The sequence below is a fragment of the Ranitomeya imitator genome, chromosome 4, assembly GCF_032444005.1.
Source record: "Ranitomeya imitator isolate aRanImi1 chromosome 4, aRanImi1.pri, whole genome shotgun sequence".
In the NCBI taxonomy this organism is placed as follows: Eukaryota; Metazoa; Chordata; class Amphibia; order Anura; family Dendrobatidae; genus Ranitomeya; species Ranitomeya imitator.
In genome coordinates this window covers 24,184,257-24,256,345 of record NC_091285.1, presented here as the reverse complement: position 1 = coordinate 24,256,345, position 72,089 = coordinate 24,184,257, and the positions used below count along the sequence as shown (strand labels likewise).

The window sequence follows — 72,089 nt, the reverse complement described above, 5'->3', positions numbered from 1 at the left end:
TCCACGTAAAAAAAATGCATAAAAAATACAGGTGACCTGCCAGTGACCTCAGGTGCAGATTTTACCTACGTCAAATCCTGATGCAATCCTGACCGTGGAAACATACCCCAAGTCTGCTGAAACAGAACACGACCAGCTCTACCCTCTCCTAGTGTATTCTCACCCATCCCCTGTGGATTGTGAGCCCTCGCGGCAGGGCTGGCGTCAGCACCCGGGCAAGCGCCGGGGCCCTGGTGAGACAGGGGGGCCCACTCACGCTGTCATAGATACAGTACCACTCCTCCTGTCCTGTATATATACACTGCACAGTACCACTCCTCCTGTCCTGTATATATACACTGCACAGTACCACTCCTCCTGTCCTGTATATACATAGCACCGTACCGCTCCTCCTGTCCTGTATATATACACTGCACAGTACCACTCCTCCTGTCCTGTATATACATAGCACCGTACCGCTCCTCCTGTCCTGTATATATACACTGCACAGTACCACTCCTCCTGTCCTGTATATACATAGCACCGTACCGCTCCTCCTGTCCTGTATATATACACTGCACAGTACCACTCCTCCTGTCCTGTATATACACTGCACAGTACCACTCCTCCTGTCCTGTATATACACTGCACAGTACCACTCCTCCTGTCCTGTATATACACTGCACAGTACCACTCCTCCTGTCCTGTATATACACTGCACAGTACCGCTCCTCCTGTCCTGTATATATACACTGCACAGTACCGCTCCTCCTGTCCTGTATATATACACTGCACACCACCTCTCCTGTATATATACATTGCACAATACTGCTCCTCCATTCCTGTATATATACACTGCACAGTACTCCTCCTGTATATATACACTGCACAGTACCACTCCTCCTGCCCTGTATATACACTGCACAGTACCACTCCTCCTGTCCTGTATATACACTGCACAGTACCACTCCTCCTGTCCTGTATATACACTGCACAGTACCACTCTTCCTGTCCTGTATATACACTGCACAGTACCACTCCTCCTGTATATATACACTGCACAGTACCACTCCTCCTGTCCTGTATATATACAGTGCACAGTACCGCTCCTCCTGTCCTGTATATACACTGCACAGTACCACTCCTCCTGTCCTGTATATATACACTGCACAGTACCGCTCCTCCTGTCCTATATATACACTGCACAGTACCGCTCCTCCTGTCCTGTATATATACATTGCACAGTACCACTCCTCCTGTCCTGTATATATACACTGCACAGTACCACTCTTCCTGTCCTGTATATATACAGTGCACAGTACCGCTCCTCCTGTCCTGTATATACACTGCACAGTACCGCTCCTCCTGTCCTGTATATATACATTGCACAGTACCACTCCTCCTGTCCTGTATATATACACTGCACAGTACCACTCTTCCTGTCCTGTATATATACATTGCACAGTACCACTCCTCCTGTCCTGTATATATACACTGCACAGTACCACTCTTCCTGTCCTGTATATATACAGTGCACAGTACCGCTCCTCCTGTCCTGTATATACACTGCACAGTACCGCTCCTCCTGTCCTGTATATACACTGCACAGTACCACCCTTCCTGTCCTGTATATATACACTGCACAGTACCACCCCTCCTGTCCTGTATATATACATTGCACAGTACCACTCCTCCTGTCCTCTATATACACTGCACAGTACCACCCTTCCTGTCCTGTATATATACACTGCACAGTACCACTCCTCCTGTCCTGTATATATACACTGCACAGTACCACTCCTCCTGTCCTGTATATATACAGTGCACAGTACCACTCCTCCTGTCCTGTATATACACTGCACAGTACCACTCCTCCTGTCCTGTATATATACAGTGCACAGTACCACTCCTCCTGTCCTGTATATATACAGTGCACAGTACCACTCCTCCTGTCCTGTATATACACTGCACAGTACCACTTCTCCTGTCCTGTATATAAACACTGCACAGTACCACTCCTCCTGTCCTGTATATGTACACTGCACAGTACCACCCTTCCTGTCCTGTATATATACACTGCACAGTACCACTCTTCCTGTCCTGTATATATACACTGCACAGTACCACTCCTCCTGTATATATACACTGCACAGTACCACTCACCTCCTGTCCTGTATATACACTGCACAGTACCACTCCTCCAGTCCTGTATATACACTGCACAGTACCACTCCTCCTGTATATATACACTGCACAGTACCACTCCTCCTGTATATATACACTGCACAGTACCACTCCTCCTGTCCTGTATATACACTGCACAGTACCACTCCTCCTGTCCTGTATATATACACTGCACAGTACCACTCCTCCTGTCCTGTATATATACACTGCACAGTACCACTCCTCCTGTCCTGTATATATACACTGCACAGTACCACTCCTCCTGTCCTGTATATATACACTGCACAGCACCACTCCTCCTGTCCTGTATATATACACTGCACAGTACCACTCCTCCAGTCCTGTATATACACTGCACAGTACCACTCCCCTCCTGTCCTGTATATACACTGCACAGTACCACTCCTCCAGTCCTGTATATACACTGCACAATACCGCTCCTCCTGTCCTGTATATATACACTGCACAGTACCACTCCTCCTGTCCTGTATATACATAGCACCGTACCACTCCTCCTGTCCTGTATATACACTGCACAGTACCACTCCTCCTGTATATATACACTGCATAGTACCGCTCCTCCTGTCCTGTATATATACACTGCACAGTACCACTCCTCCTGTATATATATACTGCACAGTACCGCTCCTCCTGTCCTGTATATACACTGCACAGTACCACTCCTCCTGTCCTGTATATACACTGCACAGTACCACTCCTCCTGTCCTGTATATATACACTGCACAGTACCACTCCTCCTGTATATATACACTGCACAGTACCACTCCTCCTGTATATATACACTGCACAGTACCACTCCTCCTGTCCTGTATATGTACACTGCACAGTACCACTCCTCCTGTCCTGTATATACATAGCACCGTACCACTCCTCCTGTCCTGTATATACACTGCACGGTACCACTCCTCCTGTCCTGTATATATACACTGCACAGTACCACTCCTCCTGTATATATACACTGCACAGTACCGCTCCTCCTGTCCTGTATATACACTGCACAGTACCACTCCTCCTGTCCTGTATATACACTGCACAGAACCACTCCTCCTGTCCTGTATATATACACTGCACAGTACCACTCCTCCTGTATATATACACTGCACAGTACCACTACTCCTGTCCTGTATATACTGCACAGTGCCACTCCTCCTGTCCTGTATATACTGCACAGTGCCACTCCTCCTGTCCTGTATATACTGCACAGTACCACTCCTCCTGTCCTGTATATACTGCACAGTACCACACCTCCTGTCCTGTATATACACTGCACAGTACCACTCCTCCTGTCCTGTATATATACACTGCACAGTACCACTCCTCCTGTCCTGTATATACACTGCACAGTACCACTCTTCCTGTCCTGTATATACACTGCACAGAACCACTCCTCCTGTCCTGTATATACACTGCACAGTACCACTCCTCCTGTCCTGTATATACACTGCACAGTACCACTCCTCCTGTCCTGTATATACACTGCACAGAACCACTCCTCCTGTCCTGTATATACACTGCACAGTACCGCTCCTCCTGTCCTGTATATACACTGCACAGTACCACTCCTCCTGTCCTGTATATATACACTGCACAGAACCACTCCTCCTGTCCTGTATATACACTGCACAGTACCACTCCTCCTGTCCTGTATATACACTGCACAGTACCACTCCTCCTGTCCTGTATATATACACTGCACAGTACCACTCCTCCTGTCCTGTATATACTGCACAGTACCACTTCTCCTGTCCTGTATATACTGCACAGTACCACTTCTCCTGTCCTGTATATACTGCACAGTACCACTCCTCCTGTCCTGTATATACTGCACAGTACCACTCCTCCTGTCCTGTATATATACACTGCACAGTACCACTCCTCCTGTCCTGTATATATACACTGCACAGTACCACTCCTCCTGTCCTGTATATACTGCACAGTACCACTCCTCCTGTATATATACAGTGCACAGTACCACTCCTCCTGTCCTGTATATACACTGCACAGTACCACTCCTCCTGCCCTGTATATACACTGCACAGTACCACTCCTCCTGTCCTGTATATACACTGCACAGTACCACTCCTCCTGTCCTGTATATACACTGCACAGTACCACTCTTCCTGTCCTGTATATACACTGCACAGAACCACTCCTCCTGTCCTGTATATACACTGCACAGTACCACTCCTCCTGTCCTGTATATACTGCACAGTACCACTCCTCCTGTCCTGTATATACACTGCACAGTACCTCTCCTCCTGTCCTGTATATACTGCACAGTACCACTTCTCCTGTCCTGTATATACTGCACAGTACCACTCCTCCTGTCCTGTATATACTGCACAGTACCACTCCTCCTGTCCTGTATATACTGCACAGTACCACTCCTCCTGTCCTGTATATACACTGCACAGTACCACTCCTCCTGTCCTGTATATACTGCACAGTACCACTCCTCCAATCCTGTATATATACACTGCAGAATTTACAGTAGCTGTCAGTCATGTAAGAAGTGAAATCTGGCATTGTACTATACATTTCTCTGCCGTATGCGTGCATCATAAATCGGGGTATGTGTTAAAGGGGGGGGGGCCACTGAGACTCTTTCGCCCGGGGCCCTCAAAAACCTGGAACCAGGGGCCTCCTTCTGTACTTGTGTGTGCCTTGTTTTGCGCATGCTTATCTATATCTGACCCTTTCAGATGTAAAGCACCATGGAATAGCACTATAAAAATGTATTATAATAAATAATTAGTAAATCAGCTACAATGGAGTTGCTAAAATGAGGACCTCAAAAAATCCACTCCAATCCTATGCTGTAAGGTATGAGGACTGCGCTCTGTTATGTTTTTCCTCGTGAGGCTACACCTACTCTTTGAAAAACTATTCGACACCTCAGCACCAAACTGTACAGATTGGAGGCTACAGGAAGATACTCAAAAATCCACTCTGATCTAGACGGCTCAATGGTGAATCAGCTAGAATGGAGTTGCTAAAATTAGATCCTCAAAAAATCCTCTCCGATCCAATGTTGCAAATTATGAGGACTCTGTTGCGGCGCTATGTTATGTTTCACCCTGCGAAGCTCCGCTCACTCTTTGAAAAACTCGATTCCAGTCACCTCAGCACCAAACTGTGCAGATTGGAGGCTACAGGGAGATCCACAAATAATCCACTCCGATCCAATGTTGTAAATTAGAGGACTCTGTTGATGCGCTTTGTTACAATTTTTCCCCGTGAGGCTTCGCCTACTTTTCCAATGTCAGTGCTGCGGCCAGGACTGGTGGAAATACAGTAAAAGTAAAATTCAGGCAAAACTGAACAATCAACGCTATGTGTAATTATTTATATTACAAGTTTGATTAATCATGAAAAAAAAATGCCCTTTGGAAATACATAATAAATATAAGTTTGAGCAACTATCTAAAAAATAAAAACATTAAATTATTACAATTATAAGGCTGATATATATATAGTGTGTGTATACATTCCAATTCCACTACATTGCAGTCTATGAGGATCCTGGCATCAGCTCCATTCTGAACATTGGAGTTGATGTTTTGAGGAACATCACTGTAGAAACTGAACTGTCTAGAATGGAGAAGCTGCACAGAGATCATCAAAAAATCCACTCCGATCTAGTCACCTCACCAGTGAACCGTCTAGAGTGGAGTGGCTAAAATGAGGTCATCAAAAACATGTGACTACAGTGAGGCCTCAAAAATTCAACTCCAATCTAGTCACCTCACCAGTGAACCGTCTAGAGTGGAGTTGCTGGAATGAGGATCACAAAATATCCACTCCAATCTAGTCACTTCAGTAGTGAGCCGTCTAGAGTGGAGTTGATAAAATGAGGCCCCAAAAAATCAACTCCGATCTAGATGGCTCACTAGTGAATCAGCTAGAATGGAGTTGATTTTTTGAGGACCACAAAAAAAAAATCGACTCCGAACTAGATGCAACCGTAACAGGTCACTTAGGAATCCAGGCAGTCCAGAGACAAGCGGAATCCCCTTGGCAGGTCAGGTAGAAGCCTTCTACCCTGCGATTGCTGTTACTGAGGTTCCTGCTGCCACTAAGTGTCTCAACAAAGTCCTAATTCTTTCTCCTGTCCTGGGACAGGTTCCTGTATGGTAGGCAACTTGAGCCGTACTTGCTGGGTCTTTACACTGTGACTCCAGGGTCCAAGGTGCTGTTGTACCACAGGTGAATATGGGCAAAGTCCATCTAATTCTATGCCCTCCGGATTCTGTGCATGGACTCCTTGGGGGCTTTCTCGTAGCCTCCTGGAGTCCTATATCTCCACTGTGCTCCGTTCCGGTCTGTTCTCACTCACTGTCCCTACAGACTAATCTAGCTCCTCCAAACCGGGATCTTTATACAGGGAAGCTGCCCTAAAACAGGGTTTTGAGCATCACCTCCTGGCCTGGATTTGGAAGGTGTTGAGTGATAACCTACCAAAAGGGAATCTCGCTTGTCTCCAGACATAGCACTACCTTCCCCGAGAGGAAGGCAGGACTACTGTGGTACCCGAACTCCTGGGGTGCCACATGATCACTTCAGCCTGACGGAGACAACGCCATAATGTGTAAGATGAGAATACCTCTATAATGGCCACTGAGCAGTTTTCTGATAAATAATCCGTTGCGGTTCTGTACATGTTATTTTCCATTGAAGTCAGTGGGAGACAAACGCCATGAAGAGAGCATGTGGGGATTTATAGAAAGAAACGTTGGGTATAAAGAGTTGTCCACTACTTTTATAATGATCACACATCCTTAGGATAGGTCGTCATTATAATATCGGAGGAGGGTGGAGCACCTGCCATAATATCATTACAATATCATTGTACTATGGCCTCCATAGTGGGCAATGGCCAATAAGAGATGATCCGAACAGAGAGAACTGTAAAGTCAGGAGACGCGACCTGCTCCCGGCCTCCTGAATAAAGAAAACCTTTAGGAATCACCAGTTTCCGGGAAGTTTCAGACAAGATCGGGGGCGGTTGGGATTTGCTGACTCTTCCATGAGTCCGGATCGTCTCTTCTTATTCTTCTGGCCCTGGTGCGATGGCTGCCCGTGAGCCCCCTACAGCTGCGCCTCCAGCCCCCACTATATCACAAGGAGACACGTGACAGAGTAGTAATATTACAGGAGAGGACAGTTTATTATACCGAGTGGTTACATTAGATATAATACAGTGCGAGGATTACAAGAAAAGGAAAAACACAATCTCCAAAATGCTAGAAAACCAGAAATATCACAGAAGTGACCAACACGGGACATAACGACAACCCTTGTCCTGCGAGATAGAAAGGTGGAATAAGGTTGTCACACAGATTATTGTATGAGGAGCAGTTATACATTCTCCTGTTACACTTTATGTGTAATATGTATAGGCCGCGTCTCTGCCCCCTCCGTCCTATTGTAAGGCCCAGATTGTGACTGAGCTTCATAGGAAACTGCCAGTGACTGTATACAGCGATCCTGAGATTATACAGTATATAGTACAAGCGAGCAAACGACTGCAACACTGAAAAAGAAGCATAAACTAAACAAAAGTTTTAGAAAATATGAACAAAAAAAAAAACAATTAAAATATTGTACTTTCCCAGTTACCAACAATGACAATTTAAAACATAAAATATTTCGCATTCCCGCGTCCAGAAAAGTCCAACCTGTTGAAAATGTTAAATAATTTCACCCGTACGGTGAATATCATGAAGCAAAAAAGGAAACAAATCAAAACTCCAGAATTTCTGTTTTTTTCCGTCACCACAATTCCCTGAAAAAAATCAATCAGAAGACCCGAAAATGGCAGCTATAAAACTACAGCTCATAATGTAGAAAACAAGCCCTGAAAAGTAAAGCAGATCTCTAAAAAAGGAGACACAAACCAATTTGTTTTCAGGCCACGTTCACACGTTGAGTTTGTTTTACCTCAATATTTGTTACCAAAACCAGGAGAGGAACAATCAGAGGAAAAGTTTAATAGAAACCCGTCACCACTTCTGTATTATCCTGGTTTTAGCTTACAAATACTGAGGTAAAATACTGACCAATTACTGATCGTGTGAACGTGGCCTAAGGGGAGGTTCACACGAGAGTATGAAAAATCGTCAGTTTCATGCAGAAAAGTAGAACGATTATTTTCTCACTCATCATTTGTGTACAATTCGTTTTTTACAGCAGCAGCTACTAACCATTTAGTTTCCTGTTCATGGGCATACCCAGGATCAAAACTAGGGGAGCAAGCCATGGTCGTTCAGGTTGTAAAATTTTAGATCGCACGTACAACAGCGGGCGGCGCTTTGGGTGGAGAGGGGTTTCCACTGCGTCCAAAGCGCGGCAAGTACGCAGCGTGGAAATATACCCTAACACACTACAGCGGCACTCAGGTATTTCATTACACTCCATGCAGACATCACATATTGGATGTTTCTTTGCATGAGAGAATAGATGAATTCATTATCACATGATTACTGCACTGCTGCAGACTAAGATGGCCACTAACAGCACTCTGCAGCAGTATGTGTGTGTATAAAACCCCCCAAAATGGAGCTCTATACAATTAGGTAAAAAAAAATACTTTATTAATAATTACAAATACAATTAATATAGACAAAAAAGTTCAATTGACTCTGGTAAAAAAAAGCATGGGCCTCCAGGCATAAATGTCATTACAATTAAGTCAGAACATCACTATGGTAACAGTGCATTATATTCCTATTTTGATAAAGCTAAAGGCGAAACGCGCGTCGGGGTTGGGCCTGGTCTGTGGCATAGCAATACATCATGGGTGAGCACTGAGCATATTTGACAGATTCACTATTTTCTGCTTGTAATATACATACTGATGTTTTGGGAACTTCCTTAGTTTGATGGTAGATGTTTGATCCCTGATGCTGTGGGCACTTTGGCAATTGGCAGCTTGGCTAGATTAGACTTGCACTTACTTTAAACTTTGCATTTTGCTGCCATAATGCACATATAATGGATTGTTACCACAGTGATGTAACATCACTGATGTTCTGACTTAATTGTAATGACATTTATGCCTGGAGGCCCATGCTTTTTTTACCAGGGTCAATTGTCCTTTTTTGTCTATATTAATTGTATTTGTAATTATTCATTAATAAAGTATTGTTTGTTTACCTAATTGCATAGAACTCCATTTTTTTTGTTTATGGACATGGACACCACTTATCGCAGGGTGCGCAGGCACTGGAGAGTGGGAGTCTCAGTCTGGTACTCAGTCTGGCCTGTGGGCTGCTGTGGGCCTGTGGCACACTGTAATGGCGGCCTCTGCCTGTCTTCTCAGAATCTGCCTCAGATCCGGAGGGTTCAGAGGTGTACTTACTTACACTCTGTACATGACAAACCTCTGAACCCTGTGTGGATCCAATCCCAGCACCCCGCCGGGTGCCATAGCAACGCCACGCGGTCTCAGCCTTCTCTGCAGTAAGTCCCACCCGCCCCGCTGTCAGCTGTGTGTGGCCGGCCGCTCTCCACTACCATGGCCAGGAAGTGTTCTTTCATTGTGCGCCCCTGCTTCTATGGTTGGTACGCCCATATTCCCGTTACAGAATTGTAATGTATCCGTAAAGATCGGACGCTATACGGTGACATTTGAGTTTCTTGTGTAAATCGGATGAGTCTATGGGTTGGTAAGAAAATAATAAAAATAAAATATAATGCCATACAGCGCCACGGTATAGGATCTGATTATTACGGATACATCGTTATTCTGTAACACAGGTTACTGTAAATGGTTAATAGCTGCTGTAAAAAACGAATGGTACACGGAGAACAAGTGAGAATACGGTCGTCCCACTTTTCTGGATGAAACTCTGAATGATTTTTATACGGTTTTGTGAACCTCCCCTAAAACTAATAACAGTAATGATCCTGGGGGGTCGTCCATAATGGGGTCCACAGATCACATGACCTGTTATATTAACTGTTCAGCCAATCAGATTCCCCTCCCTGTGATGTCACCGGTCTCAGGACAAATTTCTTACAACAATTATTATTGTTCAGCTGCAGATTCTAATCCAGCCATCACCATAAAATAATGGGCGACCTAAATATAATATGGCATGAAGGGGCTCGGAGAAGGCGACAGTGAAGGTGTGTAAGTGTCTGATGGGGTTACACAGCTCATAAAAGGACAACTGCCCGGCCTCATAATCCAGACATATCCTGACTCTATCACTGCAGATCTTGTCAGGTAACTGGATCACTTCACTGTCATGTATCACTGAATACTCAATATTATCATATCTCTCCAGACCCCAGGACTTGTTATTATCTCCAATCAGTGACTGCTGCCCCCTCCTGTCTATACTGGGATAACACATCCCCATCCTCCACCTCCCTGATCTACTGCCGTCCACATCCCAGTAATGTCGTCCTGAGGTAAATCCTCTCCTGCTCATCACCTGATTATAATACTGGAATCTCTCTGCTGTTTCTGGACGTTTCTGCTTCTCTTGTGTCTCGGTTGCAGTTTTCAGGTCGTCTGATATAAGGAGATAATTACCAGCTGTGGTTACATCCAGTAATATGTCTGCAGGACCCTCCACATAGATCCCGCTCCTTATACCTGATATTACCTCACATAATGTGTGTGAGATCTCAGCCACTTCCAGGCCTTCTCCACCATGGAGCTGTTTATCATGTCCTCCTGTGTCCTCATCATCTCCCTTCTCCTCAGGATCACACAAGTCACCGGTGTCTGGTTCCTGTAAGACAGTCAGTGGATCCGTCATGTTACACAGCTCCTCAATGTGTCTCATCTTCCTGGACAGCTCGTCCTTCTTTATTTCCAGCTGATGGATCCGAGCAGACAGTGACTCTTCCTTCTCCTGCCTGGAGATCTCACTCAGGACCTTCTTCTCCAGGTCGTCCACCCGTCTCCTGATGTCTGTACACAGGGCAGTGACTCTCTCGGCTTCTCCAGCTGCTTTTTCTTGAGCTTTTCTCCTGTGCTCCTCCAGACTCCGGACTCTTTCCTCAGTCTTCTCTCCCTTTGTGATCAGTTTTTGGAGAACATTTCGTAGTTTCTTCTTCTTCTTCTTTGAGGCCTCATCCAGCATCTCCACCCGATGTCCCCGATGTTCTCCGGCCAAACTGCAGGACACACAGATACAAGCAGCGTCCTCGGTGCAGTAATATTCCAGGATCTTCTTATGGACAGAACATTTCCTTTTCTCCAGAGAAGTGCTGGGATCAGATAAGACGTGTTCTGGTGATTTGCTGTGAGATCTCAGGTGTTTATCACACAGAGAAGCCTCACAGTGTAGACAGGATCTAACAGCAGGTACCGGAGAGTCCACACAGTAAGTGCAGCAGATCCAGGTGATCTCCTCTTGTTCTTGCTGAGTAATCAGGAAACGTTCTGCGACATTATGGAGATTTATGTTCCTCATCAGTGTCGGCCGCTCCTGAAACTCTTCTCTGCATTCAGGACAGGAATAAACTCCAGACTCGTCCTGTGTATCCAGCACACGACCAATACAGACCCGGCAGAAGTTGTGTCCACATCTCAGCGTTACAGGGTCCTTAAATGTAGATAAACAGATGGAGCAGAGCAGCTCATCTCTCAGAATAACAGACGCCATGGCTGACGGAAGAAATGAAACTGAAAGTGTCTAATGCTGAACAAAGGGCAGAGTTGTAGTTACACCCAGTCACTTAACCCTTCATTTCTTCTTTCCTAAAGCGATTACTTTTTAATTCTCCAATCAGTATAGCATACCTCCCAACCGTCCCCGATCCAGCGGGACTGTCCTGATTTTGACAGTCAGCCCCACGATCCTGGGCGGGACATTACTGTCCCGCACTGGTTGGGAGGTGTATAATATCACCCGGTCAGCTCCCTGAGTCCCTGCACCCGCAGAGCAGCACACTACATATTGGCTGCTCTGTGTGCATAGGACCTGTGATGAGGTCACAGGATGGGAGGAGTCAGGGAGTCACATGATCGGGAGGACCTCCCTGTACAGGACTCTGCTGGTTGTCATGGTGCCGGACAAGGGTAAGGGTATGTGTGAGGTCAGGAGGTGTTTATAGTGTGGATGTAGCAGAGCAGTGTGTGTACGAGGTGTATGGAGCGGAGTTGTGTGTGTAAGACGTGTATGGAGCCGTGTGTACGAAGTGTACAGAGCACAGTCGCGTGTGTACGAGGTGTACGGAACGGAGCATCGTGTGAAAGGTGTATGGAGCAGAGTCTCGTGTACGAGGTGTACGGAGCGGAGCCGCATGTGCAAGGTGTATGGAGCGGAGTCGCATGTGTACGAGGTGTACGGAGCGGACGCTGGCTGTGTCGGATCGGAGCAGATATTGCTCCTCGCTCTGAGGTTGGGGTCACACTAGCGAGTTTTACGGACGTATGAGAGGTGCAGAAAATACGGATTGCACACGGTACAATGATTCTCTACGGCCCAGCTCCTATCAGCTGTATTTTACTGATCCGTATCATACGGTCTTCTACGGCCGTAGAAAATCGCAGCATGCTGCGTTTGTCACCGTATTGCGCAAAAAAAAAAAAAAAAAATTGCCAATGAAAGTCTATGGGGGCAAGAAAAATACGGATTACACATGGACCAGCAGTGTGACTTGCGAAAAATACGCAGCGGTGTTCTATAGAAAAGCCGGTAATTCAATTGCCGGCTCTTCCTATCTCCTTCACAAACCCGACATGATATGAGACATGGTTTACACATGAAAACCATCTCATATCCCTTTTTTTTTGCATATTCCACACTACTAATGTTAGTAGTGTGTATGTGCAAAATTTGGTGGCTCTAGCTATTAAAAGGGTTAAATCGCGGAAAAAATTGGCGTGGGCTCCCACGCAGTTTTCTCAGCCAGAGTGGTAAAGCCAGTGACTGAGGGCAGATATTAATAGCCTGGAGAGGGTCCACGGTTATTAACTGACTAGAATGGAGTTGCTGGAGCGATGTCCTCATAGGATCAAATCCAATCTAGACAGCTCATGACAAACTTCCAGACTGGAATTAATTCCAGGAGATCCTCCTAGATTCCAATCTAGTGGCATAAGAATTATAAATATATGCATGTATGTATGGCCACTTTTTGTAACATAATTACACACAGCACTGATTGTTCATTTTTGCCCGATTTGGACTTTTACTGTATTTCCACCAGTCCCAGCTCCGACATTTCTGAAGAGTGGAAGGAGCTAGACCGGATGATAACCTCTGAAGGAGCATGCGACTTTTGCCATTTGTTGTGTGCCCGATTTTGCCTATCGGGACTTTGCAACGCGTCGGACCCTCCTGATGTGGAGAGCCATCCAGAGGCCCGAGATCTGCAGCAGCTCGTATGTGAGCTGTGTCTGTGGTGGTATAGGGAGGTTTGACTTTTAGAGGGGTAGCGGAAATGTGGGTGGGAATTGTTACAGGATTGGGAAGATGTGTGGCGTCTACGCTTGCATCCACTCTGGCTATGGGACATGTTGGAGGTAATTATATCGGTAGCCAGGGGTGGGTTACTGGCCATAAACAGTAACGTGCTGTTTAGCATGGGTGGTGTTATAGCGTTACCATAATTAACATTATTGTTGGGATATGAAAGGGCAGGGGTTCATAGAAATTCTTAATCAGTTATTTGGGCTATAGGGAATGATGTATGATGCCCCAAGATTGCCATATAGTCTGTAGGAGGAAAAAGATCTACATTATTGCAGATCTATTATTGTGGATATTTGTGTAAATACTTCTTCATTTTTTTTAAAGATTTTGCAAGAAAACACAACGATTACACACATTGATAGAGATCAAGCAGCCAGTTACCTGTCATTAATGCCACAAGCTTCTCTCAAACTTTTTAACTAAAATTACTATAAATAAATGACAAAGCAAAAAAAATGTTTGTGCCAGGGTAACCTGTGATTTTAGTTACATATAAAAAAAAAATCTATATATTTAAATTACATTTTTAAAATACAAAACGTAACAAGACAAATGTAACATTACGCAAAACATGTTGATCATAGTTACTGCCATTAGCATGAGGTCTATATGTAGTACACTAAGATGTCACGGATCATGCATATTTTTTTTTTTTTTTTTAGACCTGTATCCCACAATCAATGGAGCACTTCTAAGATATGAAGACTTTGAATTTATATTTCGCTCATGGTGTGCAGGAGTAAGAGGAGAAATCACATGGATTAGGTCACAGGAGGCACAATCTGCTTTGAATGGTTTTTCCACAAACAAAATACATTTTAATCAATAGATCTTGGGATAATGCCGGCTTTCTTTCAGCTTTCCCCGCACATTACGATACTTTGCTCAGCCCTCAACAGTGCAGAGAGAAGTGCACCTGTGCAGGAGCGCAATGGAGGAGACTGTGTGTAAGACAGGACGCGCCATCCAAATGAAGCAGGTGAGGACGCCATCACAAGATAGGAGGCATTGTGCCAAGATCAGCAAGGCCCATCAGACCAGACTGCCCCTCCAGTGAGAATGCTGTTTTTGAAATTATACAGGTCAGCCTGGGGACTTGTACGCAGCCTTCTGGAATAAGGTATATATGGACTTACGGTGGTGGCTGCAGCTTAAATGAGATAAACCTAGTGACAAATTTGCTTTAACCAAGAGGATAAAGGATGACCAATATGTGTTGATTTGTAAGTTCTCTCTTTGCTCCTTGGGTATCAACGAGGATATACAAAGTACCCATGCTTTTTGTGCGAATGTGACAGCGGGGATAGAACTGATCACTGGAGCCAAAAAAAATTTGACCAACGAGACCATCTTTGCAACCTGGACTCAAGAATATAGTTTCCAAAAGTTTACTTTATCCTCAGAGGCGTAGCTAAAGGTTCAGGCTAGGGGGGCGAAACACATCTGAGTGGGCCCCAGGGGTGGATTAAGGGTAGCCAGGGCCCCGGGCTGTTCAGAGATTGTGGGCCCCCCCCGGTCATGTGACGGGGGTGGAGTCATGTGACGGGGTGGGGTCATGTGACGGGGGTGGGGTCATGTGATGGGGGTGGGGTCATGTGACGGGGGGTGGTCATGTGACGGGGGTGGGTGGTCAACATGTTATACCTGAACCTGATTATTCAAGAAAAATAGTTGCTGTGTGAAACTATAACCTGTCAAACATCCATTGATGTAGTCAACTTACCCTTCAGTTAGGAAGAAAAACAAAACAAAAATAAAAACACTTTAAACCATAGTTTTGAACAGTCCAATTTTAATCTGTAAACAAGACTGTTGTAAATTTTTGCAAGTTTCTCATCTAAAGTGCAACGCAAAACAGTTGAAAAAACATTTAGGGTAAGTTCACACTGGGCGTTTTTTCAGCCTTTTTTATGCTAATTTTCAGCTGCTTTTTAGAATACCAGCAAAGTCTATGAGATTTCAAAAATGTCATACATACACATTGTTTTTGTGTGATCAGTAGTTTCAGCTTTGCAGCGTTTTTGGGATATAGAGCATGTTACTTCCTTCAACGTTTTTGCTGCGTTTTTTCACCCATTGACTAGAATGGGTATAGAAAAAAACTCAGCAAAAAAGCAGGTATCAATATGTGTTGCTGAAAATCCAAGGACATTAGCATGTACAAAGAAAAAGAAAACGCGCCAAAAACGCAACAAATACGCAACAAAAAAACGAACCAAAAATGCACCTAAACCTGCGTTTTTGAGGCAGCTTCTTTCCTGCCTATAAGATCAGGTTTTCCTGCAGAAAAAAAAAAAAGCAAAAAAGCCCTGTGTGAACTAACTTACCCTCAAGTATCACATTTTCATTACAATACAGTCAAATCAATGACAAGTGTCAAATGCATAACTTATATAAATATTAAATACAACTTATATAAATATTAAATATTACTTATACACACACACACACATTTCAAAAGCTGCCAGAACCAGAAACTATAGATCAAAGTATCTTCTCCAAAAATGTAAACTCAACCACAGCACCAATAGTTTCAGGCATATCAGTACTAAATGCTATATGTTAATTTAACCTTCAACCAAGGGGTGTTAATAGAGACTGGTCAACATCAAACACGGGGAAAAGGCGACGCTGCCTCCAAGAGACCGATCCTAACCCGGAGACAACATGCAAGACAACTAGAAAACACCTCCAGATTAGGCAAAACTTCCCTTTTTTCTATGTAATAGAATCCACGTTGCTGCACAATGTAAAACTCATTGTTTTCTTATCTCCAGTCAAAAGAAAATTAGATGATGATGTAGGGCATTGAAGTCACAAAGGCTGACATTCTGGAATTAGCCTATAATATTTGGACCTGCTGGATAGACTCCTATCCGGATCCTCTTCAAAACCCCTCCTTAAATGTATCACCCTGAATGAGATACAGTATATGAAATGACAAGCTGTTATTTTTCATCTGAAGCATAAGCTCTCTGGCTATATCAAGTTATTTATGAGACAAGCTATAATATGGTACACAAAATATACCAACCACTAGATAGTGTTTGGTATAAGTTAAAGTAAATGACTAAGGCTATGTGCACACGTAGGTTCGGGTCCCTGCGGCTTCTCCCGCAGCGGATTTGATAAATCTGCAGGGCAAAACCGCTGCGGTTATCCCTGCAGATTTATCACATTTTGTCTTGTGGTTTCCGCTGCGGGTTTTACTCCTGCACTGGTTTTACTATTGATGCTGCTGCTGCATATGCAGCATCAATAGTAATGTAAAAAAAAAAAAAAAAAAAATGGTTCTACTCACCCTCTGACGTCCCGATCTCCTCGGGGCGGTCCTGTTCCAAAGAAGCTGTGCAGGAAGGACCTTCGTGATGTCACGGTCATGTTACCGCGACGTCACCGCAGGTCCTGCTCACATAGCAAACCTAAGACCGGATGGCCGCGTGCAGCACTGAGAGGTGAGTATATCATTATTTTTTATTTTAATTATTTTTTTTTACCACAAATATGGTTCCCAGGGCCTGGAGGAGAGTCCACCCCGGGTACCACCCGCACATTATCCGCTTATTCCCACATAGTGGGCACAGCCCCATGCGGGAAGTAACCGAATCAATGCATTTCTATGTGTGCAGAATCGCTGCGATTCTGCACAAATAAATGCCATGCTGCGGGTTGTAAACCACTGCGTTTCTGCACGGTTTTTCCCGCAGCATGTGCACAGCGGTTTGTGGTTTCCCATTGGTTTACATGTTTACTGTAAACGCAATGGAAACTGCTGCGGACTCGCAGCATCAAAATAGGCCGCGGTTCCACGGTAAAAACCGCAACGTGTGAACATAGCCTAAAAGTCTGATGAAAGACAGTATTCAAATATATTATCAGGATATTTTTTTCAAAAGTAAGCGTCCCCCTCCATCTTTGTTATTTCTATAATTTGGTAATTTTACGCTTTGAATTTATGTCTCATCGGAATGTAAAACCCTAAATGAGACTTTTTAAGCCAAAACTAACACATTTTTTTCCTGCATTTCTTTGCACTGTATTCATCAATTATTTGGGATACGTCAAGGGTTTTCAAAAGTTTGCATTCAATGCTTAAAAGAGAAAGGTGATTTAACCGTTCTTGGCCCATTTGGCTCCTAAGCTCATTTTTTATTCTTTTGAGTTTTGAAAAAGACCTTTCGCCAGTACAGTTTGACACCATCATACTCAAATATATCCTGAGTATAATTTCAGTGTTACAAAATGTCTGAGTTAAATTATGTTCGTGTAGAAGTAGAAACAAATTCAGTTCAGACAATTGGTTTTTTCCTGTCTTCTCTCTTACAAAGGAGGTGGATAAAAATTTTGAAAACTGAACTAACTCTGTTTCAGTTACACCTGGCATTAGGTCTTCTGGATATGAATGAACAAGAATGCTTCCAGCCTCTTTAATCTCTGATGGAGAAAGTTTTGACAAATGTGACAAAAAGCCAAATTTGGAGCAAACATCTGAATATGCTCCAAGACGTTGACTCAGGCCACTCATTAGGTTGTCGATGAGACCTATAAAAACTTCAATTTTGAACTTATCCCTTGGGGTTGAAACAAATGCTTCTGAGTTACCATCATCATAGCGCCGATTTCTCTGCCGAAATCGACGTACAGACGAATTATACATATTATGGCCACAAATCTTGACAGCCTCATTTTCATATTTCTCAAATTCTTCTCTCAGACTCTTGACAAAGTCTAACAAAGACTGAAGTAAAGCCACAACAGTATTTAAATTTAAACCTGCCTCTTGTAGGGACAAATTGGTTTTATGAAACCGATCCAAAATTGTATGCCACACCACGAGAATAAAAGTAGAATCAAGTTCACTTAACTTCTCACCCAAAGCCTCAGCCTCATTTTTACATGAACTGAAGTCTGGATCTGTAGTCATGCTGTGTAATATATCACATATTGGCTGGTAACCTTTGTACAAAGCTAAAACTGCCTCATATCTAGCTGACCACCTTGTGGTACAAAGCTGTTTCAAAACTGGTAGCCCAAGGGGTTTTAGTTTGTCTACCAGTACTCTCCATCTACCAGTAGATGCTGAAAAAAAGACATAAATTTGTTCCAAAACATTGAAAAATCTGAAAATTTCTGGAATACTTTCAGCACAATTTTTCCCTACTAGGTTGAGGGAATGGGCCGCACAGGGAATGAATGTGGCATAAGGACATACATTCCTGACATGTGTTTGGACCCCATTGTATTTTCCACTCATATTGGCGGCATTCTCATAAGACTGGCCACGGCAATCTTTAATCTCGATATCGTTTTTTGAAAGAATACCAACAATCAACTCCGCTATTTGTTTGCCAGTGTGACCAATAACAGGAATGAATTGTAAAAATCTTTCAACAGGTCCAGAAGGCAAAACATAACAGACTATAAATGTTAGTTGGTCACAGTTTGAAACATCTGGTGTAGAATCCACAGAGATTGAGTAAAATTTAGCTTTCTTCAATTCCTGCACAATAAGTGATAGGACATTGGTTCCTAAAATCTGTATCAGTTCCTCACAGACAGTAGAAGACAAGTAAGACGTATGCCCCCTGCCTTTATTTGCATGTAGTTTTATATGTTCATCTAGGAATTCATCCACATTCGCCATTACTTCCATGAACCCAAGATAATTCCCATTGTGAGAAGAACCAATTGTTTCATTTTTCCCCCTGAAAGGAAGCCCTCTTTCAGCAAGGAACATTATAACTGAAAGGGATCTCTAACACTTTACGCCAGTATAGTTTTTCGCTTTCCATTTGCAAAAGCATCTGACTGTCTAACCGACATGTTGTCTGTTGTCTGCTCACTACTGACAGGACAGCTTGCTTGTGGTTCTCACTGCATTCATGAGTAACTAGCCTGTCCTCACCATGTTTCCAGTCATTAAAACCATATGTAAATGCACAACGCTTGCTAGAAAACAGTTTACATGGAAAACAGAACAATTTGCCTTGAGATGGTGAATAGCATAGCCAATTTCGTGATGACATCTCATTAGTTTTGGGGTTGACATGTGTGAAGTATTTTTTATTACAGTACCTATGATAGTTAGCAGTGGTAAGCACAGCAGAGTTGTGGAAGTCTGCCTCAGAGTTTTGGAAAAAAGTAGCTCCTTTAGCAATACAATATTCTTGCATTTCTTTTGAAATCTTTTCACCCCACAGCCCAATATCTGATGAACACTCGGAAACAGCTTCCACCACTTCCTGAGCATGCTCCAGTTCTTCAATTACGTTTTCTGGCTCGGCATCAGGTTTTTGGGGCAATATAATTAAAGAATTTGTGTCATCAGATGATTGACATGGAGATGTATCTTTATCACAGCTTTTGTTATTGTCATCACTTTGACTTGGCCCATCAGATTCTGCAGATTTTCTTTTAAAGAAACTCTGTAACTTGGGAATTTTAGAAATCTCTTCATGTATTTGTTGAGTTCTCTGTCGCTGCTCTTTTCTTTTCTGAGCACCGGATTTTTGTAAAGAATGCATCTAGGGGCATAGGATGATACGGTGTAAGACAGAGAAAAATTGAATAATTTAGTAAACTAAAAATGGTTGCTGTGTCAGCCTGTGTGTGTGTTTTGTAAAGAACTTACAGTTTGGATGGTACTTTCAAGAGGAAGCGCGCGGCACAATGGTATGTACTTGAGTTTTGAATACCTAAAAGAAAGGAAGAACTATAAGTTTCTAACAACTAATGCATTTGGTGTGTGTACCCGGGCAATTTACCCTGGACTGGCAGGGCTGCCACTAGAAATTTCAGGGCCCCATACTGGCTAAATTTTTGAGGCACCCTTTAGACTGCTCCACCCCTTGAACTGTCCACAGTCCCACCACTCTCTCTTGAAAAAATTCCACTTCTCACCTATCACACATTAACAGTTCCATCACCAGATCACACATATAGCCGGCAGCTTTTGTTTTGGCCAAAAGATTTTGTAAGACTCCACCATAACACGGTAGACACTTTGGGCCAGGCCCAACTGTACTGTAACCTATTAAATATACTTGTTAAAATATGTAATACAATTTAGGTATATTTTTATTTATTTTTCAATTTTTACAATGAAAAATATCACATACAAGGAACAAATAGCACCGCACCATGACCAGACACCATATTACAACCACAGTGATCAAATTATATCACATACAAGGAACAAATGCCAGACCACATATTACCACCAGTGACCGAATAATATCACATACAAGGAACAAATACCGCTACACCATGTCAAGAGCACATATTACCACCACTTGGTGACCAAATAGCACATACAAGGGACAAATACCGCAACACCATTTCCAGACCACATATTACCACCACATAGTGACTGAATACTACAATCCTGACAGTAATAAATAAATAAAAAAAACAAAATACTGTCACCATAACTGCCAGTATTCACAGGAGATCTGTAATTGGTATGCAGTGTCTGTGTAGAGGTTATACAGCGATCACTGGCGACATTATACACAGGAGCTCTGTATATGGTTTACAGCAGGGGTGTCAAACTGCATTCCTCGAGGGCCGCAAACAGGTCATGTTTTCAGGATTTCCTTGTATTGCACAGGTGATAATTTAATCACCTGCACAGAATGATCCCAGCGCCTTGTATAACGCAAAGGAAATCTTGAAAACACGCACGGTCTGAGCTGAGGCCCTCGACGAATGCAGTTTGACACCCCTGGTTTACAGTGTATAGTGTCAGTGTATAGATAACACTGACTCACCAGTGACGTCTCTAGCGGTGAAGTCCTTCATCTGTCATGAAGCACAGACCGCCATCATTTATTCCAGCCAGGGCTTGTTTGTTGTTTCTGCAGGAAATAACACAGTTATCTCGAGGTCCGCTTGCAGAACATTACTTAAATTTTCACAATTTCAACATTACACCACATGAAGAAAAAAAGGCAATATAGTGTCACTCTGCACAGTAACAGGACCGCCCCCCCATTTTAAAAAAGTATACGCAAAAAATAAAATAAATACATCACTGCAGTAATAATATCCCTTAATTAGCCCCTACGGAAATAATATTCCCCACCCTGGCCCCGTTTATCTCATTCCTGGCTCCTGCAATATGTTCGCGCATCCTGCACTCATGAGTATCCATCCTGCCCCATATGATTTACCCATCCTGCCCCATCTGTCTCCATCCTGTCCCATGACAGTATGTTCAACAATCTGCCCCAGTGTGGCCAGCATATTACCCCCAGTGTGTCCAGCATATTACCTCCACACAGTGTATCCAGCAATCTGCCCCAGTATGTCCAGCATTGCCCCCAGTGTGTCCTGTCCAGCAATATGCCCCAGTATGTCCAGCAATCATCTGCCCCAGCCAGACTGTGTCCTCCAGGCTCCAGCATTGCCCCAGTCAGTGTCTCCAGCAATCATCTGCCCCAGACTGTGTCCTCCTCCAGCATTGCCCCAGTGTGTCCAGCAATCATCTGCCCAGCCAGTCCCCAGACTGTGTCCTCCAGCATTTCCCCCCCAGTGTCTCCTGCATTGCCCCCCCCCCCAGTGTCCAGCAATAGCAATGCAATCATTTGAGGCCCCCAGTCCCGACTGTGTCCTCCTCCTCCAGCATCATTGCACAAGTATGTCCAGCAATCATCTGCCCAGCCAGTCCCCAGACTGTGTCCTCCAGCATTTCCCCCCCCCCAGTGTCTCCTGCATTGCCCCCCCAGTGTGTCCAGCAATAGCAAATGCAATCATTTGAGGCCCCCAGTCCCGACTGTGTCCTCCTCCTCCAGCATCATTGCACCAGTATGTCCAGCAATCATCTGCCCAGCCAGTCCCCAGATTGTGTCCTCCAGCATTCCCCCCCAGTGTCTCCTGCATTGCCCCCCCCAGTGTCCAGCAATAGCAATGCAATCATTTGAGGCCCCCAGTCCCGACTGTGTCCTCCTCCTCCAGCATCATTGCACCAGTATGTCCAGCAATCATCTGCCCAGCCAGTCCCCAGACTGTGTCCTCCAGCATTCCCCCCCAGTGTCTCCTGCATTGCCCCCCCAGTGTGTCCAGCAATAGCAAATGCAATCATTTGAGGCCCCCAGTCCCGACTGTGTCCTCCTCCTCCAGCATCATTGCACCAGTATGTCCAGCAATCATCTGCCCAGCCAGTCCCCAGATGGTGTCCTCCAGCATTCCCCCCCAGTGTCTCCTGCATTGCCCCCCCCCCAGGCCCCAGAAATAGCAATCATTTGAGGCCCCCCCAGTCCCGACTGTGTCCCCTCCTCCTCCAGCATCATTGCCCCCCCAGAGGCCCAGACCCAGTGTGTCCAGATATCAGACTGTGTCCTCCTGCTCCCAGCATTCTGCACCTGCCACCCCCCCCCAATCACCCACCCCCATCACCCCCACTCCCGACTTCTCCACCGTTATATTTATTATATCTCCACTCCTCCAGATTATTAAAAAAAAAAAATTCTCCAGTCCTCACCTTACCAACGATCCAGGCGGTGAGCTCCCTCCAGCAGCGCGCACTCGCCAGCGACTGACAATGACGTCAGACGCCGGCGACGTGTGCGCTGCGCCTGTGGCCGACGTTAACTATTGCCGTGCGGGCGCGCCCGCACGGCAATAGGAAACTAACCGCCGCAGGCAGCGCCGCTAGGGGCCCGGTGAGCAGATGAGACGGGGGGCCCCGATGCGGGCCCCCTCTCTCTGCCCACCGGGTCCGGGGGGGCTCCCGGCACGGCATGGGCAGTGTCAGTGACTGATCGAGAGTGACGGCACGGCAGGGGCACGGCGGCCGGCCGCACGGGCCCGGCACTCGCGCCGGCGGCGGCAACACATACACACCAGTCTTCTGACAGGGGCAGCAGGCGGGCGGCTGGGTCACGGCCGGGGGTGCCACTGCACTGTGTCAGTGACTCACTGTGTGCACTGTGCTGAGTCACTGTCATATGATGATGAGACTTGCTGCGAGCCTGCTTGCGAGTAATGCTCTGATGATGGCGGCGGCCAGCAGGCAATCTGTGCGGTAGCCCAGGGCTCCCCCACACCACTGGGCCCTGGGCTACCGCCCAGATTGACCCTCTTATAATCCGCCCCTGGTGGGCCCCCTAACCTGAGTAACGTTTGTTTACATAATTATGGTGGTTTTAAAGACTCTTGTGGGCATCTCAGTGGACTACTACTGTGCATTCCAAATGAGCAAGATTATAATCTGCTACATCGCTACACATGAACATATACTACATTATGCATAACATACATTAAATATCATGGTTCTAAACCCCTAAACACAGAGCAGCTACAATCACAACCACAGATATGCCTAAGGAATGTAAATCTTTATTCTCTGGCAAAAAACTGTCAAACATTTTTCTGTTAAATAGAAATAAATGATGGAGCTCACCAAATCAATGTCCATGTTGGACAGTCGGGCCTCATTCACGCATGCTCGCAAGTGTGTTTTAATAAGTTTCACATGGCTGAAGCTTCTCTCCGCTTTCGCACTACTGACAGGAAAAGGCAGAAAAATTCTATAAAGTGTACTTAAATTTGGAAAAGCATGATGCAAGTCATTTGCAATTAGAAATGGTAAAATTTTGTCAGTGGTGTCAACCTTCTTCTCTGTTGACAGCTCACTGTACATATTCCAGAAAGTTAGGAACTCATCTAGACTTCCTTGGGTTCTGTAGACACATCATCTGAGTAGAAAGTTCAATCACTCTGTCAGCAACATCAGAGTCTTGAAAGTGTTCGTTACTGAGTGGACTGAATAATTTGGCAATTTCTCTAAAAGCCGAAAAACTGTGCTCCATAATACATCTAGTATAAAATAAAATGCTTCAGTTTTGAAGCAAGCTCGGCTATCCTCAATCGGCTCATCTTCAGCCGTTTCATCAAAAAATCGTTTCCTCTTACGAACTTTTCTTTCTTGATATATTATAGTGTGATTGCACGTAGTAGCCAAGTCATTGGCTGTATTTCCAAGGGTTTCAAAAGCCTCATCTGATCGCAGCTCTCTGATTTGTGACATGCATACGTCAATTAAATGTACAGCTGCATTGACGTCCAATGACTCTTTTTGTAGGTAGTTTGAGATTACACAAGTTTTTTTTAAGAGTATATTCCAAAAAACTAGCATTAGATTGAATTCATAAGTGCTAATTTTTGCTAGCAGACCATCTTCTTCAGCAGCAATTTTTGGGCTGGTGCCATTATGCATCTTGATGCGTCTCTGAGCCTCAAGAATCGTGGGCTCGCTTTGGATTACTGCATCAGTTGCCTGTTTCCTGGAAGCCATTCTCACATCCGACAGCCTCTTCAGTGTTATCACTGCTCCTTCATGGATTTTATCCTGGTGTTCCTCAAGAATGTTATATCTGGGTAAACTTGATGTTAAAAATGTATACAGCGCTTCAATTGTACCAAAGAAAATTTTAGCACTGCACAATGTACATGCAGCGTCTTGCAGAATCAAATTGAGATTGTGTGCACAACAATGTACAGTACATAAAATGCTTTTTCAGAGGAGTTTTGTTTTACCCTGGCTTGCAGCCCCATTAAATGACCCGACATTGTCCTTGCCCCCATCGTAAGCCTGCCCTCTCATTAGATTCACACTAAGACCAAGTTCTCTGGTGAGTGTATTTATTACTCTGCGCGGCCATCTGGAAGCTCTTCAAATTTTATGAAACACTCAATGCTGTTTCCCGTTTTTATTACATATCTCAATGATAAGGAGAATTGGTCAGTTCTTTTGATATCAATAGTTGAACCCACAATTACTGAAAAGAACTGTGCTGCTTTTACACCCTGTACGATATCGCCCATAGTTTCACTGGCCAGTGCAGAAATCAGCTCATTTTCTGATTCCGAACTCAGATACGTAACACGAGCAACCGGATTCTTCAGATGATGTTCAAGCACAGTGTCATACTGTGCTAGCAATTTAAGCAGCTCCAAGAAATCGCCTTCATTGACATTTTGCTCACCCAGGCCGGCATACTCTCTGTGACCCCAAAAACTCAAGACCCTGTCTTGCTAAAAAAAAAAAAAAAAGTGTGACATCTATTAGTCTATGAATTATTTTTATATTTCTTTCTATCTGCTCCGTTTCACCTTTGATGAGCCCTGCTATTATTGTGCTGTCCTGACTGATACGGTATTTAGTTATAAGCACATTTTTCTCTAAACACTTGATGGTTTGGCTGGTGAGCTGGCTGCGACTTTAGTCGTTTTTTTCTTTTCACATTTTTCTCTGCATCTCTGAGTATTAGACCTCATGTTGTTCTATTTTTTTCAAGGCCTTTTTTGAAGTTAGAGAAACCTTTGCATGGCTCTGCCCAGACTATTCTTTTCATCCCTCTTTCCAAATAGCCAGCAGCAGAAACAATATAGATGGTTTGTTTTAGGAGAGTAAATTAACCATTGTCGTTCAACTGTGCATGATTTTCCCACTTTGCAACTGTACCACAAAGGACTGAATTTTCTTTTCTCCGAGTCATAGCGAACATTGTCGTAGTGGTCATTTGAGTCTGGCTGACATGGGCCATGTTCTAGAAGAACTCTAATTATATCAGTAGTAAGAGTTTGATTTTGGAACAGAAAAGGATCAGTAGGGTAAGGCTCTTCGATATTTAAAAATGCTATCAGAGCCAGTAGTGGTCATACTAGGACCCGCATTGGTGTCCAGCTCCTGAGTGTGGCTGGTGGGACTGGTAGGAGAGCCTAAGCTTCTAATAGGATCACAAGCTTCAGATCCATCATCATCACTGCTCCTGCAATCATGATCTTGATGGCCTTCCCATGGGTCTGATATGGAAAATTGGGTGTTGGTTGGGTAATTGCTAAGTGCACCGCTAGCAGTGTTTTCTTGGTTAGCCAACACCAAGCTGCTGCTAGGTTAATTTTGATCCACATCATCAATTTTCTCTGAAGATGCAGCAGGTTGACTAACCAAAAAATAACTGGTCAGAGGTGTGCAAGATAAAACTAGCTTTTTCTTTTGCTCCTTTTCCTTGCGTTTGAGAGCACCCGATTTGTACTTTTTATCCATTCTCAAACACTTCGGTCAGGTGTTTTCTAGGAAAAAAAAAAAGTTCAGGAATTTTGTTATAGGATAGTATCTCCCTATTTTTACCTGTGTCCCCACTATCTATATTCCCCTCTCCTTGCTTTTTTCTAATGTTTAAAGACTTAATCCTATCTCTGCCTTTCATGGACTTGAGGGGAATAACTGTCATCCTATTTGACCCTGCCAGAAGGTCACTGTTAGGGTATGTACACACGATGCGGAAAACGCTGCGGATCCGCCGCAGTTTCCCATGAGTTTACATTACAATGTAAACCTATGGGAAACAAAAAATGCTGTGCACATGCTGCGGAAAAAGCCACGCGGAAACGCAGCGGTTTACATTCCGCAGCATGTCACTTCTTTCTGCAGATTCCGCAGCGGTTTTACAGCTGCTCCTATAGAAAACAGCAGTGAAATCCGCAGAACCGCTTTAAAAACGCAGCGTTTTTTGCCCTGCAGATTCATCAAATCCGCTGCGGAAAAATCCGCAGTGGACCAGAATACATGACACATAGCCTTAGGATCAACAATCTTCACCCATGACCACATTTTATGGGTTACTCTTGATCAGGGGTGTCAAACTGCATTCCTCGAGGGCTGCAAACAGGTCATGTTTTCAGGATTTCCTTGTACTGCACAGGTGATAATGTAATCACCTACAAACAATGATTGCAGCACCTTGTGCAATGCTAAGGAAATCTTGAAAACACGCATGGTTTGCGGCCCTCGAGGAATGCAGTTTGACACACCTGCTCTTGATGGAGATGGTCTTCCTGACCACTTAGGTCAGATGTCTCAAACTGCATTCCTCAAGAGCTGCAAACAGGTCATGTTTTCAGGATTTCCTTGTACTGCACAGGTGATCGTTTAATCACCTACACACCTAATGATTCCAGCACCTTGTGCAATGGGAAGGAAATCTTTAAAACACGCATGGCTTGCGGCCCTCGAGGAATGCAGTTTGAGTCCCCTGACTTAGGTGCTGCAATCATTAGTAAATACAGAATCTAAGAAGTCTACTACTTGAACAACCCCATCTTAAATGTTAGTGTGCACCATTTTAAAAAAAATATATATAATCATCTCCTGGACAGCTCCATTCCACAATTGTCAGCAGTTTGTGCCAGATACATTACTGTCACATGAGCCCTGCAGCCCATCAGTGGCTGCTGAAGGGCTGCAGGGCTCATGCTTGCCTTGTCCAAAACTGGTGAATCTGAGATATTGCTTACACAGAGCGCCAGTTATTATTATTATTATTTATTTATATAGCACCATTGATTCCATGGTGCTGTACATGAGAAGGGGTTACATACAAGTTACAAATATCACATACAGTAAACAAACTAACAATGACGGACAGGTAGTGCAGTGTCTGGCTTCAGCCGATTAGTGACTCCACATTATTATAGCAGCTGAGCTGCACAGCACTATATAAGTGCAACCCGCAAGGACAAAAGCCTCAAATTCTCCAGGCTAAGGCTAGGTTCACATTGCGTTAGCGCAATCCGCTAGCGCTAAACGGATTGCACTAACGCAATGTTTTCTATGAGGCTGAGGTCGGGGTCGCGGTAACGTCCCCGCTCTCGCAGATCCCCGATCTGCGAGAGCGGGGAACGGACCGCGGGCGCGCCTCGGACGCTGCAACCAGGAATCACCGGCGCGTCGCCAGCGCGTGCCGAACATGGCACGCGCTAGTGAAGCGCGTTCCCATTAGCGTGAATGGGCGCGTTAACGGCCGCGTTGCACGGCGTTAATTTCGCCGTGCAACGCTGTCCGTTTAACGCGGTCCCATAACGCAATGGGAACCCAGCCTAAAGGTTCCTCTGATGTTATCGCATGACATAGCAATGGAATTTCAAAGCTAGGAGTCAGCACTGACATTGCTGGAATGGTGCGAGTCTGTCAAGGGAGTAGAATTTTTTTAAATTTCACACAGGGCACTGGAACAATTAAGAAGGGGTCGGCCAAGTAATAAACTACAACTTTGTAGCCTGACTATGAATATCTTAGGAACTCCTGCTGTTACTCTTGCATGTAAAATATTATTATTTATCTTTATATATTATATAAATGTATTATTTATATTTACATATTTATTTATATAGAGGGGTGATGTAAATGATGTAACCTATACTAAAAATCTCTATACAAACAGCCACACTGATATTACCGCCATATGGTGACTATGTAGTAGTAGATATCAGTCTTAAAGAACATAGCGGTCATTACAGTGCAGTTATACTTACAGGTGATGCTCTTTCTAATGGAGTCGTTCACTTTTCCAGTCTTTTAAACCAGGCACTGATCGCCACAACTCGCCTGCAGAGATTACAACAAAGACACATTTGACTTCATATTTCCAGCACCATCTCTATCTATTCCCAACCTGCACAATTCCCACATCCTGCTGATACCCCAATGCTGAGCCACTGCTGCCGTATGTGCCCCTATTACTGATCCTCTTAGTACTCCATAAAATAATGCCACCACTGTTCCCCACACAGTAATGCCCATCACTGTGCCTCTTACTCTCATGGTGATTGCCTGTGAAGACACTGCGCTTGTACTGCCGTGACCTCATCACTGGCATTTTCTCACGGTCATGATGTCACAGCAGTTCAGCCCGGCTGCAAGCAGACTCAGTGAGGTCACTGCTAGTCATTGAGGCTGCGCAAGCAGCATTCTCAGTTGCCAGTGGTTTACAGCCGGGACAGTTGCATCTTAGCACCGTCCCAGTTGCAAACTGTATATTCCCCAGATATGGATTACTGCATAGAACACAACGATGGATAGGTGTCTTATAGATGTCTCTCCATTACTAAGCCGTGGGCTTAATGTCACCTAACGATACAAAGGTGGCATCAACCCCACAAATATGAACCCCACTTGCCACCTCCACAGGGCAAGTGGGAAGAGCCGGGCAAAGTGTCAGAATTGGCACATTTAGGCTATGTGCACACTTTGCGGATTCCACTGCGGAATTTTCCTCAGCGGAATTCCAAAATCCGCAGTGAAAACCCGGATTTTACTTTGCGGTTTTTACTGCAGTTTCTTATGCGGATTTTCATCTGCATTTTCCTATTGGAGCAGGTGAAAATCCGCAGAAAAAAAAAAAGTGACATGCTGCGGAATGTAATCCGCTGCGTTTTTCCCCGCAGCATGTGCACAGCGTTTTTTGTTTCCCATAGGTTTACATTGTACTGTAAACTCATGGGAAACTGCTGCGGATCCGCAGCGGTCAAATCCGCTGCGGATCCGCAGCAAAATCCGCAAAGTTTGCACATAGCCTTAATAGATGCGCCTTTTCTGGGCAGCTGCATGCTGCCGTTTTTAGGCTGGAGGGGGGGGGGGCAGTATCAATGGCCCCATTACCAGCCTGAATACCAGCCCCCAGCTGTGAGCTTTAGCAAGACTGGTTGTCAAAAATGGGGAGACCCCACACTGTTTTAAAATTATTTATTTAAATAATAAAAAAAGCAGCATGGGAACCCCTCCATTTTTGATAACCAACCTTGCTGAAGCTGACAGCTGAGGGTTGCAGCCCCCAGCTGAGAGTTTTCTCTGGCTGGTTCAAGAAAATAGGGAGCAATCCACGTCGTGTTTTTCATTTATTCAATTACATAGCAGGCGGCCGGTGAGGAATACCCCCATCATCCGCTCCTAATGCCACTGTTATTCGCAGAACCAGGTGTCGGATGATGGGAGTAAGAGTTCCAAAAGCCGCCACCTGCTGTCATCACTGTGACTATTATAAATCTCATCATTCTCCTCTGCTCTTGCGCCGATCGCAGGCAGAGCAGGGGAGAATGAGGAGAGCCGCGTTCAGCCCTTGATGCCGGGGAACAGCTCTTACTGTAGCGCTGCTTCCCCGGTGGCTGTCCGTGTGGTACTGATGCGGCACACGGATGGCACAACATTGTTACACGTGTGCCGCATGTATTACACACGGACACAGATAGGTCTGGTACCGGAAATAAACGGACGTATGAAAGAGGCCTTGAGGCTGCACAGTTAAAACATGGCCAGGAGTATGCAAATCACATACTTGTTGATATGGGCAATGGCGAATCCTTAGTATGCGAGATGTGAAGACTCACAATTTTGCAGCCACATATGAGTAACTGCAAATTTGCAGCATTAGATCAGACAATCCTTTTAAATAAACTGCAGCTTGTGCCATGGTTATTGTATGGGGGCTTGTTATACTAATGATGTTTCCACATTCAGGAAACCTTCTGGATTTTCTGCGGATTGGACGCTGCGTACAGCTGCATCATCCAATCCGCAGCGTCCAGATGTTACAACATAGTGGAGGGGATTTTATGAAATTCCATCTCCACTATACGTACAAACATGCAGGTGGCAGACCTGCGTAACTGGACATGTGGCGCGTCCATATAGACAGCAGCATGTCTATTTATCTTGCGGTGACGCTCCGTCTCCGCAAGATAAATAACCCAGTCTATGAATATGATGCGGTAATTCCGGATGTGCTCAATGAACACATGCGGAATCACCGCATGTACAACAGGGGGCGGCGCTTTGGGTGGAGCGGGGTGTCTGCTGCGTCCAAAGCGCAGGGAATCCTGAACGTGGAGACATAGCCTAACAGGCTGGGGCTTATTATAAGACCTAAGCTCTAAATATAATAAGCCCCTTACCTTCACCCAGACAACTATTAGATAATATACTCCAAGAAATTAAATACGGCAGGCCCCTACAGCGCCTCTCACCCCCCACTACCCTAACTCAGCTCCCCCTCTTCCCCTCACATTCACCCCACTTCCACAGTAACATACTATCATCATGTGCAGTGTGCTTTATTTAAAAGAACAAACATTCCACTAACACAGCAGCGCTCACATTTATGAAAATGTCTGTCGAGTCCATGAGTTTGGCCAGGCCAGGCACTATCTTGGGCTCCTGGCACAATAAGAGATACTGCTGTTCACTAGGACCTGTCCCTGAGAAGAGTGTGGACCAATAGGAGCACACCTGGGGTGGAGCTAACCACAGCGCTGACAGCCTGTCAAAAGACTATAGTGAAACTCTGCTATTGGCTGCTGTGCAGATGGCTCCGCTCAGATGGAGACCACATGGCTCCGCAGCATGCCACCAGGTCTCTTGACACATCAGAGAGCCGCAGCCACTTATTGCTTAACAACTGAAGCGGCCGCAGCTCTGGATGGGTGAGTGGGCCATTCCATCATCATGCGACAAGGCCTGGGGTGACGCCACAGCTTGCGCTCCTGAAACATCAGAGAACTGCGGCGGCTTATTGCAATGCTTAATGACTGAAGCGGCTGCGGCTGAGTGGGCCCCTCCATGTGACTGGGCCCGGGGCGATGGCTCCCTCTGCCGCCCCTGGTAGCTACGCTGTTTATCCCACAAGAGTTATCCTTCCACCACATTACATTTTTTACATTCCCATTTGGACAACTTTACTGAAAAAATTGGTGCGGTTAGCGAAGAGCAAGGAGAAAGTTTTCATCAGGATATTAAGGAGATGGAATGTAAAAATGATGGGGAACAACTGCTAGCGGCTTCATAGAGGAGGTCCACAGCCTTCTATTAGAGAAAGATGGAAGGTTGAACTTGATGGGGGGACAACTGCTGGGGGCTTCACAGAGAAGATCCACAGACTTCTATTAGATTATCACTTATAGTGATCAATTGACGGTGAAAAAGAGACCCCCAAGTAGTACTTATGTGTAAAATATCACTTATTAATAAATCTTAAAAAACATGAAATTACATTAAAACAAGGGTGCTTGGTCCTATGATGAGGGACTTCATTACCATAGAGTATTCCAAAGTATTGACTGCATAAATAAACACACAAATATCCCTATATGTTTGAGCAGAAAATCCCTTTTTAACTTGGGGTATATATAATAGTGCCTCAAATAGACCTCCTTGGCATTCCAACATGGAGGGATTTGTCTGTATGGGTCCCCCTGTACCTGTGTATGCTCAATGGTTGATGGAAAAGCCTTCTATTAGAGAAAGATGGAAGGTTGAACATGATGGGGGACAACTGCTGGGGGGCTTCACAGAGAAGATCTGCGATCTGCAGTCTTCTATTACAGAAAGATGGAAGGTGAACATGATGGGGATGACTGCTGGAGGCTTCACAGAGAAAATCGGCAGCCTTCTATAAGAGAAAGATGGTGAAGATGATGGAGGAAAACTGCTGGAGGCTTCACAGAGAAGATCCACAGCCTTGTATAAGACAAAAGGGAGCGAGAGAAGCTTTGAAGGGAATAGCAGCAAGAATTAATTTCCAATAATGTTCCCGAATGAATGTTGAACATATTTTTATATATAATAGTGTAAATTTATGGGTACATTAAAGAGGTCTCTTGTACATCTATAGCTTGTAAGCAATTTTGTGTGCATTTTTTAGGGTGGCAAAATCCATACTTAATGGTAATTTTTTTTTTTTAGGGGGGGGGGGGAGCTAGGGGATTGGGGCATAAAAAACAAAAGTCAGGCTGGTTTCACATTGGCGTTTTTTCGGGTGCGTTTTTGCGGTAAAAAACGCAAAAAAACGCATGGTGAAAAAACGCATGTAAACGCGTGTAAACGCTGCGTTTTTTTGACGCATGCGTTTTTGCATGTGGTGAAAAAAAGTGGCGTTTTACCGCGTTTACATGCGTTTTTTCATGCGTTTGCGTTTTTTAAAACAACTGCCAATCATCAAAATAAAGTAAAAAACCCACTATAAACAGAAATAGTTAGGGTTAGGGTTAGGGTTAGGGGTAGGGATCATAACCCTAACCCTAAAGGGATCCTACCCCTATCCCTACCCCTAACCCTAACCCTAAGGGATCCTAACCCTAACCCTACCCCTAACCCTACCCCTAAGGGATCCTAACCCTACCCCTAACCCTACCCCTAACCCTAGGGGTAGGGTTAGGGTTAGGATCCCTTAGGGTTAGGGGTAGGGTTAGGGGTAGGGTTAGGTTCCCTTTATCACCTTTATGCTGGGGGGTGGCATATCAGTGTGTTTTCTGGTTTTTTAATAAAAAAACGCATGCGTTTTTTACCGCAAAAAACGCATGCACCAAAAAACGCATGCGTCCCCATTGACTCCAATGTATTTTTTGACCCAAAAAAAACGCATGAAAACGCATGCGTTTTTTTGTGGTCCAAAAAACGCTTCTAAAAATACTACAAGTAGCATTTCAGAAAATGAACGCATGCAGTAAAAAAACGCATGCGTCAAAAAACGCGACCAAACGCGTGCACAAAAAAACGCATGCGTTTTCAATGTTAAATATAGGGAAAAAAAACGCATGCGTTTTTTTGAAAAAAAACGCTGCAGACAAAAACGCAAGTGTGAAACCACCCTCAGTCATTGGATTTCAAGAAATTTTCATAAAGACAAATTTTGCATACCTGTGTCATTATTCCAAGACCGATTCAAGTGTATATTGTTCATAGGATAACTTTACTGTTTTTGTTTGTAGCCAATACTTTAACCCCTTAGTGACCGAGCCAAATTTTTGAAATCTGACCAGTGTCACTTTATGTGGTAATAACTCTGCAACGCTTCAACAAATCCCAGTGATTTTGAGATTGTTTTTTCGTGACACATTATACTTTATGATAATGGTAAATTTTGTTCAACATTTTTTGTGTTTATTTATAAAAAATATCAAAAATTTGAGAAAAATTTTAAAAAATTAGCAATTTTCTAAATTTGAATGATTATCCCTTTAATCCAGATAGTCATACAACAGCAAATCATTAATAAATAACATTTCCCACATCTCTGCTTTACATCAGCACCATTTGTAAAATGTTATTTTATTTTGTTAGCATTTTAGGAAGTTTAAAAATGTAGCAGCAATTTTTCATTTTTTCAAAGAAATTTACAAAATTTATTTTTTTAGGGACTTATCCATGTTTGAAGTGACTTTAGGGGTCCCATATATTGGGAAACCCACAAACATGATACCATTTTAAAAACAGCACCCCTAAACATATTGAAAACTGCTGTCAGGTAGTTTATTAACCCTTCAGGTGCTTTACAGGAATTAATGCAAAGTGGTATGACAGAAATGAAAATGTGTATTTTTACCACCTAAATGTCGCTAACTTCTAAACAGATTACTACAGCCGGCAGACTCTAAGGCCGCTATTTGGTCATGAATTGCCATGGCAAACATCAGGACAACAAAATCATGATCTGAGGGCACCAATTGTGACAAAGAAGAAGCCCCCACACTCTGTTAACCATTTATAATGATGTAGTCACTATTGACAGCAGCATCTAAGGGGTTAAACAGATTTAGATGGTGCAAATACTGATCGTGGCTGGTACAGCAAGTTGTCAGCTATAGTGTACAGCCGGCAGCTGCTGGATTGTCTCCTGTATGGGGAGGCTATTCTCTTATATCTCAGGTCAGTTAAAAGACGTATTGGCGGTCATTAAGGGGTTAATGTGCAACAGATATTATACACACACACACCATATGCATATATAAATAGAATAGTAAACATTTCAAGCCACTTAAAGTGGTAAAGTGCAAAGAAAAAGAAATACAACTCGTAAATATTAAATTAAAATTAGTTCCATCAACTTTGCTATAACCTAAGGTCAGCATTGGAAGACCGTATGATTATTTTTTAACAGACATTTGAAGAGGAGGCCGAGCATTTGACCAGACGTATCAGCCTTGCTCAATTATAATCTTTAAACGAAAAATGGCTTTTCTATTGGAGAAGACTGATGGAGGGGTCTAGTCACATGTTCTTTGACCAGCAGCCATTGTACGGAGTGGAGAACTGTGCAGCCTGTGAGGTTATAAAGTGTCAACTATATAATAGTAAGTACCACAAAAATATGTCCTTAACACATCTGATAAAATAAAGATTAATGTGCCTAACTGATAAAGAGTGCAACATTTCCAATTACAACTAGTTTGCTAAATATTTGTTCCTAGGTCATAAACGTATGAATTTAAGAAAAGTAACTAGCAACTAGCCACAAAAGGTGGACAAGCTCTAGGCACATGGGGCAGTAAAAGTTTTCTTCTTGTAACAAGTGTCATCTTTTTTTCATATTTACACATGCTAAGTGAAACCATGATTTGCACAAGGAACATTCCACCATGTGTTCATGCGCTTTGTACATGTGGCAAAGGCAATAACTTGTAAGAGTTAACCTTTTTTTTATATTTTTCTGTTGAAGCTTGGCTTCATAAGGAAATAATTCCAAACGACCCTTTTCTAGGCATAAAATTTAGATTAACCAGGCTGAGATGCCCAAACTCTACACTTTAAATCTACACCTTCGGCTAATGCCACTGCATTGGCAATTGCAAAAAGCCCACAATCATTTGCTCCATTTTGTTTCTGGCAACACATAATTGTAACATCCAGCATTTTATTACTGCCGTGGAAAAGTGGTTTGTACATTTTCAAAATTTGGTTCTTCAGTGTGTCAGAAATGGAAGAGGAGTGCAAGGAGTTAAATAGAGTGACCAAATTGTTGTTACATGCTGAAACTAGCCAATGTGCATAGTGGATCTGGATGATATGGCTGCCAGTTACCAAAGGAATGTCAGAACGGGCCAACAGTAGTGTGTTTATCAAACCTGCTACTTTAGGGTATGCTTTTCTAATTAAATGCTGGCATGCATTAATTATGTTATCGTCTAGCCAATCATTCTTGGTAATCACATCACGATTCCCGAAGCTCAATTTTATATTCTTTACAGTGACCCACACACAATCCATATTTTCTGTTGGGGGTGTTTGTGGGTTTGCCCCTTGTCCATCTATATTTACAGTTTCCCATACATCAGCTGTTATATTCTCTGCCTTAGATCCTACTCTGTGAATATCCAAGTTTTTTTTGTTTTCCCTATTTTCTTACCGGAAGCTCCTGTATAGCTTTTGAGACTGTTATTTTTGGTGCTGGTTTTAGTGGCAAGCCACATTCTTGGGGGATTTGTTCCTGTAATTGTAAATACAAATTACTTAATTCAACAGTGAGATGTTTCACAAAATCTTGATTGTCCAAAAGATATACTGAGTGTATAAATCTTTTCAAACACTTTGACACAATGACGAATCAAATAGGTCAGCTGATTTCTCCTCCTAGAGGGGCAATTCTTCCAGTGTTGGATCTGAACTGACATTATTTTGTGGTCTGCACTCATGTAGCATTGTCACGATGCCTAATGTTTATGTCCACAAAACAATCACTATCCAGGGTAAAAAGGGAGTTTTCAGAGTATGCTGGATTAATGTCATGTCACTGCCAATTTGCAACACGCAAAATTAACCACGTGTTTACATGGTAGCAGAAATTTCTGCCATTCTTTGCATGTGCAAGTGGGCCCCTCCAATCCAACACAAACGGTTTGCAGTTTTTCTAAATCAATTGCAGACTCGCTTTTCACTTTAAGGGTATGTGCACACGTAGAATGGTCCTCTGCGGATTTTTCCGCAGCGGATTTGATAAATCTGCCAGGCAAAAACGCTGCGTTTTTTATGCAGATTTATTGCGGATTTACCGTGGTTTTTGTGCGGATTTCACTGCGGTTTTACACCTGCGGTTTTCACTGGAGCAGGTGTAAAATCGCTGCGGAATCCGCAGAAAGAAGTGACATGCTGCGGAATGTGAACCGCTGCGTTTCCACGCGTTTTTGTGCGCAGCATGGGCACAGCGTTTTTTGTTTCCCATAGACTTACATTGTACTGTAAACTCATGGGAACCTACTGCGGACCTGCAGCTGTGGAAACGCTGCGGATCTGCAGCAAAATCCGCATCGTGTGCACATAGCCTTAAAAGTCCCTTATCAGAGTTCAAACATTTAAGGTGTGACAAATCTAGGCCACTGTAGTAACGCTGCATCACATGGACAATGAATCCATAGGCCGATTTTTTTTTAACCCCTTAATCCCATACGACGTAGTATCCCGTCGAGGTGACCTGGGACTTAATTTCCAGTGACGGGATAGTATGTCAGAGTCGATCGGCCGCGCTCACGAGGGGAGCGCAGACAAACCCCGCCGGGTGTCAGCTGATTATTACAGTGCACTGCAAAGAGTCAGATCAGCGATCTGATAACATATAGTGATGTCCCACCCTGGGACAATGTACAAAAGAAAAAAAAAATGAATAAATATTTACATATGTAAAAAAAAAAAAAAAAAAAAATCCTAAATGAAGAAAAAAATATATATATTGTTCCAATAAATACATTTCTTTATCTAAATAAAAAAAAAAACAATAAAAGTATACATATTTAGTATCACCGCGTCCGTAACGACCTGACCTATAAAACTGTCCCACTGGTTAACCCCTTCAGTGAACACCGTAAAAAAAAAAAAAAAAACGAGGCAAAAAACACCACTTTATTATCATACCGCCAAACAAAAAGTTGAATAACACGCGATCAAAAAAGACAGATATAAATAAACATGGTACCGCTGAAAATGTCATCTTGTCCCGCAAATTACGAGCTGCCATGCAGCATCATCAGCGAAAAAATGAAAGTTATAGTCCTCAGAATAAAGCGATGCAAAACCAATTATTTTTTATTTAAAATAGTTTTTATCGTCTAAGAGCGCCAAAATATAAAAAAATAATATAAATGAGGTATCGCTGTAATCGTACTGACCCGAAGAATAAAACTGCTTTATCAATTTTACGAAACATGGAATGGTATAAATGCTACAGCTAGGGTTGGGACTACAGCTAGGGTTAGAGCTGGGGCTAAAGTTAGGGTTTGGATTACATTTACAGTTGGGATTAGGGTTAGGGGTGTGGTTAGGGCTACGGTTGGGATTAGGGGTGTTTTGGAGTTAGGGGTGTGTTGGGATTAGGGGTGTGGTTAGGGTTACTGTTGGGATTAGGGTTAGGGGTGTGTTTGGATTAGGGTTTCAGTTATAATTGGGGGGTTTCCACTGTTTAGGCACATCAGGGGCTCTCCAAACGCGACATGGCGTCCGATCTCAATGCCAGCCAATTCTGCGTTGAAAGTAAAACAGTGCTCCTTCCCTCCCGAGCGCCCAAACATGGGTTTACCCCAACATATGGGGTATCAGCGTACTCAGGACAAATTGGACAACTTTTGGGGTCCAATTTCTCCGGTTACCCTCGGGAAAATACAAAACTGGGGGCTAAAAAATAATTTTTGTGGAAAATTTTTTTTTTACTTTCACGGCTCTGCATCATAACCTGTAGTGAAACACTTGGGGGTTCAAAGTTCTCACAATACATCTAGATAAGTTCCTTGCGGGGTTAAGTTTCCAATATGGGGTCACTTGTGGGGGCATCTACTGTTTAGGTACATCAGGGGCTCTGCAAATGCAACGTTACGCCTGCAGACCAATCCATCGAAGTCTGAATTCCAAATTGCGCTCCTTCCCTTCCGAGTTCTGCCATGCGCCCAAAAGGTGGTTCCCCCCCACACATAGGATATCAGCGTACTCAGGACAAATTGCACAACTTTTGGGGTCCAATTTCTTCTGTTACCCTTGGGAAAAAAAAATTGGTGGTGAAAGGATCATTTTTATGAAAAAATATGATTTTTTACGGCTCTACATTATAAACTTCTGTGAAGCACTTGGTGGGTCAAAGTGCTCACCACACATCTAGATAAGTTCCTTAGGGGTTCTAATTTCCAAAATGGTGTCACTTGGGGGTTTCAATGTTTAGGCACATCAGGGGCTCTCCAAACGCGACATGGAGTCCTATCTCAATTCCAGTCAATTTTGCATTGAAAAGTAAAACGGCGCTCCTCCCCTTCTGAGCTCTGCCATGCGCCCAAACAGTGGTTTACCCCCACATATGGGGTATCAGCGTACTCAGGACAAGTTGTACTACAACAATTGGGGTCTAATTTCTGTTACCCTTGTTAAAATAAAACAAATTGGAGCTGAAGTAAATTTTCTGTGAAAAAAAGTTATATGTTCATTTAAAAAAAAAATTCCAAAAATTCCTGTGAAACACCTGAAGGGTTAATAAACTTCTTGAATGTGATTTTGAGTACCTTGAGATGTGCAGTTTTTAGAATGGTGTCACACTTGGGTATTTTCTATCATATAGACCCCTCAAAATGACTTCAAATGTGATGTGGTCCCTAAAAAAAAAAAAAAAAAAAAAAAAAGTGTTGTAAAAATGAGAAATTGCTGGTCAACTTTTAACCCTTATAACTCCCTAACAAAAAAATTTGGTTCCAAAATTGTGCTGATGTAAAGTAGACATGTGGGAAATGTTACTTACTTATTAAGTATTTTGGGTGACATATCTCTGTGATTTAAGGGCATAAAAATTCAAAGTTGGAAAATTTTAAAAATCTTCGCCAAATTTCCGTTTTTTTCACAAATAAACGCAGGTAATATCAAAGAAATTTTACCACTATCACGAAGTACAATATGTCACGAGAAAACAATGTCAGAATCATCAGGATCCGTTGAAGCGTTCCAGAGTTATAACCTCATAAAGGGACAGTGGTCAGAATTGTAAAAATTGGCCCGTCATTAACGTGCAAACCACCCTTGGCGGTTAAGGGGTTAATCTCCCACCAGTGGAAGTGATGGGCTTAATGAAAATGGCTGCAGAGAGCAGATAATCTGTGAGTGCACTGCCTCTGCAGACAATTTCCTTAAAGAGGTTTTCCCACAAACGAAAATTAATTTTAAAAATTGTGTCTGTCTGACCGTGTATGGAACATACCACATCTCCTGGCCAGGGGAGGAAGCAAAAGACAATGCAGATATTATAGCAGGAGATCGCAGAGGATTCATTTTCCGAGTTAAAATATTGGTTAAAAACAGGCAGTGAAATATTTTACCTCACAAAATGAATCTTCTGTGATCCTCTGCTGCAATATCTGCATTGTCTTTTGCTTCCTCCCCTGCCCAGGAGATGTGGTATGCTCCGTACACGGTCAGACATACACAATTTTTAAAATTTAACTTTTGTTTGTGGAAAAACCCTTTTAAGACCATTCCTTCGACTGCCTGAAAATCAATGGCACCAACCTCCTTCCAGCTGCCGGCATACCTCCTTCCAGCCTCAGACCTGCAGCACTGCCCGAAGTTGCACTCGCTCACATCCTTCAGCACAAACCCTGCCTCCTTTGACCCAGATACACCATGCCCCCCGCTAAGCTATTTGTGGATGATAAAATGCACCCCCATTTCTAAAACAAAAAAAGTATCTTATAATAAAAAAAAAAAAAAGGTATATTTTCTGTGAAAATTCGAAACACTGAAAAGAAAAAGTAAACATAGATGCAATCGTCAAGCTAGAATGCAATTCATGCTGACTTTTGAGTAGCACGAGTCATATGACATTACTTTTAACATAAAAAAAAAACTTTTATTTTTTATGAATATAAAAGCATACCTTGTTTTTGTCTGTCTCCTTCAAAATATTTTCAACGTCAGTTCCCTCAGTACCCACTCCATCAGGTGAAATAGAGACCTTGACCTGATTATCAGTCATATCAGCTTCCTATAAGAAAACTGAAAAAAAAAGGGTTGGTGCCAAACACCCCCAAAGCAAAAAAAAAAAGAAAAAAAAGTACCTTCTACATCCGCTTCTTTACAATCAACAGCTTGTCCAAACTGCAAACCGGAGCTGTTTTCAGCCATTTCAATCGTGCCTATAGTGAATTAAAAAAAAAAAAAAAGTAAGAAATTAGGTAGATGTGACAAAGGATAACATCTACTCGAAATCTTTAGGTCACCTATATTTGTGTCAGTTGACTTCATGTCCTTGCAGTTGTATCTGCAATACCTTGTCACAGCAGAAGTACAGAAAGCATCTCCTGCCTTCCAAACACACTGGTGTCACTGGTCATTCAGTGGATGGAGCCAAGCATTCATTCTTGGAGGAAGGTTAAGGCTATGTGCACACGTCAGGATTTCTAGCAGAAAAAAACGGACATTTCTGCTAGAAATCCGCATGCGTTTTTTTCCGAATGCATAGAATTGCAGGAAAAACTCAGAAAATCCGCAAAATTAATGAACATGCTGCTTTTTTTTTCTGCGAAAAAAAAAAACGCACCATGTGCACAAAACATGCAGAATGCATTCTAAATGATAGGATGCATAATGTATGTGTTTTTAATGAGTTTTTATAGCGTTTTTATCGCGAAAAAAAATGCAAAAAAACCTGAACGTGTGCACATACCCTTACGGAGGGCAGCCAGATAAGAAATGCAGTAACAATGATGCAACAACTATATTTTTTGTGTTGTTGAACCACCATGTTACTAAAACACATAGGCTGTGTGCACACGATGCAGATTTGGTGCAGAATTTTCTGCATAAAATCTGCATCTCCTGGCAGAATCCACAGGTGCGTTTTTGATGCGTTTTTTGTGCACAAATCTGAACAAAAAACGCATCAAAAACGCACCTGCGGATTTCTATTATGGAGGGGTGCAGAAACGCTGCAGAACTGCACAAAAGAAGTGACATGCACTTCTTTGAAATCTGCAGCGTTTCTGCGCAGATTTGTCTGCACCATGTGCACAGCTTTTTTTTTTTTTCACATTGATTTACATTGTACTGTGATCACAGTGCAGTTCTGCAGCGTTTCTGCATCGTGTGCACATACCCATACTGTAAATAGCATTGTTTACATCCAGTTAGGCTACCCCAGGGCTGTAAAACCTGGAAAAGCAATTGTGCGAACCAACAAGATTAATATTGCCTAACATCACAGCTGAACCAAAGTTAAGCAGCTCCAGACACCACAGTAGGGGGGAGTTAATTGTATGGTTTGACCAAATATATTAGAAGTGTAAAAGATGATAAGTTTGTGAGGCCCCTGAACAGGGCCGGACTGAGCATCGGGCACTCCTGGCAAATGCCAGAAGGGCCGTTGTCTGCAGTGGGCCGCTCGATCCCGTTCCTGCACGCTCTACCACTGTCAGCGGCGCAAAGGCCGACTCACCCCCTCCGCTACCAGCGCCGACTACTTCCCGCCAGCGCTGCCGCATTCAACTATACCAGCGTCATAGACGCAGGTACAGTTCAATGCAATGATGGAAAGAGCGTCAGCTAATGCTCCATGTCCCATCATTCCCCTCTGCCTCTGACACTGCTGGTGCGCGATGATGTCACTTCATCGCATACCTGCTGTGTGCCGGGCAGACAGCAGCCGCTCAGTCCGGAGAAGGTGGGGCACGAGAGGTGAGGTTTGTTTTTTTTATTTTTTAAATCGATCAATGAATGATAACTGGATTGTCGGGCCATTCTCGTGGGGTACATTATATTCTATGGGGGGGCTGTATTTCGATACATTATATGGGGTGCAGTGCTGTATTATATTCTATGGGGTGTTGTGCTGTATTATATTCTATGGGGGGCTGTATTACATTCTGTGTGGGACTGTATTATATTCTATGGGGTGCTGTATTACATTATGTGGGGTGCTGTGCTGTATTATATTCTATGGGGGGCTGTATTACATTCTGTGAGGGGCTGTATTACATTCTATGGGGGAGGGCTGTATTACATTCTATGGGGGACTGTATGATATTCTATGGGGGGCTGTATTACATTCTATGGGGGGGCTGTGCTGTGTTGTATTCTATGGGGGAGGGCTGTATTACATTGTGGGGGGGCTGTATTACATTCTGTGGGGGGCTGTGCTGTATTACATTCTATGGGAGCTCTGTTACATTCTATGGGGTGCTGTTCTGTATTATAGTCTATGGGGGTCTGTATTATTTTCTAAGGGAGGGCTGTATTACATTCTACGGGGAGGGCTGTATTACATTCTATGGGTGCTGTGCTATATTCTATGGGGAGGGATGTAATACATTCTGTGGGGGACTTAAATTCTGAGGGAAGGGCTGTATTACATTCTATGGGGTGCTGTATTACATTCTATAGGGGGGCTGTATTGCATTGTGGGGGGCTGTATTACATTCTATGGGGGGATAAGCTGCATTATATTCTATGGGGTGCTGTATTATATTCTATGGGGGGGCTGTATTAAATTCTATGGGGGCTGTATTATATTCTGTGGGGTGCTGTATGAAGTTCTATGGGGGCTGTATTATTCTGTGGGGGGCTGTATTACATTCTATGGGGGGCTGTATTATATTGTGGGGTGCTGTATTACATTCTATGGGGGGCTGTATTACATTCTATAGGGGGGCTGTATTACATTCTATAGGGGGGCTGTATTACATTCTATAGGGGGGCTGTATTACATTCTATAGGGGGGCTGTGCTAAATTATATTCTATAGAGGGCTGTATTATATTCTGTGGGGGGCTGTATTACATTTTGTGGGGGGCTGTATTACATTCTGTGGGGTGCTGTATTATATTCTATGGGGGTGCTGTATTACATTCTGTGGGGGCTGTATTACATTCTATGGGGGCTGTATATTCTATTGGGTGAGCTGTATTATTCTAAGGGGGGCTGTGCTGCATTATATTCTATGGGGGGCTGTATTACATTTTATGAAGTGCTGTATTATATTCTATGGGGGGGGCTGTATTACATTTTGTGGGGTGCTGTATTATACTCTATGGGGAAGCTGTATTACAGTCTGTGGGGGAGGGCTCTATTACAGTCTGTGGGGGAGGGCTCTATTACAGTCTGTGGGGGAGGGCTCTATTACAGTCTGTGGGGGAGGGCTCTATTACAGTCTGTGGGGGAGGGCTCTATTACAGTCTGTGTCCACGTGCAGTTAACGCTGCGTGTTTGACGCTGCATAGGGACGCAGCGTCAAACACGCAGCGTCCAGATGTTACAGCATAGTGGAGGGGATTTAATGAAATCCCGTCTCCACTATGCGTGGTAACACGCACGCGGCGGCCCTGCGACTCCGGACATGCTGCGCGTCTTTTCAGATCGCAGCATGTCCGTATATCTCTATAGCACAGGGCCCTATGGTGGGGAGCGATGATCCCGGATGTGTGCTATGAACACATCCGGCATCATCGTGTCCCAGAAAGGGGGCGGGGCTTACCGCAGAGCGGGTTTGCCGCTCCGACGATACCGCCGGCCATCCTGAATGTGGACACGCAGCCTTACAGTCTGTGGGGGAGGGCTCTATTAGTCTGTTGGGGAGGGCCCTATCACATTTTATACTATGGGAAGTGAACTGTACTACACGGATGACTATGGCGGTGCATTATACTATATGGAGCACTATGAGGAGTGTATTTTAATATATGGAGGACTATGAGGAGTGTATTATACTATATGGAGGACTGTGGTGCACATTATAACATATGGAGGACTATGGGGTGTATTATACTAAACAAACAAAATGCTCCATATTCATCGAGTGATTGGATTGTTTATGTGGGAACAGAAATCCTTGTTCTGAGCAGCACATCGCCCGATGTAAACTGTAGTTGTGCTGCTGATAACATGATACTGTATGGGGACAGATTGATCTAATTGTATTTTTTGATATCTTTGATTGTGCATATACTGGTAACCTATATAATCAATTGATCCAATTGTGGTTGCTCAGATCCCTTCATTCTTTCTCAGTTGGTTTAAAGAGGCCAGGAAACAAGTGAATGACTTCAGTATTGTCGAGAACATTTGTTTATTGGCCTGAGACAGCGCAGATAAATCCAACAGAAATGCTTCGCAGGGAGACCAGGCAAGGATGACGACAAGTTGTAGTTAGCACCCGGCGCCTCAGAACAGCGCTACTACTTTTCCCAGCCGCCAGAGCATTTAATTCTGGTATGTGTAATGATTTTTAGGGTTGATGTCAGCTGCGTAATGTCAGCTGCTATCAATCCCTGGTGTAAGTAATGGAGAGGTGTCTATCAGACACCCCCAGTACAAGCCCAGACCTGGCGAGACCCAGGGACTCTGAAGAGCGGTGACGGTAGTAACAATACCACTCTTCACAGTCGCCGAGCTCCGCGCAAGACCCGGAATATCTGCAGAGCGGTGACGTTACTGATGTCACCGCTCTTCAGAGTCACCGGGTCTCGTGCTGCGCAGTGGAACCAAAAGTGGCTGTAGGTAAAGTTTATGGAGCATCAGAATGAGGTTCCATAGCCTTTGGTCGTCTCAATCCCTTCATTATCTACGAGATCCAATTATGTAGGTAAAGTAGCAGCTTTTCTTGGTACTGCAACTAAAAGCAATAAATAGGACTGAGCTGTAATGCTGGATACAGCTGTGATTATGTTATATAGTCGTGTTACACTCCCCTCACTTCTTATAACCTCTAAGGGTATGTTTCCACGTTCAGGAAACGCTGCGTGTTTGACGCTGCGTAGAGCTGCAGCGTCCAGATGTTACAGCATAGTGGAGTGGGATTTCATGAAATCCCGTCTCCACTATGCATTAAAAGACGCATGCGGCAGACCCGCGTAAATGGACATGCGGCGCGTCTTTTCTGAACGCAGCATGTCATTATAATGCGGCGATGCGTCAAAAAACGCATGAAAAACGCAGGTGACCTGCCAGTGACCTCAGGTGCAGATTTTACCTGCGTAAAATCCTGATGCAATCCTGAACGTGGACACATACCCTAAGGGGCTGTGCACACGTCAGGATTTTCTCAGGATTTTCTCATCAGGATTTGTAGCCAAAACCAGGAGTGGAACAATTAGAGGAAAAGTATAATAGAAACATATGCACCACTTCTGCATTTATCACCCACTCCTGGTTTTGGCTACAAATCCTGAGAAAATCCTGAGAAAATCCTGACGTGTGCACAGCCCCTTAGTGTACAAAGATATTATACAGTCACCATGTGACAAGTGGGCCTGCCGCCTGTGTAACATCAAATGCCAGGGCTGAATTTTAGTCCCAGTCCTGCCCTGCGCCTGAATGATAGTAAAATGGCACACAGCAGGAAAAAGTCTGCCCATCCCTCCCTTTAGGAGGTAGGGAAATAGGATTTCTATTTGCTTTGAAATGCCTTTCCAGCTGGCCCCATTCCCTGAATGAAATGGTTTCAAACTCGTTGTGGTAAGAAAACAAGAGAGGTATATTTTGCCTTTTTAGGATACCAACGGCTGTGTGGAAAGCACGTCATCTTCCTTGACCTCGAGAGTCTGGTTGACTACCAAGATCAGATTGTTCACCATATCCTGAAGCTTTGATGGCCAGGTCAGAGTCTACATCACAGTCCAACTTAGAAGCCTGAGCAGCCTGTGGCTCGAATGATGAAGAGCAATAGACAGATGTCAACCTGGAGAATGTTGACGTCCAGGGAGAATCAGAAGAGTAACTGGAGAATGATTGCTTTTTGGATCCTATCGGCACTGATGGAGTGTATCAGAAGGGAAACAAACACACCTCGTGGAGCGTTCAGAACACCAGGGCTGCTGAAAATTTACAGTTTTTTGGGGGATTGTAAGGCTATGTACACACGTTATGGATTTTGATGCGGATCCGCAGTGTTTTTGGACGAGCGGAATTGAATCAAATCCGCAGTGTAGTGCACAAGCAATATTAGTCAATGGGAAAGTGAAAATTGTTGTGCACATGCTGCGGAAAAAAAAACTCAGATTTGCAGCGTTTTTTATGCATGTTAATTCTTTTTGCAGTTCTGAAGTGTTTCTGCACCCATTGACGTACATTGTCAGGCAAATCTGCAGCAAAACCGCAGGTTTAAGAAAGACCTGCGGATTTGCTGCGGTGTGCCTGTAAGAAACGCTGCAGATCGGTAGGAGGAAGAGTTTGTGGGCGGAGAAGATTTGCATGCATGTGTATATCTATATTGTCTCTGCGGGGCTGTGTGTGGGCAGAGACTGTGTGCGGAGCTGTGTGTAGGCAGGCATCGTGCGATGGGAATACTAGTCCCATCCAGCTATGCCTGCTACAGTGACAATGGGACAGTAGTAGTCCCATCATCTGGCTACAGTGTTCAAGTGTATTAAAAAAAACACGTAAACAGACATACAACATACAGTACATACTCAGCAATCACCTAGTCCCCGAAGCCCTCTATCACCTGTAAAATAAAATAAAAAATACTTAACCAACAGTATACTTCCTGATCTGATGTAATCCATTTAACAAGTGTCCCACGACGATCTCCCGTGGAGAGCTGTCACATCGGCAGATGCGACCGCTCTCCAGGGGCTCCGGTGATACAGTGACAGGAGGTAACCTCCACACTGTATCACTCCGCTACTGCGAGTGCAGAGTTCATACTGTCATTTGCGGCACCACTGCATGGGAAAATTCTCAAGCAGTAGTGCCGTAAAGTGAGAGCCCATTGAACCCTCAGTGATAACACTGCAGGAGCCATTGTCTCCTGTCAGTGTGTCACTGGAGGCCTATAGAGCAGTCACATCTCCTGGTGTGACTGCTCTGTAGGGGAGATCGTTGTTGAACAGTCGTTATTAAATGGACTGTGTCGGACCAGGGAATATTTGTGTTGGTTTATTGTTTTTTTCTTTTTTAAGAGATCGAGGACATCGCATGGATCGGCAGAATAAAGATGGCAAAACGGTGTTGTATTTAAAATACTTTATTCTGGGTGTTTATTTAACCCTTTCTCAACTATTGACGCCTCTCCATTACTAAGCAGGCTTGAGGTCACCTTAAAATTCAAAGGTGGCATCAACCCCTATCACCCCATATGCCACCGCTACAGGGCAGTGGGAAGAGAGGCTAAGTGCCAGAATTGGTGTTTGTAGCCAAGGGCAGGGGGAGACAATATCCATGGCCCCTTGCTAGGCTATGAATATCAGCCTGCAGCTGTCTGCATAGCCTTTCCTGGCTATTAAAGGGGGACACCAGGTTTTTTTGGGGGGGTGTCCCCCTATTTTAATAACCAGTAAAGGCTAAATATACAGCTGCGGGCTGAGATTCATTGCCTGGGAAGACCCATGGGTATTAACCCCTTCCCAGGCTATAAACAATCGGCTCCCAGTCACAGGCTTTCCCTCTCTGGCGCAGAAAATTGTGCAGGAGCACACACCATTTTTTTAAAACAGATATTGCGTTTAAGGCCAGGGTCACACTTGCGAGACACTCACTTGAGTCTCGCACCTCAATACCCGGCACTGACGTCGGAACTTGGGACTAGAGTGTGCGGCTGCATGTATTTCTATGCAGCTACAGGCTCCGGTCCCTAGTGCCAGATATTGAGGTGCGAGACTCGTGCGACTTTCTCACAAGTGTGACCCCAGCCGAATGCAGATTTTGTGTGTCTTTATTTAACTATGTACCATTTTATTATGTTTATTACTAAACGTCGAGCTTGGTATTATCTATATAGATATATCTATAGATTCTATTATCTATTTGTGTGCGTAAAAATTATTCTTCAATGGAGTAAGTAAAGGAAGAGGATGAATAAGAAATTACATCACAATTCTTTTTTTGTTAAATAGATCTTTATTTAGCTTACAAAAACGCACACAAATCCACATGAAAAAAAAAAAAAAACGCATGAAAATCTGCATCAAAAACGCATCAAATCCGCACGGATTATTAGCTGGGTTTTCAGCCAAGAGATGCAGAATCTGCACAGAAAATTCCACAGGAAAATCTACGTGTTGACATACCCCAAGACACACTTTTTCCCCCCAAATTAAGGTGAAAACAGGGTGCATCTAATAATCAGAAGCTTTAAAAAAAAAAAAAAAACAACTTACTGAGGGGGGTTGTCGTGGTGGAGCAGTTACGCAGGGGGCAAGTTTCACAGATCCACGGAGGGTGGGGGCAAAGCGGAGGCCCTGGACCGGCGGGGCAGGGGGGGGGGGGAGGGTAAGAGAGAAAGGTCGCAGTGGCATTTTCCTTTTGCATGCCTGCATTGCCAGGCTGCAATTCCGCCTCTAGTGTCCAGATAATTGTCTCCCAGATAATAGCATCGGATCTCGATCTGCCTCCAGTTTTCTGGAAATCTGGACGCTAGAGGTCAAGTTGCAGCTTGGGAATGAAGGCAGGCATATGGAAAATGGCAGCCTCCACCGCACACCGCAACCCCTCACCCCGCAGTTCCAGGGCTTCAGCTTTGTCCCCACCCTCCGTTGACCAGTGAAACCTGCCTCCTGCACCTCCAATCGATGTATCACAAACAGCAAAGATTGGGACACCGTGGCAAGATCTGAGACGAAATGCAACAGAGCAGAGACCCTTTCAGGAAGAGATGGTGTGCTCAAATCCTGGGCAGAGGAGGGGGAGCGGGGTTCTTTGGGGACTTGCATAATGAAGGTGCTGCACATGGGGAATTGGTTTAAACTTTGCTGAGATTAAAAAAAGTTAACTGATTGGCCGACAGGCAGAAAAGGAAAAAAACCTGCAATAAGAGGGAACACGGCAAGACTGCAAAGTGGCGTGACTATGGGGGAGCAGGCCTCGGCAAAGTGGAGAACCCTACTGGAACCACTACAGCTCCACCCATTGATCGCTTACAAAGGACCTTGGACGTAAGTTGAACAGATTCACTGGCCAGCTGAAAGGAGGGAGGGAGCCCTGGGCTAGAAGAGATAGAAATCTCCATCTGGTGTGAGGGGGAATGGGGTATGTAGAGGGGCATCCAGGAGGCTGTGTGGCTGGTGTAAGGGGCCAATGGGTATGCAGAGGAACATCCAGGGGGCTGTGTGAGGAGGCATGGGGTATGTAGTGGAGTATCCAGGGGGCTGGTGTGAGGGGGTATTTAGAGGGGCATAATGTAGCCCCCTGGATGCCCCTCGCCTCCTCACACCAGCCACACAGCCCCCTGGATGCCCCTCTACACACCCCCTCACACCAGCCCCATGAATGCCCCTCTACATATCCCCTCACACCAGCCCCATGAATGCCACTCTACATATCCCAAACCCCCTCACCCCAGCCCCCTAGATGCCCATCTACATACCCCATGCCCCCTCACACTAGCCCTCTGGATGCCCTTCTACATACCCCATGCCCCCTCACACTAGCCCTCTGGATGCCCTTCTACATACCCCATGCCCCCCTCACACCAGCCCTTTGGATGCCCCTCTACATATCTCATGCCCCCTAACATCAGCCCCCTGGATGCCCCTCTACATACCCCATGCCCCCTCACAGCAGCCACACAGCCCCCTGGATGCCCCATGCCCCCTTACACAAGCCCCCTGGATGCCCCCCTACATACCCTCTCACACTAGTCCCCTGGATGCCCCTCTACATACTCCCCTCACACCAGCCCCCTGGATGCCCCTCTACATACCCCATGCCCTCTCACACCAGCCACCTGAATGCCCCTCTACATACCTCATGTCACCCCTCACACCATATTACAATCTCAGAGCACTCACACCGATTCCTGTGTCCTCATCCCCTTGTACAAGTGTCCATGGTGCAGCCCCTCAGACCTCCCCTCAAACGGTTCCATAGTGCGGCCCCTCGGTCCTCTCCTCACACAGCTCCATGGAGCAGCCCCCCTGGTTATCTCCTCACACGGCTCCATAGTGCAGCCCCTCGGTCCTCTCCTCACACGGCTCCATGGTGCAGCCCCTCGGTCCTCTCCTCACACAGCTCCATGGAGCAGCCCCCCTGGTTATCTCCTCACACGGCTCCATAGTGCAGCCCCTCGGTCCTCTCCTCACACGGCTCCATGGTGCAGCCCCTCGGTCCTCTCCTCACACGGCTCCATGGTGCAGCCCCTCTGTCCTCTCCTCACACTGCTCAATAATGCAGCCCCTCGGTCCTCTCCTCACACTGCTCCATAGTGCAGCCCCTCTGTCCTCTCCTCACACTGCTCCATAATGCAGCCCCTCGGTCCTCTCCTCACACTGCTCCATAGTGCAGCCCCTCGGTCCTCTCCTCACACGGCTCCATGGTTAAGCCCCTCGGTCCTCTCCTCACACGGCTCCATAATGCAGCCCCACGGTCCTCTCCTCACACGGCTCCATAATGCAGCCCCACGGTCCTCTCCTCACACTGCTCCATAGTGCAGCCCCTCGGTCCTCTCCTCACACTGCTCCATAATGCAGCCCCCCAGTCCTCTCCTCACACTGCTCCATAATGCAGCCCCCCAGTCCTATCCTCACACTGCTCCATAATGCAGCCCCCCGGTCCTATCCTCACACTGCTCCATAGTGCAGCCCCTCGGTCCTCTCCTCACACGGCTCCATAGTGCAGCCCCCCTGGTTATCTCCTCACACTGCTCCATAGTTCGGCCTCTCAGTCCTCTCCACACGGCTCCATGCTGCAGCCCCTCGGTCCTCTCCTCACATCCACAGTGCAGCCCCCCGGTCCTCTCCTCACACGGCTCCACACTGCAGCCCCCCGGTCCTCTCATCACACTGCTCCATAGTGCAGCCCCTCGGTCCTCTCCTCACACTGCTCCATAGTGCAGCCCCTCGGTCCTCTCCTCACACTGCTCCATAGTGCAGCCCCTCGGTCCTCTCCTCACACTGCTCCATAGTGCAGCCCCCCGGTCCTCTCCTCACACTGCTCCATAGTGCAGCCCCCGGTCCTCTCCTCACACTGCTCCATAATGCAGCCCCCGGTCCTCTCCTCACACTGCTCCATAGTGCAGCCCCCCGGTCCTCTCCTCACCTCACCTCACATCCACAGTGCAGCCCCCCGGTCCTCTCCTCACCTCCATACTGCAGTTCCTCATTTCCCGCTTCTCTTCTCCACCAGCAGCTTCCTGCTATTGGCTCTTCAGTCACTGACTGTGACTGACTGGACTAAAGGAGGCCCCGCCCCTTCATGTGACGTCAGGATTTCAAAAATCACTCCTCCCCCTCAAGAAATCAACTCCAATCTAGACGCTACCAACCAGGCTGCCATTATACATTTCTCTGAGCCGTCTGATGCCGGTGTAGGTGAGCAGCAGGGGGCGAGGTTAATGCACGCTTGTGGGGTCTGGTTGGACATTGGGGGAAGGGGTTAATGCACACTTGTGGGGTCTGGTTTAGCTCCCGGGGGTTTAATGCACGTTTGTGGGGTTTGATTGAGCCCCCTAGGGGTTAATGCAGACTTATGGGGTCTGGATGTGCTCCCTGAGGCTTAATGCATGCTTATGGGGTCTGGTTTAGCTCCTGGGGGTTAATGCACTCTTATGTACGAGGCTGAAGTTGGTTTCTTATTCGGCAGTTTCTTATTCAGCATTTTTTCTTTTCTGTTTTTTATTGGTTTAACAACAAAAAATAATCATCACAATAATAAAAGACAATGCAGCGAGGAGCCCTGATGTGAATACGCTTAAAAAAAGCTAAAAAAAAAACCCCAATAAAACTGGCACAAAAATGGGCATCAAAGTGGGCACAAAAGAGCGCTGAAGAAAGGGTTAAATGCCTTTGGGCCACTGATCTCACACTGCAGACATATAGAACAGGGCACCCCAAATCAAAACCTGTTATTTCCAGCCTGGCCCAAATGGGTTCTGGGCACCAGAATTGGCATCGAAGTGGGCAAACAGCCTATTTTCACAGATTTGAATACGTAACTGATGTTTTTAAGGGGTTAAATGCCTTTGGACCACTGATCTGACACTTAAAATGCACAGACAGAGATGCCCTGCATCAAACCCAGGTCCCTTCAGCCTGGCCCAAATGGGTTCTGTGCACCAGAACTGGCATCAAATTTGGCAAACAGCCCATTTTCACAGATTTGAATAAGTAACTGATGTTTTTAAGAGGTTAAATGCCTTTGGGCCGCTGATACCACAGTGCATACATACAGAACATGGAGCCTCACATCAAAAACAAGTCCCTCCAGCCTGGATCAAATGGGTTCTGGGCACCAGATCTGGCATCAAAGTGGGCAAACAGCCCTTTTCTCTTCGCCACGACAGCACCCACTGAGAGAGGGGATCCGCCCCTAGGAACAGGAAACCCTACGGAGAGATAAAAGGGGCGGTCCCCCTCGCTCCCACAGTTTGGTTTCCTGTTCCTACGGGAAGATCCACGGAGAAGAGGATTCCCAGCCTGGACGCCGCTTGCGCAGTTTACCTGTGAGGACGGCAAGGGCTCCAGGACTGGATGCAGCGTCGGGGGTGCTGATGCAGTTTTCCCCCCTCTGCTGGCAGACGTCGCGAGACCGGGTCGTGGGGTCGGTTCGCGGCAGATGTCCGGCGGTCTGCGGGACAAGCACCAGGTGGTAGCGTCGCGCCGTCCTCGGCGGACGCTTGTGCGGTGTGGAGCCCAGTGCATGCCCCCGGAAGTGCTGGTAAGCTTCCAGGGTGCGGAGGAGTGAGACGACGCCGGCGCTGAAGCCGGGTAACAGCGCCGGAGTACACAATATGGCCGCGACCCGGAAGTGATTAGCACTTCCGGGTTCAACAGGAAGAACATGGCGGCCCCCATGTGAAAAGGACGCCGGCGCTGCATCCCGGCGTCCAGAATGGATTCTAAAAGGGAGCCTGCGGTACCTTCTCTAGAGGTTACCGCCATCATCCCTCGCAGCCATGCCAGCAGCAGCAGCCGCTCTAGGCAGAGCGGATCGTCCAAAAGGCCACCTGCATCTGTGTCTCCTCCTCAGCCGGTACCTGATCGGTCAGCTTCTGGGTGAGTGTGCATCTACCCCACTAGTCTGATTGTTGTCCCTCTCCCTTTATTAGGCAAAAAGGAAAGAAAAAGCGAAACACAAGCAGTGTGCATTATGTATCCAGCCCCTTCCAGATAGTTACACTAAAAGGCTATGTGATTCATGTATAAAATCAACGTTACGTGAGGAAGCCTCAGTCAAATCAGAGGATATAAGGGCCATGATCAGGGAAGAATTACGAGCCCTACAAAGCATTGACAGAGAGCCACGTATTAAGGAGAAAAGAGGATATGTTTCACCTGTATCCGATCAGGCCTCTGAGTTAGAGGAAGCAAACTCAGATAGATCGCAGCAGGAGGTATCTTCAGATGAGGATCAGGATACGTGCTTCCCCACAGACAGCATTGACAATCTGGTGAGATCAGTTTGCAATACCATGGGCATAGAAGATCTTAAAGTCCCTAAAACACAGCAAGACATTATGTTTGCCGGCCTATCCGAAAAGAAGAGACCCTCTTTTCCGGTAATAACGGCAGTAAAGAGTTTGATAAAAAAAGAGTGGGAAAGCCAGGGGCAGAGGGGGTTACCACCATCCTCAAAAAGACACTACCCCTTTAATGATGAAGAATTAGCAACGTGGTCAAAAGCCCCAAAAGTAGACGCAGCTGTGGCGTCTACATCAAAGAGATCCTTACTGCCTGTAGAGGATTCAGGCTCGTTGCAAGATCCTCTAGATCGCAAAGCCGATTCACTTCTTAAAAGAGCATGGGAGACTTCGGCAGGGGCTTTTAAACCGGCAATCTCAGCCACATGCACCGCAAGATCCATGCTTGTTTGGCTGAGTGACTTGGAGGAAGGGCTGAAAGGAGGTCTCTCTCGAGAAAAATTATTGTCCTCCATACCCCTAATTAGAGGTGCCACAGCCTTTCTAGCGGACTCATCCGCTGACTCTATACGCCTGGCAGCCAAGTCGGCAGGATTAACCAATGCAGCACGTAGGGCCCTATGGCTTAAGGGCTGGAAGGGTGACCCTCAGACCAAGTCTAAGTTATGCAGCCTCCCATGTCAGGGTGAGTACCTGTTTGGTACCAAACTGGATGAGATCTTAACTAAAGCAGGGGAAAGGAAGAAAGGCTTTCCAAATAGTAATAATTACCTTCCATTTTATAGGAGAGCGTTCCGAAAACCCGCATTTAATAAAAGGAAGGAGTTTAAGAACCAGGATCGCTGGGCCACAAGAGATACAAAACAAAGGGGTGCGTTCTTTGGGAAGCGCCCTTTCAAGTTTGAAGAAAAACCCCGTTAGGACAGATCTACCTGTGGGAGGCAGATTGTCCTCCTTCGCTAATCAATGGCGGGCCATAACAGCAAATATTTGGGCAAATAACCTTATCACATCTGGGTTACAATTAAAATTTTCCCGAGTCCCTCCGGACTCATTTCTATTGACTTCATTAAAGTCTCAATTACAACAAGAGGCATTGGAGCAGGAGGTAATGAATCTCCTAGCTAAGGGAGTCTTGGTGGAGGTTCCATTCCTACAGGAGGGAAAAGGATTCTATTCCCCGTTATTTTTAATCCCTAAGCCAGATGGAACATTCAGAACTATTATTAATCTTAAAAAATTAAACATCTACCTAGAAAATCAAACCTTTAAGATGGAGTCTATCCATCCGGTCCACCATTAAACTCCTGCTTCCATATTGCTTTATGACAGTTCTCGACCTTAAAGATGCGTATTACCATCTACCTATTTATGCAGAACATCAACAATATCTCCGTGTAGCGATTGTATTGAATGGGTGTGTCCGACACTTTCAGTATACCGCAATGCCTTTTGGGCTACCTATAGCCCCAAGAGTATTCACTAAACTAATGGCGGAGGTAATGTCATATCTAAGACTAAAAGACACTCTCGTAATTCCCTACTTAGATGACATCTTAGTAGTAGGAAATTCTCCTTCGCAATGTCAACAACGGTTGTGTGATATGATAGCATCTCTGCAAAGATTGGGTTGGATAATAAACTGGGAAAAATCTAGACTTATCCCAACAACTCGGCAAATTTTTCTGGGAATTATATTAGATTCTACAAACCAGAAATGTTTCCTTCCAGAAAGTAAACAAATAACGGTTAGGAATAAAGTTCAGGCGGTAATAGATAAACCCCTAATTTCTTTGAGAGAAGGCATGTCCCTTCTTGGCTCCTTCACGTCATGTATCCCAGCGGTTCCATGGGCCCAATTTCATTCGAGGCATTTGCAGTATGCAATTTTACATGAAGAAGAAAAATCTCATGGTCATTTAAATATTAAAATTTCCCTTTCTAATAAAGTAATCCAATCTCTGATATGGTGGCTAGAACCAAGAAACCTGGTCAGTGGAATCCCCTGGGTAGTTAAACCCTCAAATATAATATATACTGATGCCAGTCCGACTGGCTGGGGCGCACATTTAAAAGATCATTTAGTCCAAGGATTATGGTCAGTCACGGAGTCAGACGACTCTTCTAATATAAGAGAGCTAAAAGCTATCTATCATGCTCTATGTGAATTCCTTCCGCAGCTACACGGGACACATACCAGAATTCTGTCCGACAACATGACATCAGTCGCCTATATCAATCATCAAGGAGGAACAAAATCAGGAACACTTATGTCTATAACCGAAGACATTCTAACCATAGCCGAAGAACATCTTCTGTCCCTGTCAGCGCTGCATGTCAGAGGAGTGGACAACTCAAGAGCAGACTTCCTCAGTCGTCATACCCTCCACCAAGGGGAATGGGTCCTGAATCATCACATTTTCAAAATGATAACTATGAAATGGGGTATACCCGAGATAGATCTCTTCGCCACAAGACAAAACCGACAACTAAAAAGATTCGCTTCAATGTTCCGGGCCGACAATCCCGATATTCTCGATGCCCTTCAGACTCCTTGGACATTCCAGAAAGCATACGCTTTTCCTCCTCTGATTCTTCTACCAACGGTAATCAGGAAGATAAGGGAGGACCGGGCAAATATAATCCTGATTGCCCTGTTTTGGCTAAAAAGACCATGGTTTTCCCTGCTCAGAGCCATGTCCATCTCGGATCCGTGGATCCTCCCGGAGGATCACGATCTTCTTTCCCAGGGGCCCTTCAACCACCCTCATGTGAAGGGACTAAGGTTGACAGCCTGGAATTTGAGAGGCAGCTGTTAAAATTAAGAGGCTTCTCCGATAGTGTAATTAATACCTTGTTGACAAGTAGGAAAAGATCCACTACTGACATATATGTGAGAGTGTGGAGGAAATTTCTAGATCTCTATCCATCAGCATTGTCTAGGGAAATTCCCGTCTCCACTATTCTAGAATTTCTTCAAAAAGGAAGTGACCTAGGCCTTTCAGTTAATACTCTGAAGGTACAAGTTTCTGCTCTAGGGGCCTTGTATAGTCACAATGTTGCGGGTAATAGATGGATAGCTAGATTTATTTCAGCTTGCCAGAGATCAGAGCCAGTTCAGATTCCCCAGATGCCTCCTTGGGATATTAATTTGGTCCTGGAACCCTTAACAGGTCATCCATTTGAGCCTCTAGACTCAGCTCACATTAAATATATTTAATTTAAGACCGTTCTTCTTGTCGCACTAGTATCGGCAAGAAGAGTAGGTGACATACAGGCGCTATCAGTAGATCCTCCCTTTATGTCAATATTTCCTGATAGAATTGTCCTGAAAACAGACCCTTCCTACCTACCTAAAATGTGTACAAAATTCCATAGATCTCAAGAGATCCTTCTTCCTTCTTTCTATAATAATCCTACAAACCAGGAGGAAGAGAAATACCATACTTTAGATGTTAGAAGGGCTATAATAGCTTATCTGGATAGGACTAGCGCCTGGAGGAAGAGCAGGGCTCTTTGTTTCCTTCCAGGGTCAAAGGAAAGGATCTGGTGTTACAAAAGGCACACTATCCCGATGGATTCGGGAGGCGATACACCTGGCCTATTCATCTAAAGGGGAGAATCCACCTGAGACTGTGAAGGCACATTCCACCCGGGCGATAGCATCATACTGGGCTGAACGAGCGGAGGTTCCTATAGAACTCATATGTAAGGCCGCAACCTGGTCTTCTCCTTCTACCTTCTATAGTCACTATAGATTAGATCTATCTGCCTCCACTGACTTGTGTTTCGGTAGATCGGTCCTTAATACGATAATCCCCCCCAAATAACTATCTCTGAAAGTCTCAGTGGGTGCTGTCGTGGCGAAGAGAAAACACCGGATTATGTACCGGTAATGCTCTTTTATAGAGCCACGACAGCACCCCTTCACTTCCCTCCCATTTATATATATTAGTGTACATATGAGCACTGTTAAAGGTGGTGGATTCTTGTAGTTATACATAGTTAAGTTATAATAAATGATGATAAAGAATTGTCTACTAAAACTGGTGGGCGGTTCCTCGCAATCTCTGTAACCCAAACTGTGGGAGTGAGGGGGACCGCCCCTTTTATCTCTCCGTAGGGTTTCCTGTTCCTAGGGGCGGATCCCCTCTCTCAGTGGGTGCTGTCGTGGCTCTATAAAAGAGCATTACCGGTACGTAATCCGGTGTTTTTCACAGATTTGAATAACTAACTGATGTTTTTAAGGGGTTAAATGCCTTTGAGCCACTGATCCCACATTGCATATGTCAGGAAACAGGAAGAAGTCCTGATTACTTCAATTACACATACCAATCTCTGAGCTGCAATTTCCTCTGCCTGCCAGCACAAGGCTGTAATTCTTAAGGCCCCTTCACACTAAATGACGCTGCAGCGATCCAGACAACGATCCGGATCGCTGCAGCATCGCTGTTTTGTCGCTGGAGAGCTGTCACACAGAGAGCTCTCCAGCGACCAACGATGCCGGTAACCAGGGTAAACATCGGGTCACCGAAGGTCCTTCGCTCAATGCATCCTTAGGATCGGAGGCCGGCCCTTGCACCGCTGAGAGCCGCCGGACGTCGGAGGGTAAGTATATCCCATTTTTTTTTTTTTATTCTTTTTTTTATACATGAATATGGATCCCAGGGCCTGAAGGAGAGTCTCCTCTCCTTTAGATCCTGGGACCATACAGGACCGCTCCCTGCACATGCCGTACCCGGGGAATAAGACGACCCCTGACTTTTGAGATGATTTGCAGGGGTTAAAAAGTTGTCTTATACGCCGGAAAATACGGTACACTACAGATTACAAAATAAATAAAATAGGATAAACGTTCGAAAGAGAACTTACAGGTTATGTCATGGTATCATTTTGGCTGGCCTGTGGCTTAGGAGGATAAATACATCCAGATGCATGGAACAGCTTTGCCAAGCTGTGTTAGATCGCTTACCGGCCAAGACTGAAGGCTGGTCTAAGAGTATAGTGACTTATACTTCTCAGCTTGTGACATCACTAAAGGGCTGGTTAATGATATGCACTGATCGGATAGTTCTTTAGGTTATTCCAAGGTCTCAGACAAAGGCATTCCTGAATGAGAGGGGAGGGACAACGGGTGGCTTTGCCAGATTGGTCACCTGCAGTTTAAAGCCATACCCTGCCCACCATTAGTATCAGGTTGCCCAGTCTCTATCATAGGCTTTGTTTCGGGTAGGAGTGAAGCTGAGGGGGGAGGGGGGGGGGCAGGAGAGCAAGGGGTCGCAGCTGCACTGTGAGTGTGTGTGTGTAGTTAGCCATGTCCTTCTGAAACTACACTCACAATATGACATTTTTTGGCATTATCGTGACAGCAGCACGGGGCCTTAAAAATTCTTCAATGAAGCTGGCAGGCTCGTCTTACATTATGGCTGTATAGCGGGGGGAGGGAGAAAGAGTGGCTTAGAATTCCAGCCTTGTGCTGGCAGGCAGAGGAAATTGCAGCTCAGAGATCGGTATGTGTAATTGAAGTAATCAGGACTTCTTCCTGTTTCCTGACATATGCACTGTGGTATCAGTGGCTCAAAGGCATTTAACCCCCTTAAAAACATCAGTTATTCAAATCTGTGAAAAAGGGCCGTTTGCCCACTTTGATGCCAGATCTGGTGCCCAGAACCCATTTGAGCCAGGCTGGAGGGACTTGTTTTTGATGTGAGGCTTCATGTTCTGTATGTATGCATTGTGGTATCAGTGGTCCAAAGGCATTTAACCCCTTAAAAACATCAGTTAGTTATTCAAATCTGTGAAAATGGGCCGTTTGCCCATTTTAATGCTGGTTCTGGTGCCCAGAACCCATTTGGGCAAGGCTGGAGATAACTGGTTTTGATGTGGGGCGCCCTGTTCTATATGTCTGCAGTGTGTGATTATTTTTTGTTGTTAAACCTATAAAAAACAGAAAATAAAAAATTGCCGAATAAGAAACCAACTTCAGCTTCGAATAAGAAACTGAACGAATAAGAAACCAACTTCAGCCTCGTCGCTTACGTGGTCTAGTTTAGCTCCCGGGGGTTAATGCACGCTTGTGGGGTCTGGTTTAGCTCCCGGGGGGTTATTGCACGCTTGTGGGGTCTGGATGAACTCCCAGGAGGGGTTACTGCACGCTTGTGGGGTCTAGTTGAGCTCCCTGGGGGTTAATGTAGACTTGTGGGGTCTGGTTTAGTTCCCAGGGGGTTAATGCACGTTTCTGGGGTCTGGTTTAGCTCCCGGGGGGTTAATGCACGCTTGTGGGGTCTGGTTGAGCTCCCGGGGGGAGGGGGGGGGTTAATACAGATTTGTGGGGTCCTGAAGTCAGGACCTGGAAGGAGCCCATACAGTCTAGACTCAATCCTCCTCACAAGGCTCCACAGTGCAGCTCCTCATTTCCTGCTTCTCTTCTCCACCAGCAGCTTCCTGCTATGGACTCTTCATTGGACTAAAGGAGGTGGCCGAGCACCTTCAGGTGACATTAGGATTTCAAGGAATCACTCCTCCCCCTCAAGAAATCAACTCCAATCTAGACGCTACCATGGCGTCTGCTGATCTGAGAGACGAGCTGCTCTGCTCCATCTGTTTATCTACATTTAAGGACCCTGTAATGCTGAGATGTGGACACAACTTCTGCCGGGTCTGTATTGGTCGTGTGCTGGATACACAGGACGGGTCTGGAGTTTATTCCTGTCCTGAATGCAGAAAAAGATTTCGGGTGCGGCCGGCACTGATGAGGAACATAAATCTCCATAATGTCGCAGAACGTTTCATGATTACTCACCAAGAACAAGAGGTTACCGGGATCTGCTGCACTTACTGTGTGGACTCTCCGGTACCTGCTGTTAGATCCTGTCTACACTGTGAGGCTTCTCTGTGTGATAAACACCTGAGATCTCACAGCAAATCACCAGAACACGTCTTATCTGATCCCAGCACTTCTCTGCAGAAAAGGAAATGTTCTGTCCATAAGAAGATCCTGGAATATTACTGCACTGAGGACGCTGCTTGTATCTGTGCGTCCTACAGTTTGGCCGGAGAACATCGGGGACATCGGGTGGAGATGCTGGATGAGGCCTCAAAGAAGAAGAAGGAGAAACTGAGAAATGTTCTGCAGGAACTGATCACAAAGAGAAAGAAGACTGAGGAAAGAGTCCGGAGTCTGGAGGAGCGGAGGAGAAAAGCTCAAGAAAAAGCAGCTGGAGAAGCCGAGAGAGTCACTGCCCTGTGTACAGACATCAGGAGACGGGTGGACGACCTGGAGAAGAAGGTCCTGAGTGAGATCTCCAGGCAGGAGAAGGAAGAGTCACTGTCACTGTCTGCTCAGACCCATCAGCTGGAAATAAAGAAGGACGAGCTGTCCAGGAAGATGAGACACATTGAGGAGCTGTGTAACATGACGGATCCACTGACTGTCTTACAGGAACCAGACACCGGTGACTTGTGTGATCCTGAGGAGGAGGGAGGTGATGAGGACACAGGAGGACATGATAAACAGCCCTATGATGGAGATGACCTGGATGTGGCTGAGATCTCACACACATTACGTGACGTAATATCAGGTATAAGGAGCGGGATCTATGTGGAGGGTCCTGCAGACTTATTACTGGATGTAACCACAGCTGGTGATAATGTCCTTATATCAAACGACCTGAAAACTGCAACCTGGACACAAGAGGAGCAGGAACGTCCAGAAACAGCAAAGAGATTCCAGAATAATCAGGTGATGAGCAGGAGAGGATTTACCTCAGGACGACATTACTGGGATGTGGAGACCAGGAGATCAGGGGATTGGAGGGTCGGGATGTGTTATCCCAGTATAGACAGGAGGGGGCGTCTGTTAATGATTGGACATAATCACAAGTCCTGGAGTTTTGGGAGATCTAATAATAATCAGTATTCAGTGCGACATGACAGTAAAGTGATCCGGTTACCTGACGAGATCTCCAGTGATAGGTTCAGGATATGTCTGGATTATGAGGCCGGGCAGTTGTCCTTTTATGAGCTGTGTGACCCCATCAGACACTTACACACCTTCACTGCCAACTTCTCCGAGCCTCTTCATGCTGCGTTATATGTAGGTGTCCCATCATATTTTGGTCATCACTGGATTAGAATTTGCAGCTGAACAATAATAATTGTTGTAAGAAATTTGTCCCGAGACCTGTGACATCACAGGGAGGGGAATCTGATTGGCTGAACAGTTAATATAACAGGATACGGTAAGGAAACACGGCACTCAGTAGATATGAGGGTTGGCGGTGCTCAAGTAGGGTGTCCACCCCGTATATTAAAGATGAATGAAACTTGGCACTCAATTTTTGATGCATCCAGACAAACAAAACTGCTAAACGTTTTCGGTCCACACCGGACCTTCGTCAGAGCGTTTCTTAGACATTGACTGGATGAGGAAGCTAATAAGCCTGAATGAGCCTGAATGAGCGTCAGCCAGAGCACGGGATATAGGAGCTGCAGTCTGCTGCAGGATCACAAAGCGTCGCTCTCTGCTCTGCACTACTAGCGCTCAGGATCCAGCGCCGTTACTCCCTCCAGGCTTTGTGCCTCTCCTCTGGCGCTTCACCTTCCTTTGTGATCCTGCAGCAGACTGCAGCTCCTATATCCCGTGCTCTGGCTGACGCTCATTCAGGCTTATTAGCTTCCTCATCCAGTCAATGTCTAAGAAACGCTCTGACGAAGGTCCGGTGTGGACCGAAAACGTTTAGCGGTTTTGTTTGTCTGGATGCATCAATAAACTAAGAAGCTTTTCTTCTCAAAAATTGAGTGCCAAGTTTCATTCATCTTTAGTTAATATAACAGGTCATGTGATCTGTAGACCCCATTATGGACGACCCCCCAGGATCATTACTGTTATTAGTTTTAGGGGAGGTTCACAAAACCGTATAAAAATCATTCAGAGTTTCATCCAGAAAAGTGGGACGACCGTATTCTCACTTGTCCTCCGTGTACAATTCGTTTTTTTTTTTACAGCAGCTATTAACCATTTATAGTTTCCTGTGTTACAGAATTACAATGTATCTGTACAAATTAGATCCTATATTGTGGCGCTGTATGACATCACATTTTATTTTTATTATTTTTTTCCGCACCTGTAGACTTGAATAGATGTGTAATTCGGTTTACATAAGAAACTCGCGCATTCTGTGATTTTTTTTTTTTTTTTTTTTACCTGCCGACATTGTTCCTGGCACCATCTGTTTTTTTTCACTAATATCAGTCATACCAAAAAGACCGTCTGGAGAACGACCCTCAGGACTCCTGCACACGACCTTTCATCCGGCCACACTAGGACCAATGTTATTCCATGGCGCAGAGACTCCCCCAATCATGTCTATGGGTGTGCTAGAAAAAAAATCACGTCACAGTATAGTGTCCGATCTTTACTTATACATTACAAGTCTGTAACAGGAAATTAAATGGTTAATAGCTGCTGCTGTAAAAAATAAATTGTACACAGATAAGTGAGAAAATAATCGTTTTAAATTTGTGGATGAAACTGACAATGTTTTATACTCTGGTGTGAACTTCCCCTTAGGCCACGTTCACACTATCAGTATTTGGTCAGTATTTTACCTCAGTATTTGTAGCCAAAACAAGGAGTGGGTGATAATACAGAAGTGGTGACCGGTTTCTATTATACTTTTCCTCTCCTGGTTTTGGTCACAAATTCTGAGGTAAAAAAAACTCAACGTGTGAACGTGGCCTGAAAACAAATTGGTCTCTGTCCCTTTTTTTTAGAGATCTGCCTTATTTTTCAGGGCTTATTTTCTACATGATGAGCTGTAGTTTTATAGCTGCCATTTTTGGGTCTATACAATATTTTGATCGCTTTTGATTGACTTTTTTTAGGGAATTCTGATGAAAAAAAAAAAAAATCCAAATTCTGGAGTTTTGATTTCTTTCCTTTTTTGCTTCATGATGTTCACCGTACGGGGGAAATAATTTTAGATTTTCAACACGTTGGACTTTTCTGGACGCGGGAATGCGAAATAATTTTTGAATTGTCATTGTTGGTAACTGGGAAGATACAATATTTTAAATGTTTTTATTTTGTTCATATGTTTTTATATCTTTTGTTTAGTTTATGCTTCTTTTTCAGTGTTGCAGTTGTTTCCTCGCTTGTACTATATACTGTATAATCTCAGGATCGCTGTATTCAGTCACTGGCAGTTTCCTATGAGCCTCAGTCACAATCTGGGCCTTACAATAGGACGGAGGGGCAGAGACGCGGCCTATACATATTACACATAGTGAGGAATTGATAGATAAAGTGTAACAGGAGAATGTATAACTGCTCCTCATACAATAATCTGTGTGACAACCTTATTCCACCTTTCTATCTCGCAGGACAGGGGTTGTCGTTATGTCCCGTGTTGGTCACTTCTGTGATATTTCTGGCTTTCTATCATTTTGGAGATTGTGTTTTTCTTGTAATCCTTGCACTGTATTATATCTAATGTAACCGCTCGGTATAATAAACTGTCCTCTCCTCCTGTAATATTACTACTCTGTCACGTGTCTCCTTGTGATATAGTGGGGGCTGGAGGTGCAGCTGTAGGGGGCTCACGGGCAGCCATCTCACCAGGGACAGAAGAATAAGAAGATCCGGACTCATAGAAGAGTCAGCAAATCCCATCCACCCCCGATCTTGCCTGAAACTTCCCGGAAACTGGCGATTCCTAAAGGTTTTCGTTATTAAGTAGGCCGGGAACAGGTCGCGTCTCCCGACTTTACAGTTCTCTCTATTCGGATCATCTCTTATTGGCCATTGCCCACTATGGAGGCCATAGTACAATGATATTGTAATGATATTATGGCAGGTGCTCCACCCTCCCCTGATATTATAATGGTGACCTGTCCTAAGGATGTGTGATCATTATAAAAGTAGTGGACAACTCTTTATACCCAACGTTTCTCTCTATAAATCCCCACATGCTCTCTTCATGGCGTTTGTCTCCCACTGACTTCAATGGAAAGTAACATGTACAGAACCGCAACGGATTATTTATCAGAAAACTGTTCAGTGGCCATTATAGAGATATTCTCATCTTACACATTATGGCGTTGTCTCCGTCAGGGCTGAGGGGGTCACACATGTAATTCTCTCTGGTGACTTCTATGAGGCCTCTGGATACAGATGATAACACTTGCCAGGCTCCCATAGAAGTCACCAGACAGAGGCAAATTCACGCTCATCTCTCCACTGAGACACACGGGGCCGCCATCAGGGTATTACTATGTATTGCTATGTGTTCGTTTATCAGATAGCACTCGGCCCAATGTTATACTATGGGGCAGCTGTGATTTTTTTTTTCCCACAGACCGACTACTCTGCAGTATGCTGTGACTTTGAGTGACTCCAAAATTCGGATCACATGCACCACTATGGTTTATGGTCTATGGTTGCGTGTGAAATATCGGACTGCACTCAGCTGTCATCTGAGTGCAGTCTGTCATCCACAGCCTCAGACAATGGAGAAGTTAAGTTCTCGGTCTAATTAATGTGATCCGATTCTTTCTCCCAAGAGAATCAGATCACACTAAGATGACACTCGGATGAGAGTTTGAGCCGAGTGTCAGCAACATACCGTAATTGAGGCAATTCTCTCGCTTGAGAGAATTATCACCGGGGCCGCCATCAAGGCATTACTCCCCTAACTGGCATATGGGGCCCACTGAGCAGAGAGGCCCGCATCGGGCCCCCTTTCTTCTGCTCACCGAGCCCCATGATGCAGGATGGAGACACATGGTGCAGGAAGCAGACATGGAGCAGGATGGAGACAAATCTTTCTTCTTCTTTATTTTTTTTATATAGCGCTAACATATTCCGCAGCGCTTTACAGTTTTGCACACATTATCATCACTGTCCCCGATGGGGCTCACAATCTAGAATCCCTATCAGTATGTCTTTGGAATGTGGGAGGAAACCGGAGTGCCCGGAGGAAACCCACGCAAACTCTTTGCAGATGTTGTCCTGGGTGGGATTAGAACCCAGGACCCCAGCGCTGCAAGGCTGCAGTGCTAACCACTGCGCCACCGTGCTGCCCACAAATGGGGCAGGATGAAGACAGATGGGGCACGATGGAGAAACATGGCACAGGATGGAGACATGGGGCAGGATAGAGACAGATGGTGCAGGATCATGGGGCAGGATGGAGACAGATGGGACAGGATGGAGACAGATGGGGCTGGATGGAGGCACATGGTGCAGTATCATGGGGCAGGATGGAGGCAGGCTGCATGGAGACACATGGTGCAGGATCATGGGGCAGGATGGAGACAGGGAGGGATGGAGACAGATGGGGCTGGATGGAGGCACATGGTGCAGTATCATGGGGCAGGATGGAGGCAGGCTGCATGGAGACACATGGTGCAGGATCATGGGGCAGGATGGAGACAGGGAGGGATGGAGACACATGGTGCAGTATCATGGGGCAGGATGGAGATATGGTGCAGGATGCAGAAACGTGCAGGATGGAGACAGATGGGGTAGGATTATGGAACAGATGGGGCAGGATCATGGGGCAGGATGGAGACAGATGGAGCAGGGTCAGGAGATCATATGGGGCAGGATTGGACATCACATGGGGACAATGGATACTCATGAGGGCAGGATGGGAAAACATATGGATGGAGCCAGGAATGAGACACAAGGGGGACATGATGGGGGAGATTAATACCATAGGGGCTAATTAAGGGATATTATTACTGCAGTCATGTATTTTATTTTTTGAGGATACTGTTTTCAATGGGAGGGTCATGTTACTGTGCAGAGTGACACTGTGTCACCTTTTTTTCTTCAACTGGTGTAATGTAGAAGTTGACAAAAAATTAAGTAATGTGCTCTGCAAGCGGTGCTCTAGATGATAACTGTGTTATTTCCTTACACTATATACAGCGCTCCTGTGTAAAATGTCACCAGTGATCACTGTATTACCTGTACACTGACACTATATTCAGAGCTCCTGTGTATAATGTCTGTTATGTTTGCTAATGACAGGTGTTATGAAAGCAATCCAGAGACACAGTGTGCTTAGCGATCAGAGCGCACACAGTGATCTGACAAATACCCAAAAACACAAGAACGAGCTCTGAGACGTGGAAACTCTGTAGACTGCACCCTGATCCTATCCTAAACACAACTAAAAGCGGCTGTGGATTGCGCCTAACAACTACCTAGGCAACTCGGCACAGCCTAAGAAACTAGCTAGCCTGAAGATAGAAAAATAGGCCTGACTTGCCCCAGAGAAATTCCCCAAAGGAAAAGGCAGCCCCCCACATATAATGACTGTGAGTAAGATGAAAAGACAAAACGTAGGGATGAAATAGATTCAGCAAAGTGGGGCCCGATATTCTAGGACAGAGCGAGGACAGTAAGGCGAACTTTGCAGTCTACAAAAAACCCTAAAGCAAAAACCACGCAAAGGGGGCAAAAAAGACCCACCGTGCCGAACTAACGGCACGGCGGTACACCCTTTGCGTCTCAGAGCTTCCAGCAAAACAAAAGACAAGCTGGACAGAAAAAAAACAACAAAATAGCAAAAAGCACTTAGGCTACGTTCACACTAGCGTTGCGCCGCCCTGCGTCGGCGACGCAACGCGCGACGCATGAAAAAACGCGCGCAAAAACGCGCGCGTTTTGCGACGCGTGCGTCGTTTTTGACGAAAATCGGACGCACAGAAAATGCAACTTGTTGCGTTTTCTTGCGTCCGACGCTAGCGTCGGAAACGACGCACGTGGCGAAAAACGCCACCCAAAAAACGCACGCATCCCCTATGTTAAACATAGGGGCGCGTCGCCGACGCAACAGCGGCGCAACGCTAATGTGAACGTAGCCTTAGCTATACAGAGCAGCAGGTCACAGGAACAATCAGGAGAAGCTGAGATCCAACACTGAAACATTGACAAGGAGCAAGGATAGCAGCATCAGGCGGAGTTAAGTAATGAAGCAGTTAACGAGCTCACCAGAACACCTGAGGGAGGAAGCTCAGAAGCTGCAGTACCACTTGTGACCACAGGAGTGAATTCAGCCACAGAATTCACAACAGTACCCCCCCCCTTGAGGAGGGGTCACCGAACCCTCACCAGAGCCCCCAGGCCGACCAGGATGAGCCGCATGAAAGGCACGAACAAGATCGGAAGCATGAACATCAGAGGCAAAAACCCAGGAATTATCTTCCTGAGCATAACCCTTCCATTTAACCAGATACTGGAGTTTCCGTCTAGAAACACGAGAATCCAAAATTTTCTCCACAATATACTCCAATTCCCCCTCCACCAAAACCGGGGCAGGAGGCTCAACAGATGGAACCATAGGTGCCACGTATCTCCGCAACAACGACCTATGGAATACATTATGTATGGAAAAGGAGTCTGGGAGGGTCAAACGAAAAGACACAGGATTGAGAACCTCAGAAATCCTATACGGACCAATAAAACGAGGTTTAAATTTAGGAGAGGAAACCTTCATAGGAATATGACGAGAAGATAACCAAACCAGATCCCCAACACGAAGTCGGGGACCCACACGGCGTCTGCGATTAGCGAAAAGTTGAGCTTTCTCCTGGGACAAGGTCAAATTGTCCACTACCTGAGTCCAGATCTGCTGCAACCTATCCACCACAGAATCCACACCAGGACAGTCCGAAGACTCAACCTGTCCTGAAGAGAAACGAGGATGGAACCCAGAATTGCAAAAAAAATGGAGAAACCAAGGTAGCCGAGCTGGCCCGATTATTAAGGGCGAACTCAGCCAACGGCAAAAAGGACACCCAATCATCCTGGTCTGCAGAAACAAAAACATCTCAGATATGTTTCCAAGGTCTGATTGGTTCGTTCGGTCTGACCATTAGTCTGAGGATGGAAAGCCGAGGAAAAGGATAGGTCAATGCCCATCCTACCACAAAAGGCTCGCCAAAACCTTGAAGCAAACTGGGAACCTCTGTCAGAAACAATATTCTCAGGAATGCCATGCAACCGAACCACATGCTGAAAGAACAAAGGTACCAAATCAGAGGAGGAAGGCAATTTAGCCAAGGGCACCAGATGGACCATTTTAGAAAAGCGATCACAGACCACCCAAATGACTGACATCTTTTGAGAAACGGGAAGGTCAGAAATGAAATCCATCGAAATATGTGTCCAAGGCCTCTTTGGGACCGGCAAGGGCAAAAGCAACCCACTGGCACGAGAACAGCAGGGCTTAGCCCTAGCACAAATCCCACAGGACTGCACAAAAGTACGTACATCCCGTGACAGAGATGGCCACCAGAAGGATCTAGCCACTAACTCTCTGGTACCAAAGATTCCAGGATGACCAGCCAACACCGAACAATGAAGTTCAGAGATAAGTTTATTAGTCCACCTATCAGGGACGAACAGTTTCTCCGCTGGACAACGATCAGGTTTATTCGCCTGAAATTTTTGCAGCACCCGCCGCAAATCAGGGGAGATGGCAGACACAATGACTCCTTCCTTGAGGATACCCGCTGGCTCAGATAAACCCGGAGAGTCGGGCACAAAACTCCTAGACAGAGCATCCGCCTTCACATTTTTAGAGCCCGGAAGGTACGAAATCACAAAGTCGAAGCAGGCAAAAAATAACGACCAACGGGCCTGTCTAGGATTCAAGCGCTTGGCAGACTCGAGATAAGTCAAGTTCTTATGATCAGTCAATACCACCACGCGATGCTTAGCTCCTTCAAGCCAATGACGCCACTCCTCGAATGCCCACTTCATGGCCAGCAACTCTCGATTGCCCACATCATAATTACGCTCAGCGGGCGAAAACTTCCTGGAAAAGAAAGCACATGGTTTCATCACTGAGCAATCAGAACCTCTCTGTGACAAAACCGCCCCTGCTCCAATCTCAGAAGCATCAACCTCGACCTGGAACGGAAGAGAAACATCTGGCTGACACAACACAGGGGCAGAACAAAAACGACGCTTCAACTCCTGAAAAGCTTCCACAGCAGCAGAAGACCAATTAACCAAATCAGCACCTTTCTTGGTCAAATCGGTCAATGGTTTGGCAATGCTAGAAAAATTACAGATGAAGCGACGATAAAAATTAGCAAAGCCCAGGAACTTTTGCAGACTTTTCAGAGATGTCGGCTGAATCCAATCCTGGATGGCTTGGACCTTAACTGGATCCATCTCGATAGTAGAAGGGGTAAAGATGAACCCCAAAAATGAAACTTTCTGCACACCGAAGAGACACTTTGATCCCTTCACAAACAAAGAATTAGCACGCAGGACCTGAAAAACCATTCTGACCTGCTTCACATGAGACTCCCAATCATCTGAGAAGATCAAAATGTCATCCAAGTAAACAATCAGGAATTTATCCAGATACTCACGGAAGATGTCATGCATAAAAGACTGAAACACAGATGGAGCATTGGCAAGTCCGAACGGCATCACTAGATACTCAAAATGACCCTCGGGCGTATTGAATGCAGTTTTCCATTCATCTCCTTGCCTGATTCTCACCAGATTATACGCACCACGAAGATCTATCTTAGTGAACCAACTAGCCTCCTTAATCCGAGCAAACAAGTCAGATAACAATGGCAAGGGATACTGAAATTTAACAGTGATCTTATTAAGAAGGCGGTAATCAATACACGGTCTCAGCGAACCATCCTTCTTGGCTACAAAGAAGAACCCTGCTCCCAGTGGTGATGATGATGGGCGAATATGTCCCTTCTCCAGAGATTCCTTCACATAACTGCGCATAGCGGCGTGTTCGGGCACGGATAAATTAAATAATCGACCTTTAGGGAATTTACATAGTTACATAGTTACATAGTTATTAAGGTTGAAGGAAGACTATATGTCCATCTAGTTCAACCCATAGCCTAACCTAACATGCCCTAACATGTTGATCCAGAGGAAGGCAAAAAAACCCCATGTGCAAAGAGTAAGCTCCACATTGGGGAAAAAAATTCCTTCCCGACTCCACATACGGCAATCAGACTAGTTCCCTGGATCAACGCCCTATCAAGGAATCTAGTATATATACCCTGTAACATTATACTTTTCCAGAAAGGTATCCAGTCCCCTCTTAAATTTAAGTAATGAATCACTCATTACAACATCACACGGCAGAGAGTTCCATAGTCTCACTGCTCTTACAGTAAAGAATCCGTGTCTGTTATTATGCTTAAACCTTTTTTCCTCCAACCGCAGAGGATGCCCCCTTGTCCCTGTTTCAGGTCTATGATTAAAAAGATCATCAGAAAGGTCTTTGTACTGTCCCCTCATATATTTATACATTAAAATGAGATCACCCCTTAGTCTTCGTTTTTCCAAACTAAATAGCCCCAAGTGTAATAACCTATCTTGGTATTGCAGACCCCCCAGTCCTCTAATAACCTTGGTCGCTCTTCTCTGCACCCGCTCCAGTTCAGCTATGTCTTTCTTATACACCGGAGACCAGAACTGTGCACAGTATTCTAAGTGTGGTCGAACTAGTGACTTGTATAGAGGTAAAATTATATTCTCCTCATGAGCATCTATGCCTCTTTTAATGCATCCCATTATTTTATTTGCCTTTGTAGCAGCTGCCTGACACTGG

General features: G+C 45.1%; 2 protein-coding genes and 1 long non-coding RNA gene across 3 annotated transcripts; 1 reads left to right on the top strand and 2 right to left on the bottom strand.

The window, feature by feature from the left end:
* Positions 1–7,327: 7,327 nt before the first annotated feature.
* On the bottom strand, positions 7,328–11,842 carry LOC138675286 (E3 ubiquitin/ISG15 ligase TRIM25-like). The gene has a single exon (XM_069763377.1). It carries the CDS (start codon positions 11,805–11,807, stop codon positions 10,221–10,223), a length of 1,587 nt encoding a protein of 528 aa, XP_069619478.1. The 5' UTR covers positions 11,808–11,842; the 3' UTR covers positions 7,328–10,220.
* A 14,719-nt stretch (positions 11,843–26,561) lies between these two features.
* LOC138675292 (uncharacterized) lies at positions 26,562–41,175 on the bottom strand. Its single transcript, XR_011320658.1, has 4 exons — positions 41,069–41,175; positions 36,581–36,661; positions 28,941–29,013; positions 26,562–26,699 (listed from the first exon to the last, which is right to left on the bottom strand). It is a non-coding gene; the product is annotated as an uncharacterized lncRNA (long non-coding RNA).
* An 11,188-nt stretch (positions 41,176–52,363) lies between these two features.
* On the top strand, positions 52,364–62,761 carry LOC138675289 (E3 ubiquitin-protein ligase TRIM39-like). Its single transcript, XM_069763379.1, has 2 exons — positions 52,364–52,426; positions 60,915–62,761. Exon 2 carries the CDS (start codon positions 61,034–61,036, stop codon positions 62,618–62,620), a length of 1,587 nt encoding a protein of 528 aa, XP_069619480.1. The 5' UTR covers positions 52,364–52,426; positions 60,915–61,033; the 3' UTR covers positions 62,621–62,761.
* The last annotated feature ends 9,328 nt before the right edge of the window (positions 62,762–72,089 follow it).

Bases quoted from the DNA above. Each gene is read 5' to 3' on its own strand.
- LOC138675286 (XM_069763377.1), bottom strand. From the start codon at position 11,807: ATGGCGTCTGTTATTCTGAGAGATGAGCTGCTCTGCTCCATCTGTTTA.
- LOC138675289 (XM_069763379.1), top strand. From the start codon at position 61,034: ATGGCGTCTGCTGATCTGAGAGACGAGCTGCTCTGCTCCATCTGTTTA.